Source organism: Eurytemora carolleeae, unplaced genomic scaffold, assembly GCF_000591075.1.
Source record: "Eurytemora carolleeae unplaced genomic scaffold, Eaff_2.0 scaffold171, whole genome shotgun sequence".
Classification (NCBI taxonomy): Eukaryota; Metazoa; Arthropoda; class Copepoda; order Calanoida; family Temoridae; genus Eurytemora; species Eurytemora carolleeae.
Window position 1 is genome coordinate 321,030 of NW_019396135.1, and position 72,089 is coordinate 393,118.

General features: G+C 31.4%; 2 protein-coding genes across 3 annotated transcripts in view; one reads left to right on the forward strand and one right to left on the reverse strand.

Moving 5' to 3' along the window:
- The window catches only part of LOC111695984 (BAI1-associated protein 3), a 77,624-nt gene extending 60,563 nt beyond the window's left edge, over positions 1–17,061 (forward strand). The window contains exons 26-38 of the mRNA XM_023465483.1: positions 2,931–3,020; positions 4,666–4,773; positions 5,520–5,632; positions 7,423–7,525; positions 8,933–8,977; positions 9,920–10,021; positions 11,625–11,660; positions 11,962–12,032; positions 13,719–13,780; positions 14,423–14,546; positions 14,795–14,908; positions 15,665–15,759; positions 15,926–17,061. Of these exons, the coding sequence (XP_023321251.1) occupies positions 2,931–3,020; positions 4,666–4,773; positions 5,520–5,632; positions 7,423–7,525; positions 8,933–8,977; positions 9,920–10,021; positions 11,625–11,660; positions 11,962–12,032; positions 13,719–13,780; positions 14,423–14,546; positions 14,795–14,908; positions 15,665–15,759; positions 15,926–16,017 (1,155 nt within the window). The 3' untranslated portion in view covers positions 16,018–17,061. The remainder of the gene's footprint in view (positions 1–2,930; positions 3,021–4,665; positions 4,774–5,519; positions 5,633–7,422; positions 7,526–8,932; positions 8,978–9,919; positions 10,022–11,624; positions 11,661–11,961; positions 12,033–13,718; positions 13,781–14,422; positions 14,547–14,794; positions 14,909–15,664; positions 15,760–15,925) is intronic.
- A 6,901-nt stretch (positions 17,062–23,962) lies between these two features.
- Positions 23,963–45,357, reverse strand: LOC111695986 (uncharacterized). Of its 2 annotated transcripts, none has more exons than XM_023465487.1 (15): positions 45,254–45,357; positions 43,221–43,401; positions 42,741–42,828; positions 40,859–40,911; positions 39,293–39,366; positions 38,330–38,379; positions 37,547–37,655; positions 34,786–34,846; positions 34,127–34,173; positions 33,812–33,872; positions 29,906–30,007; positions 29,007–29,123; positions 27,303–27,407; positions 24,738–24,787; positions 23,963–24,134 (listed from the first exon to the last, which is right to left on the reverse strand). In XM_023465487.1, the coding sequence occupies exons 1-15, from the start codon at positions 45,286–45,288 to the stop codon at positions 24,104–24,106; spliced, it is 1,164 nt and encodes a 387-aa protein (XP_023321255.1). In that variant the 5' UTR covers positions 45,289–45,357; the 3' UTR covers positions 23,963–24,103. The 2 variants fall into 2 exon arrangements, with proteins under 2 accessions (XP_023321255.1, XP_023321254.1); XM_023465486.1 differs by having other exon boundaries at positions 40,859–40,914.
- Between the last annotated feature and the right edge of the window lie 26,732 nt (positions 45,358–72,089).

Sequence of the window (72,089 nt, forward strand, 5' to 3'; positions counted from 1 at the left end):
CAAAAGTATTGAATCTAATTCATAATATTTGACAAGACAAAGCTTTTAAAAGTACAGTTGTCAATCGGGCATTGTCATCTTTGCTTGGATGGTTACATGAGAAATTACAAAGGTTGTATAATAACGTTCCTTACTCTCGATGCGATCCAATGTACGGGAAATGTCATTGTTTTGGAATAGATAGATAGAATCCGTATATGATGTCAAATGCTCTCTCACATCTTTTATCAGTGACGTCATATAAGGATTTTTCTATCTATGCTTAGAAGACGCCATTTCCTGTACATTGAAGTAAGCAACCTTAATATACAGCCTTGGAAATTACGCTTACAGTTCCTTTAATATTTAGTCGTATCGAGCCTATAAGAAGTGGGTTGCTATCCACGGTGAGGAAGCTGAACTTCCAGGACTAAACCTTACTCATGAACAGCTCTTCTTCCTTAACTATGCCCAGGTCAGGATACAGGGTGTACTAATACGTGTGTTGGTTTTCTTGGGTGTCCAATAAACATGCTAAGGTTAACCTGAAATACAGGGTGTACCAATAAACATAAAAAATTGAGACACTGGGTGTCCCATTAATCATAACAATTGAACTTCAACATTAAAATCGTTTCCATTAATTCTTTTTAAGGACGAATCTAAAAACATTCCAAAATATGGTTTACAAGAAAGAATGATAAATCAAAGACGATTGAACGAATTTTAAGTTTATAGATATTTGTTCTTGTATCTCCCTAGATTTTGTGTGGATCTATGCGTCTTGAAAATACTGAAACTAAACTCTTGTCTAGCTAACTTTTCTTGTTTCTACCGGATCTGGTGTGGATCTATGCGTCCTGAACATACTGAAACTAAACTCTTATCTTTCTAACTATTATTGTTTCTACCTAGATCTGGCGTGGATCTTTGCGTCCTGAAGATTATGAAACTAAATTCTTGTCTCTCTCACTATTCTTGTTTCTACCTAGATCTGGTGTGGATCTATGCGTCCTGAAGATGCTGAGACTAAACTCTTGTCTAGCTAACTATTATTGTTTCTACCTAGATCTGGTGTGGATCTATGCGTCCTGAAGATGCTGAAACTAAACTTCTGTCTAGCTAACCATTCTTGTTTCTACCTAGATCTGGTGTGGATCTATGCGTCCTGAAGATTATGAAACTAAATTCTTGTCTCTCTCACTATTCTTGTTTCTACCTAGATCTGGTGTGGATCTATGCGTCCTGAAGACGCTGAAACTAAACTCTTGTCTAGCTAACTATTCTTGTTTCTCCCTAGATCTGGTGTGGATCTATGTGTCCTGAAGATGCTGAAACTAAACTCTTGTCTAGCTAACTATTCTTGTTTATTCCTAGATCTGGTGTGGATCTATGCGTCCTGAAGACGCTAAAACTAAACTATTGTCTCTCTAACTATTCTTGTTTCTACCTAGATCTGGTGTGGATCTATGCGTCCTGAAGATGCTGAAACTAAACTCTTATCCAGCGTTCATCCTCCTGGTCCAATCAGAGTTATTGGTCCTTTATCCAACTCAGTCGAATTCTCAAAGGAAAATCTTCAGTTTTAACCAAATTAAGTTAAAAGGAAACTATTTACTTTAATATAACATGAAATACACATAGTTTTCCTTCATATTTCACGGGTTTCCGGGTAATACTGTATTTGATTAGTTTTGATAGATTTTATTAATCTGTAATTAAAATGATATTTAATAATTGATCAAGATCTGAATTAAGAAATATGTCTAACAAATATAAACACTGAATTTGATTTGACTAATAAGTATTTATATATCAATACTTTGCTCATATGATCAAGAAAATTTTCATGTTGGTTCACAAAACACTTTTTTATATAATTTCAGAATTAGAAGCAATTTTTTCTAATTTAATAAAATAATTTAGCATTCATTAATCAATCTACTTGAACAATTAAAACAGCCAGAAAGGCTTTATTTATGGTTAAAATGTTATATAGACTAATTAAAACTGAGAATATACAGGCATATGGATGTCCTGTTGGTTCTAAGATGAACCCGAAGGATAAATGTTCTGTCTGGTAGTCACTATCAACAAAATCCAACAAAAATATTGAATTTATATTTTTATCTCAGAAACTATCAATTTAAACATTCTTGATGTTTTAGTGTCGTATTTAACATTGGTGTTAAGAGACTAATATTGATTGCTGTGACACCTGGAGTAAAAATCTCTAATCGTTGGATCCAATCAAACAAAAATTCTGTTTACGTAATTTTTAAATAATACTAAAAAACTACAATTTCATTTGAAGAAAATGGTCGCGGATTTGAGAAATGGACATTTTAAAATCAGATAATATACAGTTCATGTTTTAAATAGGTTTTCTGTACTTAGTATAATGGCACTCGCCATTTTAGTGGAGAAGTCAGCTGTTTAGTGTAATAAGCTGTTCAGCTTGGAATCAGCTGTTCAGTTTAAAATTAGCTGTTCAGCTTGATTTCACCTGTTACACTGATTACAAACCACGTGAAATGTAACGCCCTTGGCAGAAGTATTTCTCAAATAAATTTTTTAATAAACCACTTAATGACTTTTACAATTTACTAAATCCCGCGATCGTTTTCCTTTAAAGATAGTGACCACCCAATTTACGAGTACTAATCAAGAAACCTCATAAGCGATTATTTTGTATATGTTAAATTGTTCCTGTACAAATATATAATATATTATAAATGTAAATATTTTATAAATAAACTTTCTCTTCTAACTTTTTTGTAAACTTTTTGTAGGTCAAACACTACTGTTCGTTGGTTTGTTGAAGTAAGTCTTTATTATACATCAAAAAAAATGTTCTTTTTTTCGAAGCTCAATATTATTATGGGTTAAATTTGATTGTAAATTGTACTTTTTTGTTTGTACTGAAAAGATAATAGATGTGTACTGTCTAGATGTGTACCGCAGTAAACAACCTGGAGCATGTTTTTAAACATTTCGAATGTTCAGCTTCAGAACTAGGGATGTCTCAACCCTTATCTCAGGTTAGATAGTTTTATTCATGTTTTTAAAGGAATGTTCAGAAAAAGGAAATTTGTATCCAGTCCAATTGACAAAAATATCTGAACACTCCTTTAAATAAAGTATTTGCACATAGTCATACTCGAGCTCAAATGTTTGCACGTACTCGAGCTGAAATGTTCGCACATACTCGAGCTCAAATGTTTGCACATACTCGATCTCAAACGATTTTCAAAAAGTACACAATGCTTTACAATTATTTAGAAAAATCATATATGGAGATATTTACGCGTAATAATGAAATAAATATTGTCAAGATTTTCAATTTTATAGGTTTTTTGATACAGGGTTACCCACAAAGGATGAGACTGTAAAGACGATACAAAACTCTAAAACCATGACGATTTGAAGTTTGATTTTTGGTTTCTGCATTTAATTGAGTATTTTGATGGTTTATTAAATGGTTAAGCACTGAAATAAGGCAGCTATGGCCGACAAGAAACCCGGCCTAAATGCAAGAAAACCAACTAAACAAATTCCGTACAATCGTCTCTGAAGTCTCATCCTTTGTGGGTAACCCTGTAGTTTGAATTATATTTTCATGAACTAAAGATAAATCAAGATGTTTTTTTTAAACTTCAGATCCAGGGTGTTCCAATAAACAAGTGAAGAATTTCAGATACTTTCTGTTTAGAATTTACAAAAAGTGATTTGTGATTTTAAATGTCATAGTGAAGTTATGTCTGCTAGAGCATATATTTTGTAAACGGTAAACGTCTGTTTTTTCATTTTGCAAAAAGGTTCTGTGATGTTCTGTAATATTTCTGCAAGATAAACAGTGAAGAGGGACAACTGTACTTTGTTTTTATAAAGAACCCAAAACTTAAGACAGGGTATCGTTATGAAAACCAGTTTTGAAACCCAGGTTTCGCGAATGGGGTTAGGCTGGTTTGTGGATATCAATGTTTTTGTCATGAAATATTTTTTTATTTAGTTTCTTCATATTCTACATTTTTTTAAATCACTTAAATCAAAATCTACACAAATGCTAAGACCCCAAACGGAAACTCGGGAGTATCGTTGGACAAAACTCCCGAGCCCAAAACTTATGAAATATTTTTTTTTTATTTAGTGTCTTCACATTTTCTATTTTTGTCGAATCTCTTAAATCAAATCTACAAAATGTTAAGACCCCAAAAAGGAAACTCGGGAGTTTCGTTCAACGATACTCTTTTAAATTTCGGGCTCAGAGTCCCGAGTTTCCTTTTTGGGGTCTTTAACATTTATGTAGATTTTGGTTTTAGAGATTCGAAAAAAAAATGAGAATATAAACAAACTGAATGAAATAATATTTCATCACAAAAATATTTATATTCACAAAACTGCCAAACCCCTTTCGTGAAACCGGGGTTTTAAAACTGGTTTTCAGAACGAAATCCTGTCTTAAGTTTTGGGCTCAGGAGTTTCTCATTTCAAAACAGCACAACATTAGGCAATCAAAACATAAACAAACAGAGTCTAGGAGATGAACAATTCTACGGATTACAGCTTTCCATAGTAGGTATTACCCTTTCCCACAGACATCACCATAGTAAATCAAAAAACATCACTCAATTCCCATGATTTTTGGGACACCCTGTAGAACCTGTCTATCATTATTATCTTCAGGAGTCATCTGAGAGAAGTGATTACGTTGAAATAAATCCAGTTATTGAACAAACTTTGGCGTACATAGATTCTACAGTGTACAAGATCCTCAGTAAAATACTGATCCAGGTATATATCGATTTATACATTTTGCTTGAGCTGTCTGTTTTTTGTTTGTTTTTGTTTTTGGAACCGATAATCGTCAAAACGGCCAAACGGATCGGGCTCAAATTTTGTGTGGGACCTCACATGTGAACCTAGGGAAGGTTTTAGGTTTATGGAACATCAAAATAAGAAACAAAGTTCCTGAAAAATAGTTCGAGATTTTTTGAAAATGCGCCAATTCGAAAAGAAAAATCCGCCAAAATTGAAAATGATTTAAAAATGCCGACTTCAAAAGCAACACTTAAAAGCTAAAATTATTTACATTTACATATTTACATTTATTAACATTACTGAAAAAGAATGTATTCCATCTGGTCTAATCTCATTTTTCTACACTCTGTATTATAGAGATGGAAGCAGGACTGAAAAAGAATGTATTCCATCTGGCCTGGTCTCCTGATTCTATAATCTATATCATATAGATGGAAGCAGGACTGAAAAAGAATGTATTCCATCTGGCCTGGTCTCCTGATTCTATAATCTATATTATATAGATGGAAGCAGGACTGAAAAAGAATGTATTCCATCTGGCCTGGTCTCCTGATTCTATAATCTGTATTATATAGATGGAAGCAGGACTGAAAAAGAATGTATTCCATCTGGCCTGGTCTCCTGATTCTATAATCTGTATTATATAGATGGAAGCAGGACTGAAAAAGAATGTATTCCATCTGGCCTGGTCTCCTGATTCTATACTCTATATTATATAGATGGAAGCAGGACTGAAAAAGAATGTATTCCATCTGGCCTGGTCTCCTGATTCTCTTCCTATACAAGAAGCAATCTCTCCACTAATCACCTTCCTTACTATTCACTTAACAAGGTAAATTTATGTCGTTACAAAACAAACAGTTTTGTGACTTTTTAAATCATGTATTCAGTAAAATGGGTATCTTAAAACTGGACAATTACTGTGTCTCATGGTCATTGGAGTATTGAAGTCATAACTTGAGTCTAAAAGTCAGCTTTCTATTCCAGAGTTTTAACATTATTTGATCTATTTATGTTTCATCTTTTATGATCCGTGAGATAGTTTACAAATTAAATCTGATCAGTATTTAAGGGTGTCATTTTTTTTCTTCATTTTTTCAACCCCAAAAATTCACCAATAAAGTGTTTTTTATTAGAAAGGGAAAGTCGGTAAAGAGTTTACTAAAATTATTTCAAAGCGTTATTAAACAATAAGCAGCTAGTTAAAAATGCAGAGAATGACAGCTTTAGAACATAAATTTTTTATTTAGGTTTTAAATATGATTAGTTATAACCTGGTTTAAGGCAAAAATATTAAGAAATAACCTCCTTAGTTTGCTAGTATTGCTTTTTGTATAGCTTTAATAGTAAACTGGGAGATATTCAGTTCACTCATGGCGCACTGTTACCTATTGACTAATATTACTATTTAAATAGCTTTAATAACGCAGTGTTAGCTATTTACTAATATTACTACTTATATATTCTGAATGGCGCACTTTTAGATATGCACTACGACAAAATATTACAATTACATTGTTTGAATGGATCATTGTTAGCTATCAACTAATATTACTATTTATATAGTTTGAATGGTTCACTGTTAGCTATCAACTAATATTACTATTTATATAGTTTGATTGGTTCACAGATAGCTCTGAACTAATATTACTATTTATATAGTTTGAATGGTGCACTGTTAGCTGTGAACTAATATTACTATTTATATAATTTGAATGGTGCACTATTAGCTATGAACTAATATTACTATTTATATAGTTTGAATTGTGCACTGTTAGCTATAAACTAATACTACTATCTATATAGTTTGAATGGCTCACTGTTAGCTATTAACTAATTTTACTATTTACATAGTTTGAATGGTGCACTGTTAGCTATCAACTAATATTACTATTTATATAGTTTGAATGGTTCACTGTTAGCTCTGAACTAATATTACTATTTATATAGTTTGAATGAATCACTGATAGCTATAAACTAATATTACTATTTATATAGTTTGAATGGTTCACTGTTAGCTCTGAACCAATATTACTATTTATATAGTTTGAATGGCGCACTGTTAGCTATAAACTAATATTACTATTTGTATAGTTTGAATGGTGCACTGTTAGCTATGAACTAATATTACTATTTATACAGTTTGAATGGTTCACTGTTAGCTCTAAACTAATATTACTATTTATATAGTTTGAATGGTTCACTGTTAGCTCTAAACCAATATTACTATTTATATAGTTTGAATGGTGCACTGTTAGCTATAAACTAATATTACTATTTGTATAGTTTGAATGGTGCACTGTTAGCTTTAAACTAATATTACTATTTATACAGTTTGAATGGCGCACTGTTAGCTCTGAACTAATATTACTATTTATATAGTTTGAATGAATCACTGATAGCTATAAACTAATATTACTATTTATATAGTTTGAATGGTGCACTGTTAGCTATAAACGAATATTACTATTTGTATAGTTTGAATGGTTCACTGTTAGCTCTAAACCAATATTACTATTTATATAGTTTGAATGGTGCACTGTTAGGTATAAACTAATATTACTATTTATATAGTTTTAATGGAGCACTGTTAGCTATGAACTAATATTACTATTTATATAGTTTGAATGGTGCACTGTTAGCTGGAAACTTTCGGCGATGTCTAGTTGTTCTATGGCAAGCCATTCTAGAGAGGCTCCGAGAACACACAGATCCATCAACGGGGGTAGGAGTTTTTATAAAAATTATTACAAATTGTTTAAATAATAAATGGTAAGAGTTATTAGTTTTACATCAATTTCCTTTACAGTCCCTTTACTGTGTATAAACTCTGTATGTTGGCTCTACATTTGTAATATGTATGTAAGCTCTGTATGTAGGCTATACATTAATATCTACGTAAGCTCTGTATGTAGGCTATACATTAATATCTACGTAAGCTCTGTATGTAGGCTAATATGTATGTAAGCTCTGTATCTAGACTATACATTAATATCTACGTAAGCTCTGTATGTAGGCTATACATTAATATCTACGTAAGCTCTGTATGTAGGCTAATATGTATGTAAGCTCTGTATCTAGACTATACATTAATATCTACGTAAGCTCTGTATGTAGGCTAATATGTATGTAAGCTCTGTATCTAGACAATTCATTAATATCTATGTAAGCTCTGTATCTAGGTTAATATTTATGTAAGCTCTGTATCTAGACTATACATTAATATCTACGTAAGCTCTGTATGTAGGCTATACATTAATATCTACGTAAGCTCTGTATGTAAGCTTATATGTATGTAAGCTCTGTATCTAGACTATACATTGATATCTACGTAAGCTCTGTATGTAGGCTAATATGTATGTAAGCTCTGTATGTAAGCTCTGTATCTAGACTATACATTGATATCTACGTAAGCTCTGTATGCAGGCTATAAATCATTGTGTATGCGTTATATATATATATATATATATATATATATATATATATACTCATATTTGTATGAAGATATTTCTAAGAGACTATAAACTCATTTTTATTTACTATTAATCTATGTATGAAGTCTAAGGATAAAAATATATATATTTAGATATTTTTATATTTTTAAGGATTTTTATATTTTGCCAGCTATAATAAATCGCCCTTTCTATTCAGAACATTTATATAAATTCTTTTCAGGCTCATCTTTATATAAAACCAAATATTTCCGAACAAAAAATACATTTTTATCTTTCCTCTTATATATAACTAACTATATAACTAAAAAATTAAAAAGTTAAATGATACCCATGAGTGTCCACCAAAAAATCAATCCATTCTGTCTAACCGTTAGCTTGGCTATAGGGAACATATATACAAATATCCTTTTTTATTATATAGATATATATAATATACATATTTTGTATTTATTTTTTGATATTTTTCCCAAATATTTGGTATTTTTCAAAGGATTCTCAATATCTTTTTTAATGCACATTCAACCCCCTCTAGATTAAAAAAATATATACATATTTATTTACACATTTTTTCTTATTTTAATCAAGGTTTAAAATAAACATACTTTGAAAACAGGAAGAATTTAGAAAATTGTGAGAAGTTACAATTTGACAAATTGATGTAAAACTGTTTGGTTTAGGAGAAAACCCAGTTATTCTATGATCGACTGCACGATGGAGTTCAGGTTGGTCTTTTCTTTCAAGTTAGAAATCTATTTCTTTCAAGTTAGAAATCTATTTGTCTTAAGATAGAAATATATTTGTCTTAAGATAGAAATTAATTTGTTTTAAGATAGAAATCTATTTTTTTCAAAATAGAAATCAATTTGTCTTAAGATAGAAATCTATTTGTCTGAAGTTAGAAATCTATTTTCTCAAGTTAGAAATCTATTTTTCTTAAGTTGGAAATCTATTTTCTCAAGATAGAAATCTCTTTGTTTAAAAAATAGAAATATACTTAACTTAAGATCTTATTTGGACGAATTCGCAGTAAAAAAGGTGAAAATCTTGTGGAACACCACTTCAAACCGAAGCTATGAAACAAACGCTTTTCAGGGTTTGAACTCCAAAACTTTCAAGTTCTATGAATAGTTTTTAAAACTGTGTACAATATTTATATCATACAAAAATGTCACATTTTCTGCAGAAGAAGAATAATTGAAAACACTTCCAGAAGTTTATAGAAAATTAAAGACGAAATTGAAAATAAAAAAAGATGTCTGGATAAATTAATAGTTTTATAAATCTTACCACATTAGTTTTATATTCTTTAACACAGTTGTTTTATACTTTAACACAGTGGTTTTATACTTTAACAAAGTGTTTTTTATACTTTAACACGGTGGTTTTTATACTTTAATACAGTGGTTTTATACTTTAACACGATGGTTTTATACTTTAACACAGTGGTTTCTATACTTTAACACAGTGGTTTATATTCTTTAACACAGTGTTTTTATACTTTAACACGGTGGTTTTTATACTTTAACACAGTGGTTTTATACTTTAACAACAGAGGTTTTATACTTTAACACAGTGTGGTTTTATACTATAACACATTGTTTTTTTTTGTATTTTCTACATTCTTAAAATGTGGTTTTAAATGTTTTCTTTTATTTTTTATTTAGATTTTAAGTGAATACTTCCAATGCGATGGAAAAGGCTTGAAGCAGGAAGAAATATATAATCAAAGCTACGCAAACATTGACATGGTCTTTGGCCATGCTAAGGTGAATAAAAATCCTATTTTAACGCTTTATTTTGTAATATTGAGATAAATACAAAAAAAAAATATTTTACTTTCCTCCAAACCCCGTTAAATATTAAACCCCACAGTAACAAATCTAAATCTAAATCAATATCTTCTGCAGCTTAAAAGGACTTTAAGCTTAATTTCATGGGACCTTACAGATAAAGATGGCAGTGCCCGATTCACAATGGTATCCTGATAAGTTTTGTCTGATTTAGTATTAATAATAATTAAACGCTTTTAAACCTAGGAAAACGACAATATCGTTCTTGTTATTAATAAAAGTTTCAAGGGTACCGTTGTGAGTCTGACATTGCAATCTTTTTTAGAAAAAAGTTCTCTGAAATTAAGGTTTAAGTTTTATTTTATTTTACAAGAAATGTAAGTTTGAAGTTAAAAATGTTTTCAAGTTTAACTTAATTTGATGGATTTTCGAATAAATGCACTTCTAGAATTTTCGAAATATTTTCAACAATTCTGTTGAAATAAGAAAGAATATTCTTTAGAATTCAAATTTTTATGATTATTAAATTCTTTAGATGGTAAATTTTTCGTAAAATACTATTCATAAAACCTTTGCAAAAATCTCTAATCTAAAGATCAAATGACAATATTTTCAGTAAATTTTAGATTGTATAAACTGTATAGTAGAATAGGAAGACGACTGTTATAATCAAATTATAACTTCGAATAATCCAAAGAACATACGGTGGTAGGCAATAATATCAATATAATGAAGACGACATTCGATTTCAATTTTGATTTATATTTAGCTTTTGAACAGCAAGAACACACAAAAACATGGAAACAAAGAGAAGCTTGGCAATTATATACAGGGTGTCCCACATCACATTAGATCGTCAATCGGTCTATATTGCGATTTCGGGGACAAATTAGAAAATTTAAGAAGAATGAATTATTTCGAAAAATTGAATAAGGCTAATTAAAGAATTTTCTTGTGGAAAATACTAAGTTTTTCGAGTATTTAGGGTTTATATCGATGTTAAAACTTGAAGATAATCTAATATGATATGGGACGCTCTGCAGCTTCTCATTAATTATTTGTAAACTTGTAATTCGAAAAAAGCTTGTTAACAAATAAAACCTCTATAAAAAAGTCGACTTCGTTGTATTGATATATTCACATACCACTGTAGTGGACATATACCTTTACTTAATAAACTGGTATTCAAGCAACGGGGAAAAATGTTTGCTTTATAGCAAGATTAAATACAAATAAGATTGCTCAAATATCGTCTTCTAATTTCGCAGTTCTACGGGCCTTACTGTAATAAAAGACACCAGAAACAGTTCTTTTTGTCATACTTTTAAGAAGTTTACAAAATATATTTATGCAGAATATTAATCCTTATCATTAATTCTATGGATTTTACCATTCCCAAAAATAAGAAGGAAAAGGGTTCTTGGTCTGGCAAATTTTGAATTGACAAAATGATTAAAACATATTCTTTTTTCAAGGAAAAATTACATTTCTCTTATTTTTGTTACATCCGAAGACTAATATGACCCTGGCCTTTTGCGTGAGCAGACATTTTTTACTAATTTCTTAAATCTTTGTTTAGCTGAGTACTGATCAGCTGATTGCAGAGTATTATAAGGTAAAATTTCATTATTTATCTAAACAGTAAAAAAATATTTTAAAAATTTATTTTTTGAATAGCGGCCGTTATTTCGTTAAATCTACAGTGATAACTAGAAAACTCTGGAATAGGAAGCTTAGTCTTTTAGACTAAGTTATGATTTTAATAGTCCAATAAATAAATGAATATAATATTATAATATAATAATATTATTATATCTAGGAGAGACTGAACGATCAATATAATATTATTATTATATCTAGAAGAGAATGAACGATCAATACAATATTATAATATAAAATAATATTATTATATTTAGGAGAGACTGAATGATCAATACAATATGGGAACACAGGAGTTCGGAGTTCTCTCTGTTCGAGTTTACTTCAGGTTAATGAGATAATCAACATTATTATTATTACTAACCCTTTAATTAAAAACTACTATTAAAGATTCACAAGGAAACCCTTTAACGATTATCAAACTGAGACGATGCTGAGCAAGTGAGAATCTTTTGCCGCAACTATCTTTAAAGCAAAATGTTAAGTTACGCTGGCAACTCCTTTATTTTTCAAAATATAACTTTTATTTAATTTTTTCTATTTTTTAATATAACTCTTACTCTGTTTGTTAGAGTAACCCTGTGACCTGACGGGAATTTTATTCCTATAGTAAAGGTTCAAACTTTTCCAGGGCTTATTTATTTATCTTTTTAGCCACAAGATATTTAAATATTTTTGTTTGTAAATTTGCAAAGTTTAAAAACATTACCGTTTAGGGAAAAGTATGACAATTACAGAAATTGCAAGATTTAGGATCATTTTTTTCCTACAACAAATTATTCTTAGTTTGCCAAGAATGCATTCTTAAACTTTAGAATACATTTTCAAATATAAGTTGAAAACTAAAATTTTATTTTTTTGAGTTTAACAACACAATTACGTTGTTCTCTTCCAAAGTTTGACCACTGTAAACCATATTTTGACCACTGTAAACCATATTTTGACCACTGTAAACCATATTTTGACCACTGTAAACCATATTTTGACCACTGTAAACCATATTTTGGCCCCGATTTGTCTTTTACATTATGCGCCCTTCTATTTTCCATATTTTGGCCTCTGCTTTTAAATTTTGACATGTGTTTCCCATATTTTGGCCACTGTAAACAATTGTTTGGCCATATCTTCAGTATTTTGGCCCCTGTCTAAAATATTCTGGCCCCTTTTCTCTTTTATTTTGGTCCCTTTCCCCCTTAGCTTTGGTTCAAACCCTGACTCCCACATGTTGGATCTTGTCTCCCATATTTTGGCTCCGTCTCCGATATTTTGGCTCCGTCTCCCATATTTTGGCTCCGTCTCCCATATTTTGGCTCCGTCTCCCATATTTTGGCTCCGTCTCCCATATTTTGACTCCGTCTCCAAGTTTTGACCTCCCGTATTCCATATTTTGAATATTCCAATATTCTTTCTCCTTTTCTTTTATCTCTATTGATGAATGAATGAATAAATGAATGTATTTATCACATAGCTAAGCAGCTAAGGAGCTAAGCCCCAGGATTTGGTTTGGTAAAGCGAAAATATTATCTTTTCTACCATTCTTTTAATAGTCTCATGACGGACATCGTTTTCTAGTCGGGGTTTAAACGTTCAAAAGGTTTTTTACATTTAATAATTTGAGATGCTGGTTTTTAATCCGCCATTTTTCCAGATTTTCATTGAAGGATTTCCAAATATCGACATTTTTTCTGAACAACTTTTTCTTCTACCGGCCCTTAACCTACCCACGGGGTCATGAGAGTTGAAACAAAAAAGGCTGGCCTTGTATATTTAAAAAAATTCTCCGTAAATTTACTTGTATTACATTATGAAAATATATTTTTCCAAACAGAGATATATTAACCAAAACAAACTTTTAGAATAGTTTTGACGATCGTTTCGAAAAACAGTTAAAAACGGATCAAAAAGCGCGCTTATCCCTACTTAGGCATCAATATCTTAAACACTCGTAACTTCTCTTTCTCACATAATCTGAAAATAATTATCTTATTAATCAGAATGAACTAATTATTTTTAGACACGACAATCTCAGCATTGAAATTATATCTGCCAAAGATGTGATACCCTTGGACCCCAACGGTAATATATTTTTAGGAATGACAGCAGAAAAGGTGTTGGACATTTCAGACATGGACATTTCAGAGACAGGACATTTCAGAGACATGGACATTTCAGAAACATGGACATTTCAGAGACAGGACACTTCAGAGACATGGACATTTCAGTGACATGGACTTTTCAGAAACATGGACATTTCAAAGAAATGGACATTTCAGAGACATGGACATTTCAGAGCAATGGCCATTTCAGAGACATGGACATTTCAGAGACATGGACATTGCAGAGACATGGAAATTTCAGAGACATGGACATTTCAATTTCATAGACAGGACATATTTTAAAAATCGTAAAAGTCGTAGATATGACATTATACAATTGTTTTGTTTGAACTCCAACACTGCCTTTGTTAAAATCAGAAAACAGGTGAATTGTATATAAAACATCCAACCTATAATATAAGATGTTATCGAAATAATTGTTCTAATATCAAGAAAATGTTTCAATACCAGCAAAAATTTGCACGCACAATATTTTTAATACTTTTTTCTAGCAAGCAAGCTTTTTTATTTCTGGAATTATACATAGACTTTATAAATCTATTTGTTATTGATAGATGTCTTAATGTCTAAAGTTCTACGTTTACTAATTATTATATTTTAGGACTAAGTGACCCCTATGTAACTATAGAACTCCTTCCTAAGTTTGTATTTCCTAAATGTCCTGAGCTTGTGACTGCAGTACAGAAGGCAACCCTTCAACCTTCATTTGAGGAAACATTCGAGTTGTAAGTCTATCTAAATATATATAAAAAAGTCTCTTCTTTATTTTTAAAATTTCATCTTCGTAAATGATCTTATCTAACAAATTTAATAAAAAAGCTGATTTTTTTGTTTATATTTTTCAAGAAAAAGTTGTTTTAAGTGGGAAAAGTCATTAACCTTACCAGCCATAAACCTCGAAGGTAAAATCTGCTGAACCCCTTTAAACAAATATATGTTACAAGTTTGTTTTATTTTTTATTTAATTGTTTAGCAACATACGACGGGAGCAGTGTCGAGATCATGGCTCTGTAATCTGCTTCACACTAATGGACTACGATGTGCTGACTGCAAACGACTTCGGAGGGGAAGCGTTCATATCACTCAGGTGGATAGATAGATAGATATATATAGATATATACATAGATAGATAGATAGATGTATAGATAGATAGATAGATAGATAGATAGATATATAGATAGATATATAGATATATAGATAGATAGATAGATAGATAGAGAGATAGATAGATTCATACCTGGAGTAGAACAAGGGTCCTAACTGTATAATATATATATCTAGTTCTGTACCTGGTGAAGAACAAGGGTCCTCAACTGTATAATATATATATATCTAGTTCTGTACCTGAAGTAGAGCAAGGGTTCTTAACTGTATAATATATATATCTAGTTCTGTACCTGGTGAAGAACAAGGGTCCTCAACTGTATAATAAATATTTCTAGTTCTGTACCTGGAGTAGAACAAGGATCTATAGGAATATAGATAGATATATATATCGATAGTTATATATCTATTATATCTAGTTCTGTACCTGGAGTAGAACAAGGATTCTCAACTGTAGAATATATATTTCTAGTTCTGTACCTGGAGTAGAAGAAGGGTCCTCAACTGTAAAATATATATATTTCTAGTTCTGTACCTGGAGTAGAACAAGGGTCCTCAACTGTATAATACATATATCTAGTTCTGTACCTGGTGTAGAACACGGGTCCTCAACTGTATAATATATATATCTAGTTCTGTACCTGGAGTAGAGCAAGGGTTCTTAACTGTATAATATATATATCTAGTTCTGTACCTGGTGAAGAACAAGGGTCCTCAACTGTATAATTAATATTTCTAGTTCTGTACCTGGAGTAGAACAAGGATCCTCAACTGTTGATAATTTCCATGGACTTAAACCTATTCATCTTCCTCTTATGTTTCAGAAAAATAAGGGTAAACTTATTTTACCATCTAAATTCTGAATGATTTGGACAAATTGTTTGGGAACTAGATTTAAAACTTTAGAAATGTTCAAAAACATTTTTGCAAGCTCTTTTTGATTCTTCAGAAGAAAATAAAATTTGATTATTTTCCGCCAATTGATAAACATTTGTTTTAGAGCACCCTATTCTCCACACCCTAGAGCTGAGGAAGAACGATAAAGCTGCACAAGAATTTATCAAAAAACAAAAATTTAGATTTCAAGAATAAAAAAGAACACCTGGACTAGACACCCGGATTAAGGAAAACTAACATCAATTCCGAAATTTAAAAATTACATTGAATCAGGAATTTGCATAAAAATTTTGATTCAGAATTAAATCTGGAATCAGGAATACTAACTTTAATTCAGAAATAAATCTGGAATCAGGAATACTAACTTGAATTCAGAAATAAATCTGGAATCAGGAATACTAACTTTATTTCAGAAATAAATCTGGAATTCTAACTTTAATTCAGTAATAAAATTCTGAAATCATGATAAAGAATCTAGATTCAGGAGTACACGCCTAAATTTAGGAATACATATCGGAATTCAGAAATATAAATCTGGATTCAGAAATATGAATCTGGATTCAGAAATAAATAAAATAAATAAATAAAAAAATTAAAACATGTGACAATTGTTGATGTTATGTTTATCATAACTGAAAAGATAGTTTTTTAATCAATTAATAATTCGAAAAGAATCAAAGAGAGATTGATTATAGTTTCTTATTATTAGAATATTAAAATGAATTTCTTAAATTAAGGATTTCAAGAATTCCTAAAAATAGATCTATAAAATGAGAGCTTTTACCAAAGTTAAGCAAGTAAGCTTAATTCAGAAATAATTATATCAATTTGTTTTAACTGGTTGTGCCATGATGTTGTGCAATCTGGGCTGTTTTTTACCATCTGTACTGCTCTGTGCAATATTAACTGTACTGTGCAGTATTTACTGTGCTATGCATTATTTACTGTACTGTGCAATATTTACTGCTCTGTGCAGTATTTACTGTAATGTGCAGTATTTACTGTTCTGTGCAGTATTTACTGTGCTGTGCAGTATTTACTGTACTGTGCAGTATTTACTGTACAGTGCAGTATTTACTGTACAGTGCAGTATTTACTGTACAGTGCAGTGTTTACTGTCCTGTGCAGTATTTACTGTACTGTGCAGTATTTACTGTTCTGTGCACATAGATTCAGCCTCCTTATAAACAGTCTCATCAATTTTTAAGACAGGGCTGACTTTGAAGTGTCGCAACACCCTAAGCTTTGATTTTACCGCTCTAACTCACTTATGCTTTTCTGTAGCCCTTTACATGTACATTTTAGCAATGTAAAGCACTTCTTGTTAGATTTGGTTTTTTAGAAGTAATTGGCAAAATTCTCAATGATTTTTGCTTGAGAGCGTGAGACCATTAAATCGCAGTGTGTGCAGTATTTACTGTACTGTGCAGTATTTACTGTACTGTGCAGTATTTACTGTACTGTGCAGTGATTACTGTACAGTGCAGTATTTACTGTACAGTGCAGTGTTTACTGTCCTGTGCAGTATTTATTGTACTGTGCAGTATTTACTGTACAGTGCAGTGTTTACTGTACTGTGCAGTATTTACTGTACTCCGTTATTTTATCAATGACCTACCTCTCGAGAAATGGAAAAGGGATGAATATTCACGTTTATAAATTTGTTGTTTCTCCGCCTGCCCCCACCCCTCCATCCCCCTCTCTTCCAGGATTCTAATTTATATCAAAACTTTACTCTATTCAAACTCTAGTTTTAGTTCTAGATGTAGGAACAAATCTTTCCAACCTAACTTTGCAACAATTTCCAAAATGTAAAAAGTAACTAAAAATCAAGAAAAAGTACATATCATTTTTTATATTGAATCTCTAAAATTTGTACAACGTACATAAGGTCTAATAAGAAAGCAAGTTAAGGGAAAAAACTAAAAATTCATGATGAAAATAGTATTGTGTAAGAGAACATGATATTGAAAATATTTAAAATCTTTTTGCCTTTTCTTGGAATATGATAAACTGAAAACAACGTGTTTGTTGTTTACCAGCTAGTTCATCCCAATGTTTGTAAACTTGTTAGTATTGTACACCAGTATGCTCGTTTACATGTCGTTATTGTACGGCAGCATGGTTCTGAAAACTGTTATTGTACGGAATAAGTATATTAGTTATTTTGCAGCAACTTGTTTTTAGATATGTTTGGAAACAAGTTGTTATTGTACTGCAGTATTTTTGTAAACATATACTTATTGTACTGCTGTATGTATGTAAAGATATTGTTATTGTAATGCAGTATGTTTGCAAAAATATTGTTATTGTACTTCAGTATGCTAGTAAACATGTTGTAATGGTACAGCAGTATGTTTGTATACATGTTGTTATTGTACTGCACTATGTTTGACCACATGTTGTTATTGTACAGGAGTATGTTGTAAAACATGTTGTTATTGTACTGCAGCATATTTGTAAACATATTGTTATTGTACAGCAGTAAGGTTGTAAAGATGTTGTCATCGTACAGCAGTATTAAAATGTTTTATCCTCCTCATGTTCATGTTATGATATTTAAAGAAATACAATCTAAATGTTATTAATACATATATGATTTATAATAAAATATTAAAATTTTAAAAATAGTTTTTTTAAATTAAGTTCTTAACGTCGAAAAAAATGCCTACTGAATATGTATCGTACAGGGTGAACATTATCATTTTTGAAAATTTCGTAAATGGGCTGTTGGGGGGGGGGTGTGTGTTTTTATCCCACTTTCTTATTTAACTCTCCGATCAATACTCTGATTATTAAAATGATTGAAAAATCATGTCGTTTTAAAAAAAACTATTGTTCTGCAAAAGGACCGTTTTTATAAAGTTCGCCGTTTCGTTAACAATCGTAAATGACGTCCCTTCGTTAGCGATCTTTAACGACGACCCTTTATTAACGATCGTTAACGACGGCCATTGGTTAACGATCGTTAAAGAAGAGAGGAACCACCCAGAAGGGCATCTGTACTTATCATTGAGCAGTTTTAAGAAAATACCAAGAAATTTTAGCTCCCCCACAACTGTTTACCTTCATATAAGATGACATTCAATGTTGCATGTAATTATTTTTCAAAACGATCGTTTTTTATAAAGTTCGTCGATTCGTTTACGATCGTTAAAAACAACCCTTTGTTAACGATCTTTAACGACGACCCTTCGTTAACAACCGTTAACATATTTATTAATAAAAAAGTAACGTTTTTTTAAAAACTATTTTTTTTAAACAATCGTTTAAAAAACGATCGCTGATCGTTTTTATAGAAACGGTTGTTATTCGTTTTCTAAAAATTCAAACGAGTGGGTCGTTTTTTCCGAAAACGAAGCAATCGTTTTTTAAAACGATCGGAAAACGAAACAAAAAACGATCGTTTTCAAAAACGATTAACAACCCCAAGCCAGTTTTGATCCGGCATATACTTAACAGAATGCAAACATCACATTTTAAACCTTTTATATATTGATTGTTCAACCCCAAAAGCAAATATTTTGATATGTTACATTTCAAGTCCCAATTTTTTGAGCCAACATGCATCCTGCTTTCTGTAAAGAATGCATGTATCCCGTTTATATCCTATAAATGGATTCCCTCTCACCCCAGAAATCCCCAGATTTTGTCACTTTTCGATGTGGTGGCTTAAAAAATTGCCTTCCCCACCACTAAAAAAACTAAAAAAAAGGAAAGATATATACCTGATTTGATCAAGATTTGTATTGTATCAGTATATCTAGTGTTTGTTTAACTAATTTAATTTGTATCTTGTTTGTTTTCCTTCCTTGATTCCTGGCCATTATATACTATAGTCGTTGGAGGGATAGGTCCTCTTTCATCTTTCTCTTTCATTTGTATATTCGTTAATTTTAATGTGTCTATTCTTTCTCTTCCTTTTTGATATTCCATCACTTTCATCTGTCTAATCTTTCACTTTCGTATATCTATTCCATCACTTTCATTTGTTTATTTATTTATTCACTTTCATCTTTCTATTCTTTCATTTTCATTTGTTTATTTATTCATTCACTTTCATCTTTCTATTCTTTCATTTTCGTATATGTACTCCATCACTTTCATTGGTCTATTTATTCTTTCACTTTTGTTTGTCAATTCCATCACGGTCATTTGTCTATTTATTCTTTTACTTTCATCTGTCCATTCTTTCACTTTTGTTTGTCTATTCCATCACTGTCATTTGTCTTTGCCATTACTTTCATTTGTCTATCTATTTTTTCACTTTCATCTATTTATTCTTTAAATTTTGTTTGTTTATCCCATTACTGTCATTTGTCTTTACCATCACTTTCATTTATCTATCTATTCTTTCACTTTTATCTGTCTATTCTTTTAATTTTGTTTGTCTATTCTATCCCTGTCATTTGTCTAAACCATCACTTTCATTTGTCTCTTTATTCTCTCACTTTCATCTGTATAATCTTTCACTTTCAACTGTCTATTCTTTCAATTTTGTTTGTCTAATCCATCACTTTCATTTGTCTATCTTTTTTCACTTTCATTTGTCTATTCTTTCACTTTCATCTGTCTATTCTTTCAATTTTGTTTGTCTATTCCATCACTTTCATTCGTCTTTTTATTCTTTCACTTTCATCTGTCCATTCTTTCACTTTCATCTGTCTATTCTTTTAATTTTGTTTGTCTATTCCATCACTTTCATCTGTCTATTACTTCACTTTCATTTGTCTATTCTTTCACTTTCGTTTATCTATTTTTTCACTTTCATATATATATTCGTTCATTTCAATGTGTCTATTCTTTTACTTTCGTTTGCATATTCCATCACTTTCATCTGTCTAATCTTTCACTTTCGTATATATACTCCATCACTTTCATCGGTCTATTTATTCTTTCACTTTTGTTTGTCAATTCCATCACTGACATTTGTCTATTTATTCTTTCACTTTCGTTTATCTATTCCATAACTTTCATTTGTCTATTTATGCTTTCCCCTTAATCTGTGTATTGCATCACTGTCATTTATCTATACCAGGACTTATGTTCCATCATCTACGATTCTACTGTCAAAAGATGAGGCGCCTTTTTTAATGATATGACAATAAAAGAAACAAGTTTACAATTGCAGGGAATAATGCATATAGGAGCCACGTACAGTGGTCTCTAAAATCTCTTTCTTTGTTGGTAACTCTGTGTCTAAGCCCTGTATATGTATCAGTGTATATATTTGTAATCAAGAAGTAGTTCCCGTGTAATGGGGTAAAAAGGTCAGCTTGAAAATTAGCCTGTTTCAGTTTGTCATGATTCAAACCTCAAATTAACCCTTACTACACTACACTACACTACACTACACTACACTACACTACACTACACTACACTACACTACACTACACTACACTACACTACACTACAAAGCAACTCATCCCTAAGAAGATAAATGATTTAACCCTAGATTACTAGATGCCCAACGGTCCACAGTTGATTATTTCCGAATGCAACCTTTCTAAATGATAGATATCTGTGGTCACTTCCGACCATTTTTATTAACGATTTCTTTCTTGGATTATGTTAAATAAAAAAGTACGAACACTCATTCACATATACGATACAGGTTCAAGAAAGTGATGATTGTCATTTTAGCTCTGCGTATTGTATTAACTAACTTCACGTTAAATATGTGTTTTACTTGTCTCTTTTACCACCAAGGGACACATCCTATAACAGTACAATGTAAATAATACATATAGTTAGATATATTAAAGAATTTACAATGTGTTAACTTTTTTCATTATTTCAATACTGCACAAATCTTCGTCGATTTTCTATTTTTTTTTATTTTTAATATTTAAACCATGGGTTTTCAAAAACATTTTATTTTATAGCCTGTATTTATACTGCACATATAGCTGCCTAAAAGTCAGTAAGGTATTTAAAAGAAACAGAAGTTAAAAGTAATTTAAAATCATATCAAATATATAAAATAAAATAGTACATACAGAGTACAGAGTTGATAATTACAAATGTTCATCTTTTTTCTCCTTTCTCCATCGACAAGTCTGCAGTTTCAAGTCGCTGTCTTTGCGCCATTATAAGACAGTGCACGATCACCCTTTCATTGAATAGATGTCCCCATGTCTGTTTTTTGTTTGTTTTGCTAATTGTAGTTGCAGCCTTAGCACTGCACATTCTGTCTACTTGCATTTTCTAGGTCAAAACTCTAAGTAAGTTTTTATTTAGTTTTTATTTTGTAATAGCTTCCCTGCTTTGAACCGCACATGTTTACTTTCCTATAAAAGGAGGGTTGCCATTCCAACAAATCAAATGACCTGCTCAGAGGTAATTTTATTGTATAGGATCCAACAGAGAAATGTCCTCCAGTCTCATTTCACTGTTTGTGAGAAGATTAGATGGTAGGTAGAGGAGAGTAGCGATGAGGATAAGGGTTTGTAGGAGTGGCGTATCAGGAATGTTTTGTTAAAAACACTCCATTTGTCCACATGTTATACATTTTCCAGTCCCGCAGAATTCCTACGGTAGTATCGCATTTAGTGTGCATCACTGCATGCAGAATGCGGAGTTATCTCTTTTTATCAGCTGTTGGGCAGAGCCTTTCCAGAAAGGGCTCTGATCTCTAAGTGGAGTGGGTGTAAAACTGGATTAGTTTCAGACATAGAAGCTCTTCCTTGTTATTCCTATTTCTTGACTTAGTACCCTACTTATTGATCACGGGGTTCAGGGCCGCTTAGCCTTCCCTCACTCCGATGTGCAAACACCTTTCTCAGCGTTCACTGCAATATAGTGCAGAGAGCTTTCTGAACAGAGCTCTACTCTCTTAGGCTGTAGGAATGCAACTGCAAAGATAGAGAGAAGGGGAAAAGTTAGAGATAGAGAGGAGAAGTGAAGTGAGTGAGGGATGAGTAAGTGAGTGGGGAAACTTGTGAGTGTGTAAGTGTATCAGTGAGTGAATGAGTAAGTGAGGGAGTGAGAACAACCAATTTATTTTGAATATAGAATCCCCTGGTCCCCTCTGATTCTCCCCCCTTGCCCCCCCCTGGTTCTCAGCTTCTCTTCTAAAATATTTTTATGGACGGTTCAACGGTTCCAAACATTCTTAAATTGTCCATTGATCCTTTTTGGAACTGAAACCAAATTATCTAATTTTTTATGAAGTAAAGGAAGTGTAAGATTGTACGACTGTCCTCTAAAAAAATGAAATATTGAAAATATAATCATTTTAATTTGAAGAATTAAATGGAACAAAATTCTGAATTTCCCTGATAATTGTTAAACTACAAAACAACAGACAAAATTTTAAAGATCCCTAGATTCCCTAAATGTTGCAGGTCGTGAAACGTCGTCATTTTATTCCATGTTTATTGGAACAACTCGTATTTTAAACTCTAATTTTACTGTACGGTTGAAAAGATGCCAGAGAGTGAGCAAGAATTTAAGAATTTTTGTATTAGTTGATCACAGATTTAACAGATAGAACAAAAATGGTATCTCATTCTTTTGTGTACTAAGAAAAAAGGCGCTTTACCTATTTAAAGGGACAGTAAACGTAGTTTCAAGTAACCCTCCATACAAATATGGCAATACCTGATTTCCAACAGTACGCTTAAAATTTCATTTGATCAAAAAGGTGTAAGAAACCGTCATTTTTTGGACTAAAAAAATGTTTATATCTGCGAGTTGTTCCATTACTTCTTAAAAACCAGAAATGCGCAAGTCACTTTCGCAGAGAAATCGGAAATGAAAAGAAACACAGATTTAAATAACATTGATATCTAATTTATACTTGATCAGACAAAGCTTTCAAGGTAACCTTGTAAATCTGGGATTGCTATCTTTGCGTTGAGGTTCATTTAAAATAACGCTTACAGTCCCTTTAAAATCTGCATATCCATTGGTACACAAATGGAGAAACTATCTGAAAAATCAGAGGTCGGGAAACTAGCAACACTAAAAATTTGACCCGGTCTCGTTATTTGATGGATAATGATTAAAACTAGACAAATACAGACCAGATAGCTAGATAACAGATTGATTTTTGCACGCCGTAATAAAACAGGACTTCTCTATAGTCTTATCTAAATGATCTGTATCGAACCGTAGATAATTAAAGGATAAGTAAAAATTCTGGAAGATGATTTATATTTCTACAACAAAAACGTGTATCTAAGCTCATATGTAAATTTGTGTGCTGACTGCATATATTTATATTATATAAAACTATATCTTTTGTGAATTCTTCATAACTTTCTTATTCTCTTTTCCTTCATAGCATCGGAACCAGAGCGCCCTGCTTCCTGCATAAAAGAAAAATTTAAATTTAAAAAAGTTTTAAATTATTATTTGTAAATGCTTTAATTTGCATTGGTCATACAGTGAGAACCAGAAAAGCTGGAATGGAAAGACGACATTAAAATTACTTTAAACTCTAGTTATTCTATTTAATGTATATACTATTTTGCATAAGATAAATTTGCACCCTGATCTCTAATAGCTCTCCTTAAATCTATTTAATTGAAATGTGTTGTTATCATTATTAAACTTAGGTGAAAAAATAATCAAAACAGCCAAGAGCTATTTCCCACCTAATTTCTGTTGATATAATCATCAATTTGTAATTGTAAACTCGTTCTGTACACAGATACATGTATTTTAGCATTAAATTTTATCTTATCTTATCTTATCTTAAGAAATGATTAAGTGTATTTGATTTTATAATAATTTTATTTGAACTTATTTAATCCCTTAATCAGTGAGATAGGTCTGTATTCACTGCAAAATTGTCGGGTTACATGTTCATTGTGGTATTTAAAGTCATAACTTAAGTCTAAAATTCGTTTTTCTATTTTAGAGTTTTCTGGTTCTCACTGTAATACATTGAGTTCAGTTTGGATTTTTACCTGGAAGGTTTGGTTTGGTTTTGCTTTCTCCAATTCTTAAATGTTTGAACCTGAAAAAATATAAATTTCAATTTAACTCTTAATGACTTATATGGACTATGTAGGCGTAATTTCAAATGACTCTATTATCTATAAATATACGTAGTTTGTTTGTTTGTTTGTTTGTCCGATCATCATAACTCAGAAATCCCTGAAACTGATTTGCCGAAAATTTTGATTGAACAACGGGAATTTTCTTAGTTTGGTTTAAAAGTTCTTGATAAAAAAGTTTGACTTTTATAAAAAAAACTTTGTTTTACGGCAAAACTGGGTTTTAAAACTAGTGTTTTTATAAAGTTGCATTACCTTAAAAAGCTTTGTCTGATCATGATTAAATGGGATATCCATAGTTTTAAATTCGATTATTTTGAAATTTGGGTTCTCTAATATAAAGTAATTTGCTTGCGCATCTCTGCAGTTGACACACATGGAAGAAATTATCAGAATTAATCACTTTTGAAACTAGAAAACGATGATACTTTACATTAATTAAATTAATAAGATGGAAGGTCACTTGAAATTATAACAAAAATTACTTTTTATTGAAAAAATTACTTTAAAAATCTAAATGAAACAGTTAAGTAATTTGTTGTTGTAATGGAAAGAATTTCGGATTATTAATTCGCCAATTCGATTTTAACATAAAAACATTTAAGGACGAGTTAGAAATCAGATAAAAAAATATTTTATTCTTTTCAAAGAAACCATTAAATTAAGAATGCACATAAAACCTCTACTTCTAGATCCTTTTATAGAATTTGAATACACCAGCAATATAATAAAATATAATAAAATATATACGAAATAAATTCAAATAAATTCAAATAGATAAAAAGAATAAAAGAACGAATAAAGTTCAATATTTCTCGTCGTTTATTCCACGCTTCAAAGATTTCTTCATTTTTATTTCAAAGGAAGAAAAATAAAAGCAGAGAGTGTTCATGGAAGGAGATATTGGAATGATGGGGGGGGGATATTGAAGATGAGGGGGGAGGATGAGGTGATAAGGATATAGGTTACATAGATGTTGAGGAGAAAAGGATATAGGTTACCTAGATGTTGAGGAGACAAGGATAGGGGTTACCCAATATGTTGAGGAGATAAGGATAGAGGTTACCGAGATGTTGAGGAGATAAGGATAGGGGTTACCTAGATGTTGAGGAGATAAGGATAGGGACTACCGAGATGTTGAGGAGATAAGGATAGGGATGACCTAGATGTTGAGGAGATAAGGATACAGGTTACCCAATATGTTGAGGAGATAAGGATAGAGGTTACCCAATATGTTGAGGAGATAAGGATAGGAGTTACCTAGATGTTGAGGAGATAAGGATAGGGGTTACCTAGATGTTGAGGAGATAAGGATATAGGTTACATAGATGTTGAGGAGATAAGGATAGGGGTTACCTAGATGTTGAGGAGACAAGGACAGGGGTTACCTAGGGTGTTGAGGAGATAAGGAAAGGGGTTACCCAAAATGTTGAGGAGATAAGGATAAGGGTTATCGAGATGTTGAGGAGATAAGGATAGGGGTTACCCAATATGTTGAGGAGATATGGATGGGGGTTACCTGGGATGATGATGAAAGAAGGATGAGAAGAATGAGGTTTACCTGTGATGACGATGAAAGAAGGATTAGAATGATGAGGTTTACCTGGGATGATGATGAAAGAAGGATGAGAAGAATGAGGTTTACCTGTGATGATGATGAAAGAAGGATAATAAGGATGAGGTCTACCTGGGATAATGATGAAAAAAGGATTAGAAGGATGAGGTTTACCTGGGACGATGATGAAAGAAAGATGAGAAGGATGAGGTTTACCTGGGATGATGATGAAAGAAGGATGAGAAGGATGAGGTTTACCCAGGACGATGATGAAAGAAAGATGAGAAGGATGAGGTTTACCTGGGACGATGATGAAAGAAGGATGAGAATGATGAGGTTTACCTTTGATGATGATGAAAGAAGGATGAGAATGATGAGGTTTACCTGGGATGATGATGAAAGAAGGATGAGAAGAATGAGGTTTACCTGGGAAGATGATGAAAGAAGGATGAGGTTTACCTGGGATGATGATGAAAGAAGGATGAAAAGAATGAGGTTTACCTGGGAAGATGATGAAAGAAGGATGAGAAGGATGAGGTTTACCTGGGATGATGATAAAAGAAGGATAATAAGAATGAGGTCTACCTGGGATGATGATGAAAGAAGGATGAGAAGGATGAGGTTTACCTGGGACGATGATGAAAGAAAGATGAGAAGGATGAGGTTTACCTGGGACGATGATGAAAGAAAGATGAGAAGGATGAGGTTTACCTGGGATGATGAAGAAAGAAGGATGAGAAGAATGAAGTTTACCTGGGATGATGATGAAAAAAGGATGAGAAGAATGAGGTTTACCTGGATTGCGATGAAAGAAGGATGATTAGGATGAGGTTTACCTGGGATGATGATGAAAGAAGTATGATTAGGATGAGGTTTACCTGGGAAGATGATGAAAGAAGGATGAGAAGGATGAGGTTTACCTGGGATGATGATGAAAGAAGGATGAGAAAGCCTAGACATGAAGATAAAGAGATTATATTGAGAGTAAGAAGACTGCTGAGGAATGATGGCATAATACTTTCAATCTAGAAATAAAAAAATAAGTAATTTTGGACATTTATTAAAAAGTAAAACAGTAAACTTAGTTCCAAAATTGTCCCTTTTAAAGACAAACTTGGCGGGGCTTTGCCCTAGTTTTCCCTGTACAAGAATTTTTAAACCAGGACTATACAGTATACATATACCCGTGTTCTACTTGTCCTATTAACTATGATTGGACATACAAGGATAATCAGAAAACTGTAGAATAGGAAGACGACATTAAAACAATACTGAACTGCATTTTATATTGTTACAAGGAAATAGCTTTACTTAGTTAGGAAATAGTTATTAATTCAAGTATTAAGGGAAATGTGTCTGTTTACACTTCACAATTACTGTAACTAATGTTAATTGAACTATTTAGATAATTTAAAACCATTACTTTAGTTTAAAAGTTAACTTCCTATTCCAGAGTTTTTTGGTTATTACTGTACAAACAAACAGAGATTACTAATTTATGTATAGAAAGATTTCACAGCTCAAAAACATCAAATTAAAAAAAATATTTTTTTAATGTCATCTCTTAGTAAAAATTCAAAAATAACCAAATATGGACCAAACTAAAGCAAATGAGTTCGTTGACAGACACTTAAATTTGGAAAATAAAGAAATAAGAAGCATATCATTCTTTTCAATCATTAAGCGTCTTCTGTTTCGGTGTTTAAACCAATAAATAGTATGAATGCACAAAAATGTCGTCTTTAAATTGGCAACATTTTAGAAATATTAGTTTAGCATTCTGTCAGAAGACTAGGGTTAGTACTTTAGGGTTAGTACTCCTACAGGGTGTCCTAAAAAAACATAGGAATTCAGTGACGAATTCGATATCGTCTTTGTTATGAATTAGCATTGTAATACCTAATTTCAAAAGCCATAATATTATTATGTCTGCTAGAGTTTATTTAAAGAAAAGGGTAAAAGACTGAAAAGATGTGTCTATAATGTCTCCGCAAGATGAACAGTGAATATGGACAAGTTTACTCTGTTTGTATACTGTAATTTTCTTGTTTTACTAAGTACAACCGGTTGCAGTCAAAACATAAACAAACAAAATGTAAACATAGCAGACGAAACTATTACAGATTACAGATTTCTCACTAGGTATCACTATACTAAATCAAAGAATTATTCATAAAGACGATATCGAATTCGTCACTGAATTCCCATGTTTTTTGGGACACCCTGTACCTACATTATAAAATAGCAGTTCTTTCAGTATCCTGGTTACCTGGATATCAGGTTTTTAATTTTTCTCTACAATATACAAGCGAAAATGGTTTAAGAAGAAAATCAAATACTGGATACTTAGATTAAGTACTCGAGATTAAGGATATCTCATTCTAAAGTTTTTAGCTCTGGTTACCTGGTTTCATAGTTCTCTTTGTATCCTTGTAACCTATAGACCAGGATTACTTAAGTGCTCTATATATGTATCCTAAATACCTTGAGACCAGGTTTACTAGTGCTCTATATGGTACCTGGAGACAGGTTTACATAGTGTTCTATGTAGTACCTTGAGACCAGGTTTACTAGTGCTCTATGTAGTACCTGGAGACCAGGTTTACTAGTACTCTATTAAGTACCTGGAGACAGGTTGAGGCAGGATATAAAAGTTCTCCATTTCTCCAGAGAGGTGTAGAGGATAAACACACACAAGATTCCAATGTTTCAACTGGCCAGTCAGGCGGTCCCTTAGCGTCCTTTAAAGAGGTTTGGATTGGCATATTTGACTCATAATACAGAGAATACTTGTGATATCTTCTCTTAGAAAATTTGTCGAATGTGGTGTCTTTATAAAGTTACTTGCGCAATACTGCTCTCAAAAGAATGCAGGAACTTATCAGAATTAAACACTCTTCAAGCAAAGAAAAAAACTATATCTTCCAAATTAATGATCATATAAAAGGTGGAATGAGTACCAATGTGAATTTTGCATACCTCCTTTTTTTAAATGGAAAGTTGGTTGAAATTTCAGTGTATTTCCATTTTATCTGGCATTGATATAAAATCAGACAGAAAAATAAAAAAAAGTTTAAATTATTTTTTTCTAGAACTTTTTTTATGGATATGTGAAACTATGGAGGGTTTTGAAACATGACATGAAGAGTACCTGACATGAATTGTATGTATTTGAAATGATGTGAAGAGTACCTGACATGAACTATATGTATATACAATGATATGAAGAGTACCTGACATGAACTATATGTATATATAATGATATGAAGAGTACCTGACATGAACTTTATGTATATGTAATGATATGAAGAGTACCTGACAACGAACTGTATGTATATGTAATTATATGAAGAGTACCTGACATGAACTGTATGCATATGTAATGATGTGAAGAGTACCTGACATGAACTGTATGTATATATGTAATGATGTGAAGAGTACCTGACATGATCTGTATGTAAATGTAATGATATGAAGAGTACCTGACATGAACTGTATGTATATGAAATGATGTGAAGAATACCTGACATGAACTGTATGTATATGTAATGATATGAAGAGTATAGCAGATACTTGAAACTAGGCTTGAAACTGCTCCAAGACTTGAAAGAACCACACAACCAATCTAAACATTAAATAATTTGCAACTAAATTTCTTTAGAATAATGTATAAAATAACCTGTCCATGAAATGTCCTTAATTCCAAAAAATGTCCTGAAATGAAATGTCTTTTATGAAATGTCCTCTAGCAATATGAAATGCTTTATCTAGGAAAATGTCCTGTCTCTGAAATGTCCTATCTATAACATGGCTTTCTTTGAACGTCTTTCTATGAAATGTCCTGTCTATGCAATGTTTTTCTTTGAAATGTTCCAATACCAAAGCGTTAACAATATAATCTTAAATTTTGAAACAGTTTTTTATAGATCACATTGTTGACATTTGGTTTTAATACTTCGTCTTTATCAGCTTTTTTTGTTATTACTTTAATTGACAATACTCGTAAAATATTTATAATTTTTAGTAGAATTGTAGTAGAATTGTAATTTATTAGAATTGTAGTAGAATTCTAATTGTAATTATAATTTAGTAGAATTGTAATTATAATTTAGTAGAATTGTAATTGTAATTGTAATTTAGTAGAATTGTAGTAGAATTGTAATTGTAATTGTAATTTAGTAGAATTGTAGTGGAATTGTAAATGTAATTGTAATTTAGTAGAATTGTCGTCGAATTTTAAATTTAGCGGATTCATAAAGAAAAACAGCAACAAATTATTATTTCTATAAAACTGTTGTTGGTTAAAAATGAAAGATCAGAGGGAAAACTCCCTTCCTTTCTTTAACCTCTTCCCTTTCCGCTTGCAATTTTAACCCTTATACACAGTCTAACCCCCTACATCCCGATCTCCCTACTCCCCTCTCCCTCCTCCCACATCCTACTCCCCTCCCTCTCCTTCCAACACACTTTCCAATATGTTCCTTAGTTTTGTTTCACAAAAGCAAAATTGTCTCAAAATGATAACAAACAGCTCATCCTATCCTGTCCTTCTATCCGTTCTCTCCATCCTTACTTTTTTCTTCCCTCTTTCTTTCCTCTACCTTCTCTTTCTACCCCCTCTTTTTTCCTTTCCCTTCTTCCCCTCCCCCTTCGCTTTCCATTCCTTGTCCCCCCCTTCCCCCCTCCCCTCCTTATTTCCGCGCTCTTACTCTCTTGTTCTTAAATACCGGAAAGGCGTTTCTCTTATCAAAACTTCTAAAGTTAGAACACTTCGCGCCACTCTATGTTTTGTAAATAATTTGTTGTGTTAGAAGACGTTATTAATTTTTAATTAAACCGAAATATTTTTAATACTCTTTATGATTTGAAATACTCTTTATGATTTGAAATATTCTTTATGATTTGAAATATTCTTTATGATTTAAAATACTCTTTATGATTTGAAACTAATATTTTATTATTTTTAAACTTGATAACCTTTCATCGTATGATTCTCATTTTACTAGTTATCTATAAAACTTATTTAGATTTAATAATTTTGTTGATTATTATGTGTAGTGCAAAGGATATTAACATTTTTCTTATGCTTTTACAACTTTTTTTTTACTACACTATTAAACCAGATTAAAAAACCTAACTCTTTTTGAAAATTTTTAAAATTTTTAAAAAGATATTTAAATAAAGTTTTTAAATTAAAGTTTATGCGTCATTATTTCCATAATTAAAATATTTTTGTTTCGCAACAAAAAAACTTTCCCTTGCTTAAAATATGCTGAACAACGTATATTTCAGACTGTATTATTTGAGTTGAGTGGAAGCATTAAATGCTACGTGAATTAAGTCCTGAGAATGTATAAGATTAAAAATTCTCTCTCTGTTGCTAATCACGAATTCTTGTTAAAACAGAAATCCCGAAAAATGTCTAAGATGTGTTTAAGCAGTGTGTACAATTAACTTTAACGATGACGCGGTTCGAGGATTTGTTGCTCAGGGCAGTGTGTTGGGGATATGAAAATATGGCTAAATGGAACCATATTTGCTTAAAACCCAAACTTAGACGAATTGTAGGTCATTATTTTTAGCTAGAAATTTCAAATAGACTGGTTTCAATTTTCATTTCCTTCAGATACAGGGCTACACACAAAGGTTGAGACTGTAAAGTCGACCTGAAGCTCTTAAAGAATGACGATCGATCAAGGTTAAATTAAGGCTTCTGCCTTGAACTTTTGAATGTATGGTTTTTGCTTGATTTCTTGATAGTTTAACGTTTAGATCTATGTTTGTTGATCCGTTAATGTCTGGTTTCTTGCTTTCTAAATTGCTTAGTATTTTGTTTGCTTTTATTGTGACTAGTTTCTTTGCTTAATAACTAAGTTGTTTGGTTGTTGTATATTGTAGACAGGTTGGATAGGGTTTCTTCTTGTAAGAGAAAGTTATCCCAGGATATGCAATAATATGATGAAACTGTATCAAATTTCAGACAAAGGAACAAAATTCACTTCCGGTGTGTGTCACACAGGAAGTAATAAAGACAGTTAATAAATAATAATACAGGATGGATGAGAACTATATCGGGTATGAAAAGGGTTAAGATGGGTACAAGGGTTGTTAGCGTGGAACGGATGGGTTGAGTGAAGTGGGACGGATAGGAAGGATTTGATCTATTAGAAGAATATGAGGGTTGAGTGGAGTGGGGCGGATAGGAAGGATGTGATCTATTAGAAGAATAAGAAGAATAAGAAGGTTGTGTGGAGTGGGATGGATAGGAAGGATGTGATCTATTAGAAGAATAATAAGGTTGAGTGGAGTGGGACGGATAGGAAGGATCTGATCTATTAGAAGAATAAGAAGGTTGAGTGAAATGTGATGAAAAGGAATGATGTGATATATTAGAAGAATAAGAAGGTTGTGTGGAGTGGGATGGATAGGAAGGATCTGATCTATTAGAAGAATAAGAAGGTTGAGTGGAGTGGGACGGATAGGAAGGATCTGGTCTTTTAGAAGAGTAAGAAGGTTGAGTGGAGTGGGAGGGATAGGAAGGATCTGATCTATTATAAGAATAAGAAGGTTGAGTGGAGTGGGACGGATAGGAAGGATGTGATCTGTTAGAAGAATAAGAAGGTTGAGTGAAGTGGGACGGATAGGAAGAATGTGATCTATTAGAAGAATAAGAAGGTTGAGTGGAGTGGGACGGATAGGAAGGATGTGATCTTTTAGAAGAATAAGAAGGTTGAGTGAAGTGGGACGGATAGGAAGAATGTGATCTATTAGAAGAATAAGAAGGTTGAGTGGAGTGGGACGGATAGGAAGGATGTGATCTTTTAGAATAATAAGAAGGTTGAGTGGAGTGGGACGGATAGGAAGGATGTGATCTGTTAGAATAATAAGAAGGTTGAGTGGAGTGGGACGGATAGGAAGGATGTGATCTTTTAGAATAATAAGAAGGTTGAGTGGAGTGATGAGAAGGATAAGAATTTTAAGGTTGATAATAGAATAGAGTCGGCTTGAAGGACGAGTGGATCGGATGGATAAAACAGATCAGAAAGAAAGGATAAGACGGATGAGATGGATAAGTACTTTATGATGAATAAAAGGGTGAATGGAAGGATGGATAAGACGGATCGGACGTGCAAGAAGATTGAGTAATGATGAGGTTGATTGGAATGTAATGAATAAGACGATAAGTATGAGAAATGTGATAATTGTATAAGGTTTGGTTAAATGAGAGAATGGAAAGATATAAGATGTATAATCCAGAAAATAATTTGGATGAGAAGGATGGGAAAAGTAAGAAAGATAGAAAGGAGTGCAATGATGGAATAGATGGAAATTAAGATAAAAATGATGGAAGGATGAAGGTTGGGAATAATAATAGTAATAGAAATATTGAAGTACATGTAGTGATCCAGTGTTTATAATTAAAACTTACAATATGGTAAGGTTTTATTGGGAAGATGCAAGGATGATGAGAGACCCCAGGATACAAATATCTAAAAAATCAAATTTTATTTTTATTCCATATATACATATTTTTTGTTGCCTTGTCTGTTTGTTTGTGTCCGATAAACGTCAATACGACTGAATTATGGATCAGGAAAGTTAAATGGCGGTCAGAATTATCAAATTTCGCATAAACAAATTTCAATCTGTAAAAAAAAACAATGAAAAATTAAAAACTCCGAAATTTTTTAATGTTATTGTATTGCATATACTTTCAGTATAAAAAACTATTTAATTCGAATACCTGCAATTCAATAAAAGAATTAAGCCAAACCACCCGGAGAGCAGGACCTAGGTAAACGTGTCCAGGTTAACCCTAGTGAAACTAGAGAAGGGGAAGGGGCCGAGGGGGAGGATATTCCTCATTTTCGAATTTTAGAAATAGCTTAATAATTATTTATCAATGTAACAAATATTTCTAATAAATAATAAACTGGACCTAACCTTAACTAAACTAACCTTAACTAAACTAACCTTAACTAAACTAACCTTAACTAAACTAACACTATCAACTAAAAAACATTAATAGACAAAACTAAAGAGTTTGTTTTAACTTAAAAGGGAACAAAACTAAAGGGACTGTTAACGGAATAGACATTCAGGTTCAGGAACTTTGAACAAGATGGACAAAAATAAAGGGACTATTATTGAAATAGACATTCAGGTTAAGGGGTTTGTTAACTTAATGTAAAAACGAAGGAACTGTTATTTTAATGGAAAAATTTAATGGACTTTAAAGGAATAGACAAAAAACGGATTTTGAACTCGGGGGACTTAATTTAATTGACAAAATCAAGGAAACTGTTAATTTCAGAACAAAATTAATGAATAAAAAATAAAAAAAACTAAATAGACTGAAAATTATGATAACTTATTGAACAAAATTTAAAACTCCAAGTATACCATAAGTCCGCTGTAGTAAGGCCAATCTTCATATCTGGATAAATTACTCAGGCTAACAATCCTAAAATTAGCAAAAACATTCTTGCATCAATAAAGACAAAAAAAATTAAAATTCAAACATAATTTTTTGCTTTGAACATTATTAAAAATCATATATCTGTTTTTTTTTAAATTGTAATCTGTGTTTCTATGTCTGTTTGTATGTGCAATCACAGCACCATCCTGAACCCTTTGACCGATATTTGCCACAAAGTTTAGATGGGGCACTAGGTACAGGGTGTCCCAAAAAACATGGGAATTCAGTGACGAATTCGATATCGTCTTTGTTATGAATTAGCATTGTAATACCTAATTTCAAAAGCCATAATATTCTTATGTCTGCTAGAGTTTATTTTATGAAAAGTGTATAAGACTGTAAAGATGAGTCTAATATCTCTACAAGATGAACAGTGAAGACGGACAAGTTTACTCTGTTTGTATACTGCAATTTTCTTGTTTTACTAAGTACAACCATATGCAGTAAAAACATAAACAAACAAAATGTGAACATAGCAGACGAAACTCTTACAGATGATAGCTTTCTGAGTAGGTATCACTATACTAAATCAAAGAATTATTTAAAAAGACGATATCGAATTCGTCACTGAATTCCCATGTTTATTGTGACACTCTGTAGATCCATAAGAATTCTTTTAGCTTGACTAAAAAATTCTAAGTTTGGTACAGTGAAACCCTTAATAACGAATACATCGAAAGAATTCATCAAATGTCGTATTCTTCACTTTCCGATAATGGAATGTTGCAGATATTTAGTTTTTTAATTAAATGATTGTATGGAACTCTTTAAAACTGTTCCCGCATATTCATGGCTATTTAGTTATTTTCGCAAATAGTAAAATTTTCGTAATATAGTAAAAAACTCATTGAAAAATAGTCAAGACGACATTTGATAAATTCTTCCGATGTATTCGGTATTAAGGGTTTCACTGTAGATTGATTATATTTTTTTGAGGAAAAGCTGGGTTTCTAAGCTAGTGCTAAATCACATTATTTAAATTTTGTTCTCCCTTCCTTCCCCTTTTTATTTTTCCCAATTCCCTTCCCTTTTATTTCCATCTTTTCCTCATTTCTCCAAGCTTCCCCTTCCCTCTACCCCCTTTCTTCACCAGACCCCTACTCCCTTTTCTCCTCCCGACCCCTACCCGCTCCCTTTCTCCTCCTACTCCCTTCTCTCCTCCTTCTTCCCCTTTTCTTCCCCTTTTCTCCCCCTTTTCTCCTCCCCCCCCCCCACCGACAGTGTATCTGTAAATTGGAATGCCTGACTATTGTGTAATGAGACTAATGGAATCTCCAGGTATTTCAGGTCTTCAGCCAAAATATAATAATTCAGGCAGTCAGATGCATTAATCTAATTCAACCCAATCATTATAATGAGTCACAGTATTCAAAGAGTTTATCACAATTTAATAAATAACTCAACAGAAATATTTGTTTGGTTTATCGAATTGTTTTTTTGATACTTTATTCAGAGCAGTTACACCCTTGAATACTCTTTCGGATTTGGTCAATTTTCAGATAAAAAAAGGATAATTTGATCATCTTTCCTCAGATAATTGGGTTTCAGGGATTCCGTTGTGAATCTGAGATGTCACCCTTAAGATGGGAGGTCACTTGATATTGCGTCAACATTCCCTTTAATGAATATTCGCTTGATTGAACATTTAGATTAAAAATAATTCCTTGAACAGATATTAAACAGAGAGAACAACATGGTAGTTAGTTACTCAAATTAACATTTTTTGCTACGTTTTTAGCTGACTTTTACTTCGCAAAAAATTAATATTCTTTGATTGCAAATAAACATATACGCGAATTTCAAACAATATTAGTCACAAAGAGAAAGAAACACAAACTGCGAACTAGATTTACGAAAAATGAACATGCAGATTCGGTTTTAGGTTGGATTTATTTTCTAACTAGAAAGAAAAAGAGAAAGACGAATTCGCCAAACTAAAACGGAAGGAAAAGATCTAGATAGAAAACAAATTCAACCTTATTGAGTACTTACATAAAGGAATAAAGCTGTCCAGAGCTATAAGACTTCGATTTTAAGCGATTTAACTTTTCACGAATATTCGAGAGGCGAGATATTTTATTAACTAAGTACGAACAAGCTCTGTGTTGACCGAAGAAAGACCATTCGAGAAGAACGTGAACGATAGTTCTATATCCGCACTAATTCAAGAATTAGAGTTTGGATTCAACAGATATTAGCGTTCGGACTCAACAGGGGGGCATTGATATTTAAATTGCAAAAGGGTGGCATTGATTATTTGCGAATGTAAAGAATCTAAAAATTAAGCATCTTTTTTTTCATTGTGGACAAAGAAGTTGATTCTTTGCCATAAACTCTGATTTTCTAATCCCTATATCTTTCAAACCCAATGTCGTAAACCTTTGATATTTCAAACTTATGTTATTTGATCTAACAGAAGTCATAGTTTGAAATTTTAAAGGTCTACGACATTGGAATGCAAAGATATTGGGATTAGAAAATTAGAGTTTGTTGCAAAGGCTCAATTCTTTTAGAAAACCATTTGAGTTTTAAGAATAACTCCGTTGTGTTCTTAATTCCAAATAGTGTAATAGTTTGTGTTTAGACTTCTAAAAAGGAATAATCCCTTGTAGATGGAAACAGTTGAGTAAAGATATATTGAGTTGTGTCCTGTCTATTTTATCTTTGATTTCATGGTTTAGTTACCTCCAGACTGCTAAAGCTGTAGCTATACACCCAGAGCAGAGTTGAACCAGGGTTAGGAGAATACCAATCCTCTCTCTCTCTACCACACCAGGTAGATACTTTCTAGGTACTAAACATACATAGGTACTTTCTAGGTTATAAACATACAGAGGTACTTTATAGATACTTAACATACAGAGGTACTTTCTAGGTACTAAACATAGATATGTGCTTTCTAGGTACTAAACATTCATAGGTACTTTCTAGGTTCTAAACATACAGAGGTACTTTATAGGTACTAAACATACATAGGTACTTTCTAGGTACTAAACATACAAAGGTACTTTCTACGTAGTAAACATGAATAGATACTTTCTAGGTACTAAACATACAGAGGTACTTTCTAGATAGTAAACATAAATAGATACTTTCTAGGTACTTAACATATATAGGTACTTTCTAGGTATTTAACATAAGTACTTTATCCTAAACACAGATAGGTAATTTCTAGATAATAGAAATGCATGGGTATTTCAAGTGACTGAACACTCTCTGGGTAAAATATATACATACACATAAAGTATTTTGTTTATTAGTTGACACAAAACTAACTAAAGAATTTTACTTTCAAGAGTTTTGAATTTGAAGAGCATGTGTATTCACTGAAAACTCCCGTTCAATTGAAGTACCGGATTATATTTTCAGCAGAACTAGAGCAAAGTTTGTATATAAACTATCGAGGGTAGAACGGGACGGTACACCAAATAAATTATTTTCTTCTCAACATTAATGTTTATTGTTTACCTGTACCATCTTTAACTAACACCAGGAGTCGAGATCTCCGCAATGAAGATCTAAACATGAAAAGTTTAAAATAGAAAACTAAAAAAAGTAGAAAAATTAATTTTATCTTTTTACTGCTGACATCTACGCTCAATTTAGTAAAACGAGTTGCAAGACAAATGGCTTAAGATATGATTGCTTCAAAGCATGAATTAATCATCATTTTAGATTGTTTTGTTGCGCGCAAAGTAATATAAATATTTATGTAAGGTGGCATTTTCCAAATAGATTATCAAGTACAATAGGTGGCAACAGAGAAATGAACCAATTATACATCATGTCACAAGTTTCAAATATAACAAGGAAAAGGAAATTTTCTCAAATTAGTTTACTTGTTTTCCAAGATTAAATAAAAAAGTGTAAAAACAGAAACTGAAGAACACATAAAATTGCACTTATTTTACTGTAAGAAAAGCACTTTATTCTAAAATTATCACTATTATTGATGATCTTGTCGGACAGAAAAACTGAATTGACACTTGTGACGACAGAATACAGCTGTACTGAGAGTGTACAAATTCTACGTTGCCATCTATTGTACTAGAATCTATTTGGCATTTTCATGTCAAAGATGGAAAACACTTAGAAATATTTATAACCAGTGCCTCTCATAAGTTTCCATTTTCACGAGTTTTAAAGGGACTGTTCAAGTAATTTTAAGTGACCCTAGATCAAAAGATGGCAGTACCCGATTTTCAAAAATACCATTGAAATTTTTGACTGATAAATAATGTATTATGTCTATCTTTTTGTTACGCATTTCTTGTTTTTAAAAAACATAGGAGAAATTATCTGAATTTAACACTTTTCTAATTAAAAAAAACGATGTTATCTCCCAGTTTTTTGATCAGATAAGCATTAAAGGGTGCCGTTGTGAATCGACATTGCTACCTTAAAAATGATTAAAACTTTATTATTGTTTACCTAGTAGGGTAGTGCCTTGAACCTAACTGCCTGGATACCAAGGATTGAGGAACTGTTGTGTAATGCATTGTTACCTAAAAGTAATAATGATAACTTTAACATGATGATGATCAAATGATAAAAATGAAAACAATAATAATAAAGATGATTAAGCTATAATATATAATCTCTATAGACATGACTTGTAATTGTACCGTACAAGCAAAACACGCCAAACATGAAAATGAAGATTTGCCTGCTGACATTGCTTTTTGCAATATCCCTTGTTTGTTTTTACATCCCATTTAAAGGAACTGTATGCATAATTTCAAGTGACCCTCCATGCAAAACTGGCAATGTCCGATTCACAACTTCCTTTATCTAAACAATAATGTGGAAGATATTGTAATTGTCTAGGTTTAAAATTGTTAAATTCTGATAACTCTTGTTTTCCAACAGTAGAAATGCGCACGACACTTTTAAAAAGAATCCAAAATTGAAATTATCAGTTTTTAAAATTATAAACATTGCCATATTTACACTTGAGTTTTTTCCCTGTTTTTTTTTAACACCCTGTCTCTAAGTTCGTGATAAATATTGTGTATCAGGTTTTATTGTTGAAATAACATATTCATGTTGATCTCAGATCTTCTAAACACAAATCTATTGATTTAGAGACGCTAGTCATGGTTTGCTCTGTAATTCATCATCTTTTTAGCCGCCAAGTCGAGTCTTCTAAATTTTGTTATTCCCAAGTATTATTCTTGTAATAATATTTGGTTTCTGATCTATCTGCTGACTGCTCTTCAAATGATAAAAAGAAAAAATGTTCTTCGCAGATTTGAAAATCTACTTTAGACCGAAATCCTTGAGATGCAAAAATGTGTAACTAAGATGTTCAATAACCCTTGGCGTTTATCGGATACAAACAAGCGCAGAGACAAAAACAGACTTTATACTCCTCGTTTTATTGTCCCGAGTAACTTTAACCTGGTCAAAGGGTTTATTTTAGAAATTGTGTACATGCAGGGCGACATAAACAGCCTTGGAATTGGAGGACGACATTTTAACAGTCTGATTTATTTGAATTAAATGTTGTTATAATGACAAAAATCATTTTACAGAACTGGCTTGAGATCGTATTTAATTAAATGAGTCTGTGTTAAGTGACTGTTGACAAGTCACTGTGAAATTTTAACTTAAGTCTATTCCACAGAATTATGGACCCCTCTGCATATTCCAATTAAAAGTATTAAACCTTACTATGTGCTCTCTGAAGAGGTCCAGGGGGTGGGCTGTATATTCCTGACTATGTGCTCTCTGAAGAGGTCCAGGGGGTGGGCTGTATATACATGACTATGTGCTCTGTGAAGAAGTCCAGGGGGTGGGCTGTATATACCTGACTATGTGCTCTCTGAAGAAGTCCAGGGGGTAGGCTGTATATACCTGACAATGTGCTCTGTGAAGAGGTCCAGGGGGTGGGCTGTATATACCTGACTATGTGCTCTGTGAAGAGGTCCAGGGGGTGGGCTGTATATACCTGACTATGTGCTCTGTGAAGAAGTCCAGGGGGTGGGCTGTATATACCTGACTATGTGCTCTCTGAAGAAGTCCAGGGGGTGGGCTGTATATATCCTGATCTACTATAAAATCACATCTTCATCCACAAATTCGATCCAAACCTCACATATTAGTTTTATGCATATCCTTGTTCAGATCTGCATTAATATGGAGATATATACAGGGTGTTAATATGGAGATATATACAGGGTGTCAATATAGAGATATATAAAGGGTGACAATATGGATATATATACAGGGTGTCAATACGGAGATATATACAGGGTGTAAATTTGGAGATATATACAGGATGTCAATATGGAGATATATACAGGGTGTAAATATGTATATACAGGGTGTAAATATGGAGATATATACAGGGTGTAAATATGGAGATATATACAGTTTGTCAATATAGAGATATATACAGGGTGTAAATATGGAGATATATACAGTTTGTCAATATAGAGATATATACAGGGTGTAAATATGGAGATATGTACAGGGATGACAATATGGAGATATATACACGGTGTTAATATGGAGACTGCATATACAGGGTTTTAAGAAAATGAAAAGAACTAATATCAATTTCAAATCATTCTTCAATGATAAATGTTAAAATTAAATTTAAATTAACCATTAGCTTGAATGATGTAAAAAATTCCTTTAATTTCGCTCCACTCTAAAACTATTTTGAGTATTTAGGTTAATAATGAGTTTTTCAATTGTCTTCAAAAATTTAAATTATATAAACTATGCAACAATAGCATTCATTAATTTACATTGTGATATCCTTATGACATTTGCATAATATCAGAGCCATCATTGTATCTATCAATGCACAGTTCACATGCTCCGATAGGATCTTATCATTACATACAGGGTGTCCTACGAAACATGAGAGTAGCAAAATGATTTGAAAGTCGTCTTTGATATTGGAATTTATTTGAGACATGCAGCGTCACCTTCTTTCACTTCAATGATTAAATTAACAGTGACCATTCGCCTAGATTTGGTACTTCCAAAATGTGGTCTGCCTTTTAATGTGCTGTCAATATTACCAGAGATATTGAGAATTTCGTTCCGATTTAAATTTATTAAATAAATTCAAAATTGTCGAAATCGGAACAAAAATCTTCATATATCCGTTGAAGCACAAAAAAGCAGACCACATTTTGGAAACGCCAAGACTAGAGGTATTTTGTGTTATTAACTCTAGAATTTTACTTTTAAAATTTCTTTACGAATACATGTCGTAAATTATTTCAAAGATCAAAGACGACCTTTAATTCGTCTTGCTACTTCCATGTTTTTATTGGGACACCCTGTACATGGATCACTTTGTATATTATATATACATATATATACATCTGGTTCTATAGGGCGGATGCAAAGATGAACTCACGAATTTATTCACTGTGTCCTGAGGCTCAATTCACAAAGAAAAACTGTGAAGTAGTGACTAGTGCCGGATTTGAGTTAAGTATTGCCGGATTTGAGTTAATTAATAACGGATTGAAGTTTGTAATACCGGATTTGAGTTGAATATTTCCGGATTTAAGAAAAGTATTCCCGGATTTAAGTTAAGTAGTATCATATCTGAACCGGAAAGAATAAGATTAGAGTAAAAAACGATTTAGAAATAGTAGTAAAGAATTTAGGAAGTAACGTAAAACCGGATTAAACCATAGTAAGTTGAGTAAAATAGAACCGGATTTAACCATAGTAATTTGAGTAAAATAGCACCGGATTATACGATATTAATTTGAGTAAAATAAAACCGGATTTAACTAAAGAAACCCCAGATTTAAGAAACACCGAATATATGGATGATATACAAAACAGAATTTAACCAAACAAAAAACGGATTTGAAGAAAGTAAAACTGGATTTGTGGATGATTAAACCTGGTGAATATCTGTGCACCCTGCTCCTTTTAACATCCGGGGATATAAGGGGTCGATCCGGGGATACACTGTGCCGAGATATCCGGTTCTATACAACCAATATCCGGGTTATTCATACAAATCAAATTCCACTAATTACAAACAATTTATAGATTTGATTTAATGACTCATAAAACAAATATTGACGATAATTTATGCTCTCCGTGCATAGAATCGAACTAATTTTAATTGTATGCATTATATCATTATATGTGTTAACTGTACACTGTACAGAGTTATTCATTAAAAATTAGACGACTGTGCAGAAATTATTTTTTCATATTTTATTATCAGCTGGAACTTTATTAATTATATAACATTACAAAACTTTTTTAGTAGTTTCATCAAATTAAACCTTCAGATATTTAATCAAAGTCTCATTCTTTGTGGATAACCCTATATATCAATTTGTAATTTATTCTGAATTATATTGGTTGTTTCCTTATGTTTATTTGGAAGTGGAAGCGTACTGCTGCTGTACATATCCTTTCTACAACTTGACGTTCTCATCCTTTCTTTCCAGATTAATTCAGGTTCATTTTCCTTTCTCCTTTCTTCATCTTTCATGCTTTCCTTTCCATCCTTGCATCCGAGTGAACTAATGTTGTGAAAACTGTTCGATCTAAAAAAATAGTTGGAAACTTAAATTTTTTTTTCTCGGTTTAGTCAAGGTTATAATGCAAGAAAAGTTATTTCAGAGGTGTACGCGTCTTTTGTACTGCAGTTTACTACTGTCTTTGGACGGTAATGTTAACACAAGACGGATGTTACAGCCTGACATGGGATCCATCTTTCACATAAAAAATCAATGAAATATTCTGGTCAAATTTCAATGCTTTTATCCTCCTCGGACACTAAACAAATACAGATGCGTCTATTTTTGTTTACAAATTCCGCCCAGATAGAACTGGTTTCAATATGTACGCAGAGTATACGCAACTGCAATTAACTTTCCTTGCATTTTCTCATTTTGTTTATCAACTAGAACGAAGTCTTAAGCGTTGTGAGATTATGGATTAAAGTTTAACACTTAAATTAATTTCTTCCTTTTCAAAGTATGCAATTTTTAGTGAAAACAAAATTAAGAACTTTTGGATTATAATAATTTGTTGATTTTTTGACACCCTGCTCTAATTATATTTTGCTAATCTCATTCTGCAACAGATTGTTAAAATCTTTTTGCAGTTTTTCACTTCTATAGTTGGACGATTAAAAAAGATGACAAGCTTAGAAATTAGTTCTGAATAGAGCAGAATAAAACAGAATAGAATATATACAGCTATCTCTTCTCTTCTCTTTCATGCATCAATATAGATTTAAATCCATACAAAACAAGTATTCTTTTCATCTTTGCATTTTCAATATAATTTGTAATAATTATGGTAAAGGAATTAAGTTTTTGTCACAAATTCTAATTTTTTAATCCATATACCTTTGTAACCTGATGGTGTAAACTTTCGTTATTTCAAACTTAAATAATTTAATTCAATAAAATTCATAGTCTAAAATATCTAAGGTCTGCGACAGTGGGTTGTAAAGATTAGAAAATCAGAGATTGTGGCTAGGACTCAATTCCTTTATAAAGGATCCTACTTTTTTAGCCATATCTCAAAAAAATATTTTACAGCTGTTCAATTCAATTTCATCTCAAAGTCATAGCCATGGACTATTTTGAGAAAAGCCACATTAAATACTTTTTTTTGAAAATAATTTATGAAATAAAACTGAGAAATTTAAGAATTAGAAAGAACTCCGAAAGAGAAGTTTATTTTACAAGCTTATAAAAAGATTAGATTTGTTTTATCTCTGGCTTAAATATGAATGATTTATTCTTTATTAGAATTCTAAAAGATTAAAAAAGCACTAAAACTTCAAATAAATGTTGATATTATTTAAATAAATAAGAAAGAAAGAAATTCTATCACAAATATTTTTTCAAATGTTAAATTTTTAAACAAAAAAATGACTGAACTGTGTACAGTTTAACATTGTACTGAACAGTGTACAATTTTAGATATCAAAAGTGTAATGAAGGGAGTGCAATTTATACTGTATAATAAACAATGTACAGACGTGTACAATTTAAACAGAGCCCGAAATTTAAAAGAGTATCGTTGAAAGAAACTCCCGAGTTTCCTTTTTGGGGTCTTAACATTTGTGTAGATTTTTATTTAAGAGATTTAAAAAAAATGGAGAATATGGAGAAATAAAATAAAATAATATTTCATCACAAAAATATTGATATCCACAAAACTACCTAACCCCAGTCGTGAAACCCGGGTTCAAAAACTGGTTTTCATAATGATACCCTGTCTTAAGTTTCAGGCTCTGGTCTCTGCACAACACAGCTTAAACTCAGTTGTACAGTTGTACAGCTTAAACTATACTGTGTTAGTTGTAAAAAAACACCTTATAACTTAAACTGTACACTGTACAATTCACTTTAAACTGTACAATGTACAGTGTACAGTTACCTGTTTCTATCTGATTGTACGCTTGGTGACATCATCACAATTAATTGTTTATCTAAATATGCATTTTTCTATCTTTCTATCTAACAAAAGATCCTCATTATCTTTAATCTGAAAATATAAATTATAAAAACAAAACTTGTTGACAACTGAGAATGAATCAATATTTGTACATTGATTTGTCTAGTGTTATAGAAGACTGATATTTAATTTACTTAAAGGGACTCTGTACGCATAATTTCAAGAAAAGAAGGTCATGGCAGATTCACAACGGTACCCGTTCAACCTTGGACAGATTAGGAATGATAACAACTACATATTCGCAAAACTAAAACTTTTCAGAAAAAGTGCAAAACCTTTAACAAAAGTGCTGAACAATATTTTATCTTATATATCTTTATATTCTGATAGTGTAAACCTTCTTATATTTCATATTTCATGTTTCATATTGCATTATATAGTTTTTTTGTGTTATGTACAAAACAAATGAATTCATTAAAGCTGATTTATTTTCCAAAGTTTGAAATTGATGGGTTTAATGCTCTATGGCAGTCTGCAGAAAGAAGAGTTAAAGCAACGTAAATCTTATTCTTTGTCACGCTATATAATTAGATGCAATCTCATGCTGCTAAGGGATTTGTCACGAAAAACCAGAGGGATGTAACTTAATATTTTAGAATTCATATATAATTTTAAATGTATGTACAAACAGATTGCTGAAGTAGGACAGCTAAAATAAAATACGTTGGACGTTTTCATTGAAAATAATTAAAGTAAAAATTTCTTCAACCTATGAAAAATTTGTAAACATCCCATCCGGATTTTGAAAAAATAAATCCCTTGAAGAAAGAATGTCCAAAATATTTAATAGGCTGAAGCATAAACATTAAACAGGAAGTCTGGATGTTTAGAGAAAAAATAACAGGATAAATCTTAAACATAGATAGTTTAATAGACAGTTAGAATATAGGTTTTTCAATAGTTGAATAGGTAGATAGTTTAATAGACAGATAGTTGAATAGGTAACTAGTTACATAGATAGCTAGTTGAATAAGTAACTAGTTAAATAGATAGCTAGTTGAATAGATAACTAGTAAAATAGTTGAATAGTTAAATAGACAGTAAAATAGATAGATAGTTAAATGGTTAGGTAACTGAAAAATTAAACTATGTATTTATAAAGATAGATAGATAATTGAATTGATAGATAGTTGAATTGATAGATAGTTGAATAGATAGATAGTTGAATAGATTGATAGTTAAATAGATAGATAGTTGAATAGGTAAAAAGTTAAATAGATAAATAGTTGAATAGATGTATAGTTGAATAGATATATAGTTGAATAGATAGATAGTTGAACAGATAGAGAGTTGAATAGATAGAGAGTTGAATAGATATATAGTTGAATAAATAATAGTTGAATAGATAGAGAGTTGAATATATATATAGTTGAATAGATATATAGTTGAATAAATAATAGTTGAATAGATAGAGAGTTGAACAGATAGAGAGTTGAATAGATAGAAGGTTAAACAGATAGATAGTTAAATAGATATAAAGTTGAATAGATAGATAGTTAAATAGGTAAAAAGTTGAATTGATATATAGTTGAATAGGAAGATAGTTTAATAGATAGAGAGTTGAATATAAAGATAGTTGATTAGATACATAGATAGTTGAATAGATACATAGATAGATAGTTGAATAGATACATAGATAGATAGTTGAATGGATACATAGATAGATAATTGAATAGATGTATAGTTAAATGGTTAAGGAACTGAAAAATCAGTCTGTGTATCTATTAGGACTCGTTATAAATCAAAAAGAAGGAAACGCGTCATATGAAATTTGTTTATATTTCCGCTGCAAATCAGCCAAGACCTCTTCTTTTAGCTAGGTTGCGAAATAGCTAGCTGGCTTAATAAAACCATTAAGTAAAGCCCGGATAGCTTTATAGCTAAATAGCTATCAAATAAGTTTATTGCATACATACAAGTCTAAATAATCAAATCGTTTTTAATATATTAATCAAGACCAATAGTTTATTAGCTATAGTATCAGACATGAATTGCTAAAGGACACAGCTTATCAGTTAGATAGCGAGAGAAAAGCAATTCACATAGCAAAAAAAAAGCTGTAAAGTAAGAAAGAAAGGTACCAAATAAATAGCTATTATTTACTAGCTTGGTATCAACAAAACATATTTTTCTAGCTAGACAAATAAGGAGATCTTTAGATAAATAGATGGAAAGATGAATCACTTGATAGCTAGATAGAAATATGAACAGTTAGATAGCTATTGCTAAATCTATTAAATTTACTACTGAAAACATGTGTGAGTGTTAGGTTTAGACATTGTTCATTAAATTCAAATAGATTCTAGTAAAATAGATGGCAACGTAGAATTTGTACACTCCCAGTACAGTTGTATTCTGTCGTCACAAGTGTCAATTCAGTTTTTGTGTCCGACAAAATCATCAATAATAGTGATAATTTTAGAATAAAGTGCTTTTCTTACAGTAAAATAAGTGCAATTTAATGTGTTCTTTAGTTTCTGTTTTTACACTTTTTTATTTCATCTTGGGAAACATGTCAACTAATTTGAGAAAATTTCGTTTTCCTTGTTATATTTGACACTTGTGACGTAGCGTATAATAGGTTGATTTCTCTGTTGCCACCTGTTGTACTTGATAATCTATTTGATTAAATTAATTTCGTCCTACTTTTTACCAATTTTTAAAAAATAAATAGAAATATGAATGGAACAAAAAAAAATTTCACACGTTATTTTTTTAGATTTTTGAGGGCCCCCTAGGCTAAACAGGGTTAGATGAATTTGGTATAAATTCAATACGTTTAGGTCTAGCATTCAGCCATCTTTGTAGAACTGTCTTATGTAACTTCTAAACCGTAAACAGTAAAAAAAGAAAAGTTTTAGTTGAATTTGTCAAATTGTTGCAAGGACAGGGACCCAACTATTAAATCTGATTAAAGGGACTGTTAACATAATTTTAAGTGACCTTCCATTTATAGCCAGAGTGGGATGTCCGATTCAGAACGGTACTCTTTAAACCTACATCTGAACAACAATGAGAAAGCTATTTATTTATTCAGGAAAATTTCTCACATTTTCCTTATTGTCTTTGCTGCAGAAATCTCCAGGTAATTTTTATAGTGAAACAATATTTGGAGTTAATCAATATTCAAACTGAAAAACAAGCATATTTCATCCATCATTGACCAAAAAAAGGTTCATAGCAAACTGCTCTTTAAATAAAGGTGCACATCAAATTACGCGAACAGTCCCTTTAAAAACTGGTTTTGAGTATTCGCGAAAATGAATGTTTAAATAGAAGCGTGCCCAGCCCTACTATTGAGGGTGTGAATCTGGGTGGGTGGAGTATAGTAACTAATACTTTTCTCCTGCCAGCTCATAACACTAAAACTGAAGGAGCCAGGAGGGGGGGGGGGGCAAAATCAACAATATATTTACAAACAGATCACACGGGTAATGCCTATAATATAAGTTGGGTTAACCCCCTAAAACTCATAAAAAATCTCGATTTATATTTAAGAGTTAATTAGGTTTACAAATTAGTGAAATGTCCAATAGCAGAAAGCCTAAAAAAGGTGATCGTCCTAAAGTATGGTATGAAAACGAAGCAGCTCTTGCTAATGACAACCAAAATAAAAAAAGAATGTATACAGGGGCCAGGGCACAGGGGGGGAGGGGGGGGGGGAAGTCTTAAACTTTTTACAGACTAACAAAATAATCAATGCGTTTTAAATAAAAAACCTTGAAGCACTTTTCTTTCTTCTCGTTATTAAAAATGACGATGTATTAGCGTACTGTTATTGGTTTCAAATTTTAAAAAATGACTTGGATTTTAAAAGTGAAGTTAGACGCAATTTGTGGGATTTTCTTATTGTTGTATTTCTACTAAAAAGAAATATTGAAAATCATTAAGAATCTTTATGTTTCTAAGCTGAAGTAAAAGAAGCTGCTATTGAAATATTATAAAGAGAACCAACCTTACTTCACAACGATACCCTTTATACCTTTATTTAATCAATAATTAGAAGATATTGACGGGTTTTTTGGCTTGTAAAGTGTATTCTGTTGCAAGAATTCCACAAGTCACTTTTATAAATAAACAACAATGGAAAATGTTCATTTTTTAAAGAGCAATCATGAAAATGAGACAAAGTTTAAAGGGATTGTTAATGTAAATCGGACATGCAACTATACAACTAGTGGGTCTTTCATAATACGCTTACAGTCCCTTTAATCATTTCATGCAATTAAAATCAAGAATTAACTAACAAAAACTGCATTTTTCTTTGTTTCAAGATTCTGCATTGTTTGGTGCTGTATATCAACACAAGACTGAAATTGCCTGGAGCTGTTTAATGTCAGTGTGCAAAAAAGAATCTGCATATTGCAGAAATTGGTTTGCATGATGCGAAGGCGTCTAACTCTTATTTATAATTTCCCGTGTTTCTGCAGTCTCATTTTTACTTCCGATCTTAGTTCTTTTTTTATCTAGCCCTTTTTCAAATCAAAATTCGTCCCCACCCCCTCTTCCTCCGGGTCGTAACATCTTACATCAATTATGATTTTTTTACTCAAAATCATTTTTCTTTAACCTTCGAATTTTCACACAAATCACATTTAATACATTGATACCGACATCGTTTAAATCTCTAAAATGGTTTTTTGGCTGGATGCTCTTAACCAAGTTAAGAATTTTTTGTTGTTTTTTGTTCAATTTTTTTGAAAAATTCTTTATTTGTAAAATAAATTTGATTTTTGCTAAATGGGTTAAATATATGTTGGGACCATATTTTAGGAACAGCACAAATTAGTTGAATAGCTAAGATTATTTTGAACCCCTTCTCTTTAAATCAAACTGACAAATCTTCTCGTGGTTTAAGTTAGTTAACGTAGTTCATCAACTTCTCGCTGTTAATTAGTTTTGGTCCATGGACGCATATTTATTTTTCTATTGTATTCATTTACTAGGATTTTTAGGTTTAATTAATTAATATTCTATTGAAATTTTTAATTGTAGCATCTTCTTTTTGTACAATATAAAACAATAGCAAAAAAGCGGATTAAAAAATATTTTATGGCGCATTTTGAAAATTAAAAAAATATCAAAAACTTTTGGACACACGTTATTGTAATTTTGAGAATCCATAAACCTTCCCTGGTGACATGCTCATGTGAGGTCTCTCACAAAGTTTGGCCCGATTGGTTCAGCTGTTTTGACGTTTATTGAATAGACGGACAGACAAGTAGACAGTATATACATATATAGAAGACTTTTATTAGATCTGAGACAGTTTTCTCCTTAATCAATTTCACTTAAAATTGTAGGATTTAAAAAATGTAAAACCCTTTTTTATACAAAGTCAAATACAAATATTTTGAAAAACATTTGGACAAAAAAATAATGTAAAAATAATGAAGAGCAAGAAAATGTATCTAGTCATTAAACAGATTCTAGAGCAAGCTAATAGTTTCTTGAAATGTATCATATATTTTAAATTTATGTTTCCCGCCGACATTTATGAATTGTATGCTATTTGATAAAAATGCTTTTCATCCAATAAAGATATTAATGGATTTTTTACCGCTTTTTAAATTGAGCTTGAGCATATTAAATGAACACCGACGAGATATGAAGCCAAGTAACTGGAGTAAAAATATCCATTAAATATTTATCTGTTCACTACTCTAGTTAATATACAGCTCTGTGTACAGTTTACTACTATAGTTCACTACTCTAGTTAATATACAGCTATGTGTATAGTTTACTACTATAGTTCACTACTCTAGTTAATATACAGCTCTGTGTATAGTTTAATACTGTAGTTCACTACTCTAGTTAATATACAGTTTACTACTATAGTTCACTACTCTAGTTAATATACAGCTATGTGTATAGTTTACTACTATAGTTCACTACTCTAGTTAATATATAGCTCTGTGTACAGTTTACTACTATAGTTCATTACTCTAGTTAATATATAGCTCTGTGTATAGTTTACTACTATAGTTCACTACTCTAGTTAATATACAGCTATGTGTATAGTTTACTACTATAGTTCACTACTCTAGTTAATGTACAGCTCTGTGTATAGTTTAATACTGTAGTTCACTACTCTAGTTAATATACAGCTCTGTGTATAGTTTACTACAGTAGTTCACTACTCTAGCTAATAAATAAATAAATAAATAAAAGATCAACCATCATTCCATGGAAATCAAGGCCGAGACCCCATCAAAAATAACCACCAAAGGATGGAAATTAATGTATATCCGATATACAGCTCTGTGTATAGTTTACTACTATAGTTCACTACTCTAGTTAATATACAGCTCTGTGTATAGTTTAAAACTATAGTTCACTACTCTAGTTAATATACAGCTCTCTGTAAAGTTTACTTCTATTGCTCACTAAACTACTCTAGTTAATCTGTGTATAGCTAGTTTACTACTGACTGAAGCGGGTTATGGATTCTGGAAGCGTGTAATACACAGTGCACGGGAAACCGCGTCTCCGCTCATTTTATCTATCTATCTATCTCTTTATCTATCTTTCAACAATTTTCATATATCTATACTTTAATATCTTTCAACAATTTTCATATATCTATACTTTAACCTGTTTACTATAGTTTAGTTTTAATTATTTAGTTTAAGGAAAAAAGCGTTATCTTTTTTTGTGGTGTATCTGTTAAGTTTATTTGTATGTTATTATCTACGTAATATATATTTCTCTGTTCTGTTAAATTTATCTATTTATCTTTTCCTCTGTCCTGTTAAGTTTATCTATTTATCTTTCCCTGTCCTGTTTAACTTATCTATTTATCTTTTCCTTTGTCCTGTTAAGTTTATCTATTTATCTTTCCCTGTCCTGTTTAATTTATCTATTTATTTTTTCCTGTGTCCTGTTAAGTTTATCTATTTATTTTTCCCGGTCCTGAGATGGAATTTAAAGAATTTAACCGCGGTTTAAATCCGCCAAAACCAGGTTTAAATCAAGCGCCGGTTTAAATCTTGAAACATTTCATACAATTTTAAATGGAACCAACCATATTTAAACCGCGGCTTAAATTTAAACCACCGCTCAAATTCATTAAATTCGGCCACTGTTTAATTAATTTTTCTATTTATCTTTCCCTGTCCTGTTTAATTTATCTATTTATCTATTCCACTGTCCAGTTTAATTTATCTATTCATCTTTTCCTCTGTCCTGTTAAGTGTATCTATTTATCTATTCCTCTGCTCTGTTTAATTTATCTATTTATCTTTTCCTCTGTCCTGTTAAGTGTATCTATTTATCTATTCCTCTGCTCTGTTTAATTTATCTATTTATCTTTTCCTCTGTCCTGTTAAGTGTATCTATTTATCTATTCCTATGCTCTGTTCAATTTGTCTATTTATCTTTTCCTCTGTCCTGTTAAGTTTATCTATTTATTTTTCCCTGTCCTGTTTAATTTATCTTTTATCTTTTCCTCTGTCCTGTTAAGTTTATCTATTTATTTTTCCAATTTATCTTTTTATCTATTCCTCTGTTTTGTTTAATTTATCTATTTATCTATTCCACTGTCCTTTTTAATTTATCTATCAATATATTCCTCTTTCCTGTTTAATTTATCTATTTATCTTTTCCTTATCTTGTTAAATTTATTTATTCATTTATTCCTCTGTTTCTTATTCTTTTTTTTCCAGGTCAAAACTTTTGAAATTTTCATTCCGTTAGAAATCTCTATTCCACATCTTTTATTGTCTGATGTAATAATTTAGTTTTTAATTGAATATCACTAATGAGTTGATAGAAAATATGCTGTTTTTTCACGGATTTAGATTAAATTGCTGAATCAAAAGTGTTCAGTTTAAATATAGCATACAGGAAAAGTTTTCGCCACAAGTTGCAACTTGCAACCTCCTGTGTCCTGTTTAATTTATCTATTTCTAGAGATATTTTATTTTAGTGGGTGGGACCACACCCTTGATAAACCAACCTCAATCCAGTTTCATCTTAAGCAAGGAAAGAAATTTTAGGTTTTATGAAATAATTAGCATTAAGTCTATTCATTTAATATTGTAATATTTTACTTAAAATTTGAAAAAGTTGAATAATGAAAATGCTGATTTTGTTTATTGATATCAAACTGCGGATGCAGAAATAATGTTTTTAGTCCATTTTCAAAGATTACGTGTGAAAAATAACAAATTGAAATGAGAAAACACAGGTTTTGTGTATAAATGCTTCAACTTGTTTTATTGTTGATTAAATGAAGGTGGACTGAATATTAGAATATGCTCAGATTTGCTTGGTTGAGTTTATAAATTCACATGAATTTGATCAAGGTGGGGTTTAAAATTAAACTGCAGCAGGTTGAGAATTTTATTCTAGTTCTATTGAATTATTCAGTAGGGTTTGTTGTATTCAAATCCTTCCTCATTTGTTTATTTAACTTGAATTTCTTTGTTTACTAGATGTCCGTCAAAATTAAATAATTGTTGTAAACATCTAAAATGAGTTCATTACAAAATCCACTTATTAAAAGTAAATTTATTAACAATCACATTTTAATTATTACATAATTTTTAATAGTTCACAAACGGAATACAGAAACAACTACGAAGTCCAATTAAGACTGTAGACGTAATTTTATGGGACCCTATATTAATAATGAGTGGCATGTAAGATTCACAACAGTACTCTTTACAGATTTATCTGATTAAAAATGAATGAGATATTCATAATTTTCCTTTGAAAATTGGTTACTTTTGAAATAAATTGTAGATTTCTTGCATCACCATAAACATCAAATAAATTGTCAGAATTAAACACTTTTAACGCTAAAAAATTACTATATCCTCATATTATTGGTTAGATAGACCGTTTAAAAGGGTTAAGTAGTGAATCGGAAATGACTCTGTTTCAATAATAACTGTCAGAAAAAATATTTGAAGAAACTAAAACTTTATTTCTCGTTTCTCGTCATCGAAAAAATAAGTTAAAATCCTCCCCTTCAACAAACAAAATTAATAAAAGAATCTACCAAGAGAGCCAAGGCCTGGCGACACCCGAAAGTAGACAAGGTTGCAATATGTGCTTGGGATGGTGATGATGCAGTCAAATATTCAAAACTGTGACTTTCTAATCCTGATAAAGATATTTCAAACTATAGAATTTTATTAGAAAAAAAACCTATGATTAAAATATCAAAGAACATGGGTAGCAAATTTGGGTTTGTGGCCAATACTCAATTCCTTTCTGAACAATATTTTACGGTGATAGCAGATATCTTTGTATTCAATATACATCCTGTATGTACATACACCCCATATTCAAGTATATCAGATCGTGCACTGGAAGAAAAGATTTTCAAATATACATATGTTAACCCTCCCCCCCCCACTCATCTCCATATGTAGCTTTATAGTCCCTTCAACCCCCTAATCAAACCCTTATTTACATATCAAACTTTCAACATTTTTATAATTTTTAACATGTGTCAGTTTATCATGAATGAGAAGTTTAAAGAAAATATAATATAACAGTTTTCGTCTTTCCTGATGAAAATGTAAGGCAAAAAATAACAGGGATGAGCATTGATTAGAGATCCCTTTTCAAACAAGGGTTTTAAACTTTTAATCCCTGCTGAGGTACTTGAAAACCAGGATACTCGGGGGGGGGGNCCTGGGATACTAAACGAACACTGATGCATCTATTCTTGTTTACAAATTCCGCCCAGAAAGAACTGGTTTCAATATGTACGCAGAGCATACGCAACTGCAATTAACTTTCCTTGCATTATAACCTTGCTCTGAATCAAGGAATATAAGCAGGGAGTTTAAAGTGTCCTACTAGGCTACAGTTTCTGGGAGAAATATAAACACACGCAGCATACTGACCAGGCTTAGCTGGTTTGTTGACATTCCTCCCGGAAACTAAATCCAATGTTTGATGTCCAAATATGACAATTGATACATCATTGAAAAGCTCTTATGCTCTACTTTTAGAATCTGCAAAAAAATGTAAATTTGCAAAATTGTATTTATTTTTGCAAAATCCAGTAATATATTATAAATGTTTGCAAAAAAATGTCCAAAAAATTAAATGATTTCATTTTTCAAAAGCCCTTGACAATGCCATTTCAAATATGCAAAAATATTTGCAAACATTTAACCTGATGTGTAATTAAGAAAATTTTGTCAAAAAATTTCCACAGTCTTAATCTTATACTTTTTGAGGTATATAAAAACAACTACAGGGGGGGGGGTCAAACCAGGTATCTGTAAAGAACTATCTCTATGATATATCTCCTCTATGGCTGAATATAAACCAGGTATCTGTATAGACCTACCTCTATGATATATCTCCTCTATGGCTTGATATAAAGCAGGTATCTGTAAAGAACTATCTCTTTGATATATCTCCTCTATGGCTAGATATAAACCAGGTATCTGTATAGAACTATCTCTATTATATATCTCCTCTATAGCTGAATATAAACCAGGTATCTGAAAAGAACTATCTCTATTATATATCTCCTCTATAGCTGAATATAAACCAGGTATCTGTAAAGGACGATCTCTATGATATATCTCCTCTATAGCTGATATAAACCAGGTATCTGTAAAGAACTATCTCCATGATATATCTCCTCCATAGCTAAATATGAACCAGGTATCTGTAAAGAACTATTCCTCTATGATATATCTCCTCTATATCTGAATATAAACCAGGTATCTGTAAAGAACTATTCCTCTATGATATATCTCCTCTATAGCTGGTTGTAAACCAGGTATCTGTAAAGAACTATCTCTATGATATATTTCCTCTATGGCTAGATATAAACCAGGTATCTGTAAAGAACTATCTCTATGATATATCTCCTCTTTGGCTAAATATAAACCAGGTAGCTGTAAAGAACTATCTCTATGATATATCTCATCTATAGCTGAATATAAACCAGGTATCTGTAAAGAACTATCTCTATGATATATCTCCTCTATAGCTGAATATAAACCAGGTATCTGTAAAGAACTATCTCTATGATATATCTCATCTATGGCTAGATATAAACCAGGTATCTGTAAAGAACTAAACTCTATGATATATCTCCTCTATGGCTAGATATAAACCAGGTATCTGTAAAGAACTAGCTCTATGATATATCTCCTCTATGACTAGATATAAACCAGGTATCTGTAAAGAACTATCTCTATGATATATCTCCTTTATGGCTAGATATAAACCAGGTATCTGTAAAGAACTATTCCTTTATGATATATCTCCTCTATGACTAGATATAAACCAGGTATATGTAAAGAACTATCTCTATGATATATCTCCTCTATAGCTGAATATAAACCAGGTATCTGTAAAGAACTATTCCTTTATGATATATCTCCTCTATAGCTGAATATAAACCAGGTATCTGTAAAGAACTATTCCTCTATGATATATCTCCTCTATAGCTGAATATAAACCAGGTATCTGTAAAGAACTATTCCTATATGATATATCTCCTCTATGGCTAGATATAAACCAGGTATCTGTAAAGAACTATTCCTCTATGATATATCTCCTCTATGGCTAGATATAAACCAGGTATCTGTAAAGAACGACCTCTATGATATATCTCCTCTATGGCTAGATAAAAACCAGGTATCTGTAAAGAACTATTCCTCTATGATATGTCTCCTCTATGGCTGGATATAAACCAAGTATCTGTAAAGAACTATCTCTATGATATATCTCCTCTATGGCTGAATATAAACCAGGTATCTGTAAAGAACTATTCCTCTATGATATATCTCCTCTATGGCTAGACATAAACCAGGTATCTGTAAAGAACCATCTCTATGATATATCTCCTCTATGGCTAGGCATGCATAAACCAGGTTTCTGTAAAGAACTATCTCTATGATATATCTCCTCTATGGCTAGATATAAACCAGGTGTTAATATGTCAGAACAGGGTTAATTAGAATCATTACAAGGGGTCAAGCATAAGCAAGCGAGAGATAGATAGATAGATAGATAGATAGATAGATAGATAGATAGATAGATAGATAGATAGATAGATAGATAGATAGATAGATAGATGCACTTTAAACCCCAACATATTAGTAATCGCTTAAAAATCCGGCTACTGAAGACCTTCCATATTGTTGACCGCAGTTTGTTTCAGCTTTATTTTCCGTCATGGCTAAAAAATACATATATGCTTTTAATTGTTCAGGGGGAAAATTTAAACAGCAAAAATAAAACCCGATTTTAGATCAACATAAAGCTAATGGTTCCCCCCTTTTATTATTATTGACGAAGCCTAATTGCTAGGTGCAATATAAACAGAAGTTTTTGCTCTTACTAATTGTCTAGAATTTTGTAAAACGTTGTAAATTTTCTAATCTGTAACTACATTCTACAACATTGTAAAATATAAAATTCTTAATTTATGATAAATAAAATAATCGAGATAAATCAGTAAATTAGGTAAATAAATTGAATAGGCTTTGTATCTACTGTTACTTGCATTCGATTTAGGTGAATAACATGAATAAAATTAATTTTTGGATGAATATATAATAAATAGTAAACGTCAAGAAGACATGAGATAAAAACATAAAAAAAAACTATTAAAAATTAAACAATAAAGAAACCACATCATTGAGGCAAAGCATTCTAAATCTGTAAAAACTGTAAGCTAAAGTGAGACCCATAAAAGTGTGGAATAGAAAGATGACTAAAATTATGATTTTACTTAATAAATTGATTTTCAGGCCAATGATAACACTGTTTACTTTATAACAACATTACATGGATGAAAGATTACTTAAAGGGAGTGACCGGCTATGTAAGGTAGTTGAACTGAGTATGCAGTGTTGTGGAAAACTTCTTTAGGATTCATTTGAGACATATTTGACTTTTTAAAAGTCTGTAAATCCTAAGTTTGAGCTCAAATTCGACGTTCAAAACTTCTGATTTGGGGGTGGATACGCTTTCAGAATTAGTTTTTTTAAATTATTAATTAACGACGACATAAAATGTAAAAATATTCTACAATAAACTACAGACGTCATGTTTAGGAACATTTTGAGAAAATAAAAATTAATCTTATCATCGAAAAGAAGTAATCTTGTTCAATTATTGGTTTCTATTATCTTATTATTCTAGTTTCTCGTTATTCACAAAGGTGTTCGCAGATTTCTATAATTATTAATGAAAAGACGACATTTGAAGAATTTGAAGAAATCTGCGAATAAATTCAAAGAAAATTAGAAATTCAATATAATAATGAAAACGAAATAATCGACTTTAGCATTGATTTATTGACAAATTTCTTTTGTGAAATATCTCATTAGATTACTGTATAATTTTTACTTTATTTTTCGTTTCGTTATTTAACAATTTTTAAAAACTAATTCTGAAAGCGTATCCACCCCCAAATCAGGAGTTTTGAACGTCGAATTTGCGCTCAAACTCAGGATTTTCAGATCTTTAAAAAGTGAAATATGTCTGAAATGAATCCGAAAGAAGTTTTCGACAACACTGCATACTCAGTTCAATTACCTTACATAGCCGGTCACTCCCTTTAAAATTAGCCTCTCTGTTCGACAGTATTATGGGCTCTAATGTAGGATAAATAAAACGTTGAGAAGGCACGGAACGCCGAAAATTCCAAGATTATATTTGTGTATAAGAACTGTTGTTCTGGGTTCAAATCAGGATCCGTGGAAATTTGTTTTGCGTATATTTTGGCAGGGTTTAGAGAGTGGTTTGTGAGTGGGAGGATTTTCAGGGTTTAAAGATTACAGATAAACTGCAGTATTCTACTTATATTAACTTTAATTGAATAATTTCTCTTTAAATATATTCCAGGGTTTAAAGATTACAGATAAACTGCAGTATTCTACTTATATTAACATAAATTGAATACTTTCCTTTTAAATATATTCCAGGGTTTAAACGTCGAATTTGCGCTCAAACTCAGGATTTACTGGTCTTTAAAAAGTTTTTTATGTCTCAAATGAATCCAAAAGAAGTTTTCCACAACACTGCATACTCAGTTCAACTACCTTACATAGCCGGTCACTCCCTTTAAATATATAATTCAAGGACTAAAGAAAGTTACTCATTTTTAAAACTTTAATACAAAAGTTTTTGGTGGTTGCATATCTGAAGTTATGAAAGTATGATTGATGCTGGTAAAAATTTAAATAAATAAAACTAAATCTGATTTGATTTTATGGCTGGTCACTGACCAATAGGGGGCAGCGAATTCGCAATAAAAATAAGCAAAATGCTTCCTACCATTACTTTTTAATTAGAGGTCGTCTTCGTCAGAAATGTCTCTTTTTCTGAGATGTTATCTCGCAATGAAAATACGCTTCGAATTATTACGGCGATGAAAAAGTGTTATTAAAAATTGTTCTGAGAATCAAATTTTACAAAGAAATTTACTATTGCCGTAATTCTAAGATGCAAGTTTGTTTATTCACTGCCCCCTAATCATGGGTTTGATTAGTATCTTGAAACAATTCTAATATTTCATCAACTTTTTATTCAAACTATTAAGGGGAAGATAATATATCATACTGATAATCTGAAAGGGACTGTCAATGTAACTGCAATTGATCCTTCATTTGTTTGACTCACAAAGTATTTATTAAACTTTGACAATTTCCTTTCCAACCATACTAGAAAATAATCAGTGATAATCTAGAAAATTAAGGACGTTTCATTCATTCCTGGGCAGACAAAGGCCTAAATAGTAATGTTGTGATTGAATCAGGCATACCCTTCTTTTATTGGAGGGCTACGTTGAAATTACGTTGACAGCCCCTTTAAGCACAACAAAGAGGGGGGGGGAGGGAGAATCTTTCCCTCCCAACATATTATTTTTCCTTGATTCAGCTCAGCCCTGAGAATTTCAATCGCTATTTACCATGGGGGGGATATGAAAATAATTTCCCATGGGGGGGTTATAGGAAACTATTTTACCCTATGGAGGGGGGGGGGTATATGATTAAGTATCTCATTGCATTCCGATTAAACGGTCTCACCCATATCTCAAAGTCATTTGAATATGTTAATATTAGGTAAGTGTGTGATGTGTTTAATCGTTTATGGGACGAGGTGCAGTCAGTTTTTATATTAAACTAGATATTGATCGTTCTTCATCTATATACAGGGGGTTTCGGAGAAAACTTTTAAACTTAAAAACGGAGTCTTATTAAATGCTTTAATGGATTTCTATAATTTTGGAAAATTTTTCAACTGGCATAGAAATGCAGACAATTTGAAAAGATTTAATAATTTTCAAAGTTTATTCAGATACACCCTGTGCAGGAGAAAGGAGGAGGAAGGGGAAGTCAAATTTCAAAACAGCTCTTGTTTATGATAAAAGTGCAAGAAAATAAGCCTGCAAGGATAACTAAAAAATTATGATTTTTTCTTATATGATAATTTTTTTATATGAAATGTTGGTCGGGCAAGGAGAGGAAAGAACGACGTGATTGCGCAACGGAGATGAAAATATTAAGGAAAAAAGACGGAGTGAAGGAATTAAAAAAAAGAAACGAAAGAATAGATGGAAAGGGTAAAAACTGTAAAGAGGAAAAAGGAGAGATTGAAAAAAGATGAAGAAATAAAAGAAGATAAAGAAAAGGGGATATAGAGTGTTGAAAAAGGAAAAGGCAATAAAACATGGAGATACATAAAAAAAACGATTTAAATTGAAAGATAAAGAATAAAGAACAAAAGAAATTATAAATATAGGGGGAAAAACTAGAGGGAGAGATATAGGAAAAAGAAAAGAAGATGGAAAGATATAGGAAATAATCGACAGGGAAAAATAAAGAAAAAAGAAAATGAGACGGAAGATTAAAAGGAAAAGTAAGGGAGACATTAAAAAATATAGAAATAAGAAAGGGAGATGGACAAATAAAGGAAATGGAGATGGAAAGGAATGGAAAAAAGAAAGGTAGATGAAAAAAATAAAGTAAAATGAAACAGAAAGATATAGGAAAAAGAGACGAAAATTAAAGGGTAAAAGAAAAGACGAAAAAGAGTAAGGAAAAAGAAGGAAGAAAAAAGTGAGAGGAAGAAAAAGATGTAATTAAGAGAAAATTAAATTTTGAAAAAATTAAAACATTCTCGTGGAGAAAGATGGGATAGATAAGGAATCTAGACAGTAAAGAGAGGTGTGTACCGGGGGCACTAAAAACTTGAAGAAGATTAATTTTGTAATTTAATGATTCACACTGTTTGAAAGAGAAGGAAGGCAGGGTTGTCATTTCCAGGGGGAAAGGGTGGACAGAAATAAAAGATTAATGAATTAAAGGAGCAATAAATACAAGAATATTTAGGGTTTCTTTGGGTTCAGGTTTTTATTATAGTTCTAAATAGGGATTTCTTATGTATAACAAAAGAAATGATCCTACGTGTGCTGTATCAAGATTATTTAAAAGGGTACATGCATGCTTTTTTGCATGTACATTGTACATAAGTGGTTTCGTAAAAGATTTAAGACAAAATATAATATTTCAAACTATGTGCTTGTCGAACTACTCTAGCTCAATGCTTTCAATTTATTTTAGACTTAACCCTATTCGGATTGACGGGGGGGAGGGGGTCACGACAACCCCCCCCCCTCTCCACAAATCCGTATTATTGTAGCTATATATTGATTAAACATATGTAAATTTTTGTAAAGCTCTGATCCAATTGCGAATCCAAATATTGAAAAAATTCCAACCCATTTGTAAAAATCAATCTTTTGTTGCTAAAATCAGATACCTTTTAATAGAAATATTTTGCGCATTATTGCACATTTGCAAAATAAATCAGAAATGTATGTGAAAATTTCTTTGCTTGCATCGATCCTTTTGATCCTGAACACGATCAAAAAAGTGTGGAAAATGTTTTGCAATTTTGTTTTTTATTGTGCTTGCATTTGCCTTTCCAAAAAGCTATCACATTCTAGAATTTAAAATAAAGATTTAGAAAAATATGTCCTATTAAGGCAGTAGGCATAAAAATTCGATTTTTGTCCTAAACATATATATAAATATATTCAGGGGAAATTAGTTTCAAAACTAACACTTGGCTCATATCTAACACAGAGTGTTTTCCAAGCATATATATCTTTAAATCCAAGCCGACTGAAACAAAACAACACCACATATTTATATAAAAAGGCTTAAGCTATCTATTGAAACAAAAAATTCAACTTTAAACTAATAACAACAAGGTGTGAGAAAAAGTTTCTGAAAATAATTGATTCCATTTTCGAACATATCCCTATTGTGAAACAATTAACGCATTTCAGAACATGACGACGCGTATTTGAAACATATTAAGCACTTTTTTGAATATAAGTCGATACCAATTTCCCGGATTTCTCAAATTTTTAATTTTTAACTTTTTATTTTAGTTTGTTTAAAAATTACGAAATGCAGATAGATGTATATTTTTCTTTTAAAAGTAAGATGTTGGTCTGATGTTTTTTTTTAACAAGCCAAAATTTAAATCAGCAATAATTATTTTTTGATCTGGAACAACCTTAAAATTAATAGTCCGTAAGAACTTTGCCTTGTCGACAAGAATTATTTCAATATATTTATTTTTTGGAAAACAATTCACAATACATTCCATAACTCGCTTTTTCATCTCATCTACATATATGTGATCTAACTCTTCTGGGCAAAGAAATGTCAACTTTTTAGATTTAAAGATTGTTGACTTATACTCAAATAAGGTGCTGCAACAAAAAATATGAGGCCTACATAAAAAATTACATCTTGAAAATAACTGAAAAATAAAGCTTTCTTATGACCCCTTGATTTTGAAAATGCAACTGTAATTGTTCCCTAAGGAATTGAGTCTTTACCACAATGTCTGCTTTTCTAAATCCTATATCTTTGTATTCCTATGTCGTAGACCTTGGGTATTTCAAACTATGAATTCTGTTAGATCAAATAATTTAAGTTTGAAATATCAAAGATTTACGACATTGGGTTCCAAAGATATAGGGACTATAAAATCAGAGTTTGTGGCAAAGACTCAATTCCTTTGCATCTAATATACCCCTATTGCAAAATTGTACCTAATACCCCTATTGCAAAGATTGGGACACTCTATACTATTTTATAGATTAGAAATTTTCTTTTGACGTGTTCAAACCTCATTGTGATGATTATGAACCAGAGAATATTTTATATCTATACTGAGATCAATTGTTGGTGGGGGGGGGTGTGCCAGATTACATTTATAACAACAAATCAAGAAATATAAAATAGGAATCCATGAATAACGAATTTTTTCCCACTAAAGTGTGCTGCAGTTTCTGTGAAAAACATTTAAAAATTCATCATGAGCAGCGCAGAATTTGCTTTATTTTCAAAAAATCAACAGTACATTTTTTATTATAAACAACAAATTTTTCGCGGTTCCAACCATTAAATTGTTTCATTGGGCTCCGCAATTAGGACACGGGGCCTTGTGTTGGCGANTCATCCAGGGGGGGTAGAATATTCTAAACTTTATCTATTTTTTTCAAAATGTCTTGAAAATGTCAAATCTGTTAATGAAAATTAACAAAAGCTTACGCTAATCTACATATGTAACATCGAGCATTTACAATAAAAACGAAAATTAGCAGACCCTTATCAAGTAAAACTTTTTATTTTTCAATTAGAAAATCCGCCTTGAAATACCAAACTGCTGAAAATGCCCATCAGGTTTCAAGTCGGAACACCCAATTTTCTTCTTTTGAATATGCTAATATGCAGAAAATCAAACGAAAAATTTGTTTTACTGGGCTTTTAGGGCGCTTCGCGTTCATCTTCTATTTAAATTGTGAACATGTTCTTTTTGTTTACATTTTAAAACAAAGAAGAAAAAATTTTTGCGGATTTTTAAAAAAAATTCGCGGATTTAAGAATTTAAATTTTTTTACAAAATTAAAAACCTTTAAAACACATTTTTTAAATTTTTATCATTCATAAACCTTCCCTGTGTCACGTGATGTCCCGCAAAAATTTGGGCCCGATCGGTTCAGCCGTTTTGACGTTTATTGGATACAAACAAACAAACAGACAAACAGACAGACAAGCCAAATTTATATATAGAAGACTTTAATCTGCTTCTTCTGTTTTTTGCGATATTTTTTTAACTCTCAATATAGCAGGGTCTCCAAATTTTGTAACTTTTCACGAACAGTCATAAAACATATGGTAACAAAAAATCAAGGCCCTAAGTCATCAGATACGCTCTGAAAAAAGTCTTTTTTTACTTTTAATGATTTCACTTCAAAAGTCATCTAAAAAGTCACATAATTCACTAGGGCCTTATTTTTTTGCTAAAACATGTATTAAGACTATTAAGAACAATTCACAAAATTTGGGGACCCTGCCATCAACGGTTCCAAAAATATTCCCAAAAAAACAACCGAATAAAGCCTTAAACTTACAGTTACGTTTTATTTGATAACAATGTAAAGTTTAGTATACACTTCTTCATTCACTAATATTCTACCACTGCACACAACCCCCTTTTCTTGTGAATTTACATGTGTACAAGACAAGAACAAACTTCAATTCAAAATAAGAACTGCTGCACCATTTGATGTAAGAACGATGTCAGAAGGGACAAAGAACGAAAGTGGGTGAAAAGAAGACGGAGAACTAAAAAGAATGAAACAAGAAAAGAAGTATAATGAATGTGTGGGAGCCGCGAGACGTGGAGAAGCGAAGGAAAGGAGAGACAGGATGGGGAGGGACAGGGATGGGGGGCCGAAGTCTGGAATTTAGTTTGATTGAAGTCAAATATTCAGATTCTACAAGGGGGGTTCAAAAACATATAAGCAGAAGAACAATATTTGCGCGTTTTAAAAATGAATAACCAGTACAGTGACTGAAGAACCAATGGGAGGTCATAAAATCTAACAAATATTCTTTCTACCATCGGGATTATACGCTGAACTACTTTACAAAAGAAGTAGTTGAACTTCTGGTTCAGCTTCCTCTCAGTTTTTAATTCTCAACTTTATTTGGATTAAATTTTATTTTATTAAAACAGTTAATTATATAAAACCCAAAAAGTATTACACAAAGACGATGTTGAACCTTACTCCCTCATGTTTATTGGTATACTCCTCCCTGTTGAGTAAAAACTAGTTCTATCACGGACCACACAATGCCGGGGGTCCGCTAGACTGCTACTAAAAACAGTTTACAGTTAATCATCATTTAAATTGATTTAATTGATCAATTTTTTAAATTTATTAAATTAATTTAAATTTTCAAGGACCCCGCATAATATTAAATCTTAATAACCGTATTTACATATCTGAATAATCATTTTTGGTACAGTGTTAATCTGAAAGACCCGGAATTAATTTACTAATCAGACGACTTTTCAATCTAATTTTACAAATATGATTGATGAAACGATAATCACAAAATAGCACTAGTCGTGCCATTTCCAAAGTGTGGTCTGACTTTTTTGAGTATTTAAAATTGTCAGATATATATATATATATATATATAAAATCGCTTGATTAATTGTCATTTAATTCCGGGTCTTTCTGATTATGTCTGTATTATAGTTTATTTGGGATTATAAAAATTATATTTCTGCAAAATTGTTATTTTATAAAGATTTTTTCGATTTACTTACAAAATTTTACTCTTATAAATATTATTCTAATTTATCATAATAAATTTATTATAGAAAAAATAACTTTTGTTCCTATTTTATTTTAGAAAAACCAAAGTTTTTTCAATCAAAAAAAAAATATAATAGTGTTTAAAAGTTCTTAATTTTAGCAAATTTAGATTTAGATTTAGATAGAGTTTAAAAGTTCTTTATTTTAGCCAATTTAGATTAATAAAAAATGTGGAAAGAGAATCGATTAAGGTTACAAAAAAAAGTTTTAAAAAAATATTTTTAACGAATGGAAAATATTTCAAATGAACGAAAAAATTGAAGTGAACAAGAAAAACAACACTAGTCAAAATAAACAGAAAATAAGATGGATTAATTAATCAAGGAAACAGTTCAGACTAGAATTGAAATTCGGTGATAGTGATGGACCAAACCTCTTTAGAGTAAAAAAAGTAGATATTAGTTCCACATTTATTCAAAATATATTTCGGTCTGGGTTGACCCTCGTCAGTTCTAACGATATAATAACCATCAAAATCGAAAAAAATGTGTTAAACCCACAAGAAAATAAACAAGCAAATAAGATTATTTAAAACAAAGATTTGGGCTGTCAAATGGACATAAGGGAAACGAACTCAGATTATGAGATGGAAAAAAGATAATTTTCAAATATTCACATTTAAAAAAAATGTTTCAAGACAATTATAATTCCTTGAGATTGTTTCTGTCACAAAGATTAAAAACAAACTGTTAAGATGAAGGTGTATAAACTGGTGGTGGGGGTCGATCTAATTAACGAACTTTTCCGTAAATCAGGGGGGGGGGGGTGGATTGTTTAAGGAGGGGTATTTAAACCTTTTAAAGAGTTGGACATAAAAAATACTCTTTTTTTAAAAAGATACGGAATTACAGTTTACAATTAAATAAAAAAAAAATTTTTCAGACTAGGTCGGGTTTATAAGTTAATATTTTCTCTTACGAGCACTGCATGCTAGTATAGGCTAGGGGAATATAAATCTCGTGATAACTTATATTTGAAAATTATCAAATGGGTGGTACTGGTACAGAGCGTTCCATATCATATTAGATTAACTCCAAGCTTTAACGCCATAAAAAAACACATGATACTCGAAAAATTTTTATATAAACCTTATTCAATTTTATGAAATGATTTATTCTTCTTATAATTTCTTATTAGTGCCGAAAAACGTAATTTAGACCCATCATGACGATCTAATATAATATGGGACACCCTGTATATTATAGAAACTCAAAAGAAGTTCTTCTAAAAGCCGACATTTCTGTACACCTCTGCCTCAAACAAACCGACCATATTCTTAAAGATGCTAACGGGATAGTCGGGTAGTCCGAAAGTTTAGATCAAATATAAATTATAAAAAATATAAAAAATACTCAAACCGTTCCTTTAAACGAATTCATTACTCTATCCAAAGAAATGAATATAAGCATTAGCAGGCTTCAAGACTGTAGCACTCTCATTTCTGACATATTCACCTTGACATTTCAGACATATTCACCTTGACATTTCTGACATATTCACCTTGACATTTCTGACATATTCACCTTGACATTTCTGACATATTCACCTTGACATTTCTGTACTTCTACAAACTTGAAATAATCCAAATATTTTTTGTAATATCCAGTTATAAAAAGATTTACCAAACCTTTTAACCTAAGTGTGTCCTAAAAACAAGCTGAAAATATGCAAATTTACTTTAATGATGTCTGCGCAAAAAGTTGCGCATTTATTTGCAAATTGTCTTGTTCAATTTACTTTCCAAAGAGGTAATGTTGAAATCCAATAACTGAAAGTTTGCCTAAATCCAGTATAGGGGAAACACGGTATTTTAGACAGTATGTCTGAGGACTAAGGTTGAAGGTACTGGGTGTCCCAATAAACATGGGAATTCAACGACGAATTAGATATCGTCTTTGTTATGAATTAGCTTTGTAATACCTGATTTCAAAAGTGATAATATAATTATGTCTGCTAGAGTTTATTTATGAAAACGGTAAATGGTTGTAAAGATCTATAATTGTCTATAATGTCTCCGCAAGATAAACAGTGAAGACGGACAAGTTTACTCTGTTTGTATACTGCAATACTACAACGGTATGCAGTCAAAACATGAACAAACAAACTATAAACATAGCAGACGAAAATTTGACGGATCACAGCTTTCTCAGTAGGTATCACTATACTAAATCTAAAAATTATATTTTTGCGTAAGAACTGTTTGATTGTAGTCTAAAAAAGAACAAATGCTTGTTAAGTTGGTTTAAATCAACGATAATATATATATAGATATGCAGACAGGTATAAATTTAGAGGTCTTGAGATAATGAGCACAAAGCACCATCTCTGTCGTACGCATGGCATTTTATCCTCTGGATTGTTGCTAATTTATCACTTTGTTTATGCGTGATAACACTAAATGCGTACTATAGTATCAACAATGTATACTGCATATTGTACTTAATGAAACAAATTAATCAATGCAAATAAAACTGAGGTAGGAATTTGACTAGACAGAGTTTAAATGTGCAAGTTGTACTGAATGGCATACGTAAATTAACGCAATTTAAATAAAAATTATGACTATAAAAGTACATCGAGTCTAGGACAAATTACAACTGATCTGATCATAACATAAACAAAACGCGTACTGTATGTTTGTGTTACCTTGAAATTTAATTTTATTGGTCAAACAGGTCCAGATAGCAACACTTGAACTATACAGGATGCAATACGCGTACTGTATGTTTATATAACACAAATGCGTATTTCCTACAGATAGCAGAAAGGGGAGAAAGGCATATAGAAAGTAATCAATTTGCTATAGATGTCTCTTTGTGCACATTTTTTCAGAGGTTCAAAAATTAGTTGTCTGCTACAGGCAATTTAGGAAGGAAGTTTCTACCTGCCTGCATATCTATATATATATTATCGTTGGTTTAAATACTCAATTTGCCAGTTTATTACAACCCCCGGCCTTACTCATGTTGTAGCCATTGAAGAATAATTAAACAAGATTCCAGAATGAAGTAAATAAGGAAATGGTCTAGGAAAATACCTTATCTTACCTAGGTGATGTTACCAACTTCCGTGATATATTATTGTTGTTAAAGGAAAATACTGGAAGCTTATTGAGCCCTTGGGAACACTTTCATCCAGGGGATGGGTGGGGGCGGGGGACCGGGGTCATGATGTGACTGTTTGTTGTGGGGGGGGAGATTTAGGTAAAAATAGTTTTTTGTTCGTGTTTTAAGCGTGTTAGCTAGTTTTTTTTGTACTTTTTTGGGGATTATATATAGACATTACAGGCGCCCTTTGCCAGGATTTTCCCAAGGGGGTGCATAGAGAAGTGTTTTAGTATGTGGATGAGCCCAGGATCACAAAGTGAAATGTAGTGAACAAAGCGGTGTGTTGCAGGGGCTGGGGGGGGGGGGGGGCAGAGTCCCTCTCGCATAGAAAATTTTCTAATTTGTCAACAACATAAGTAATTTTAGCTTGAACTTTATGTTACAGTAAAAGTTCGATTTTCCCTGAATTTGATGTTTTGTATGGTACACAGAACATTTTCATAATTTAGTTTTTATCTCAAATTTTACAATATTAGATAACAAAAATGCTGATAGTTTTGATATTACTACTCATGTTCACTGATTTGAACTGTCTGGAGTCTGGACAATATATTGAAACTGCAAAATTTAATCAATTGAATTTTTGATACAAACTGGAACATATATATTATTTATTTATTTGTTACATTTTATCATGTTTGTATGTTTATTGATATATGCAAAGGAACAGCAAACCAGTTCAATCAGAAAATCTTACATCGGGACAAATATTTTCCAAAAAGGTTTAATTTGGTTGGTCTGAGGAAACAGCTTTATTAAACAATTGTTTCGGACCCTGTATAGTGTATAGTGTATACACTATACACTATACACTATACATTATACACTATACATTATACACTATACATTATACACTATACATTATACACTATACATTATACACTATACATTATATACACTATACATTATACACTATACATTATATACACTATACATTATACACTATACATTATACACTATATAAAATGATAATAATTATGATACCAAACAGCTTCTTTAAAAGGGTGGGTGGGGCAAATTCGCCGTTGCACCGTTGCAAAGGGGGTGCACCTGACCCCTTACACCCTCCCCCCTGACTACTTCTGTTTTTCAGACTTTTAAAGGAATTTTCCAATTAAATTGACCGGATTATTAGCTAAATAAATATAAATTAGGCAATTATGATTATAAAAACTTTTATTCAAATTCACTTCCGCCTTAATATTCATCTTGTGCGGATCTACGAATGATTTAATTCATTTTTGTTCATCCGTAGTGGTCGTACCCAGCAGATACAACTTAAATGTAGGTGTGAATCATTGATCCCCACACTTGATATCGAGATCAAGAATTACTTTAAAATTAAAGAACTCAAAACAAAAGTTCCTTAGAACCTAAGTTTACATAGAAGTTGTTTTGTTAAAGAAGCATCTAAGATACAATATAAGATACTATCTAGAGAAGAAAAATATTGGAAAAGTTGAAAATATAATTATCGTAATGGATTGAGAAACCCCGGAGCAAATATTGTTGTGTGTATGTATATATAGAGAAATAACTAGGATTTCCCCCGACTGCAATAAAATGTCCGCACCCAGTTCAATATAATAAACTTCTAAAATCTTCCTTTAAATAAAGATGTTTAGGAAATATCAACTAAACAAATGTAACCCTAAAGAGCAATATCAACGTTCCTATACCACTGACTGATACGACTGTGTAACTCCGTTCACGCAACTCTGACCCTTTAGTAAAAGTAAATTCAACCTAAAGTCTGACCGCGTCAACCTTGTTGCACCGGCTAGTTCTATTGGGTGTCTGCTTTATTTCCGGGAGATACTGTACAAACTGGGACCAGAAAGGTTGACCCGGCTCGGAAATTCAAATGTACTAAGGCTGCCCGTGCGTTGCTCCTCTAGTTCTGATTTTACTCAAGAGTACAAGAAAAGCAAATTTATTCGGTATTAACTTATGAATTCAAAACATTTTTTAACTTCTCAAAATCTCAAAAGCTCTTTAAAAATAATTACTGAGTTTGAACGCAAAGTTGACATTCGTTCTATTTGGGTGGATACATTTTGAGAATTAGTTTTCTTTCAATTATTAAATAACAACGACAACAAATGTAAAAACAATTCCACAATAAACTAATGCCATAAATAGAAGAAGGTTGAGAAAAAAACTCTTATCATCGAAATGAGTATAATAGATTCATTTTAAATTTATTTTGCTCATCAAAATCTTCCTGTGTATTTTGTGTTTGCAACATGGTTTTCAGATATGTATATCTAAATTAGCTGATCGTGATTCCGGCCGTTACTGAAATTTACTAATTAAATGTTTCAGAATTACAAAAATTAAATGAATATATTACAGAAATGGTTTCTGTAATAAATATATATATACATATATTCATTCTTTGAATAAAAAGAATTTTTTTTCGTAAAAAAATATTGATTTTAAAGGATTATTGATTGAGCGAAGAAAAATGTCGTCTTCACTCTTCATACATGTATATTTTCAATTGAGAGTTCTTATAAAACAAACTTTTAAAAAAATGAGGGTAAATTAAACAGTGTTGCTTCTATTTTATTTTGTTTACATTTTTTGTCGTGGTTATTTGACAATTTACAAATAACCAATTTTCAAAACGTATCCACCCAAAAAGACGAGTTTAAAAGTTGACTTTGCCCACAAACTCAGTGATTATACATCGTAGAAACGTTTTATACTTCTCAAATGAATCCTCAAGAATTTTTCCACAAAACTGCATACTCAGTTCAATTACAGGGTGTCCCACGCATCATGACAGTTGGTGAATAGTTTAAAATGTCTTCTTCCATAATATGTCAAGTTTTTTAGTTACCAAAGAGAATAATAATAAATATTTTATGGCATCCATATTAAAGTAAAATTGATTTCTAAGTAAAATATATTTGAGGAAAGTTTTTTAAGGTAAATAAAATGCAAAATGTCTTTAATATCT

Excerpts from the sequence above, each read along its gene's own strand:
- LOC111695986 (XM_023465486.1), bottom strand. The coding sequence starts at position 45,288 with ATGATGTCACCAAGCGTACAATCAGATAGAAACAG. Across the intron at positions 39,367-40,858 it reads TTCAGAGAGCACATAGTCAG|GTAACAATGCATTACACAAC; the intron begins GTATATACAGCC and ends TATTACTTTTAG. Across the intron at positions 24,135-24,737 it reads AACCAAACCAAACCTTCCAG|GAAGCAGGGCGCTCTGGTTC; the intron begins GTAAAAATCCAA and ends TCTTTTATGCAG.